Source organism: Macaca fascicularis, chromosome 3, assembly GCF_037993035.2.
Source record: "Macaca fascicularis isolate 582-1 chromosome 3, T2T-MFA8v1.1".
NCBI classification, from domain to species: domain Eukaryota; kingdom Metazoa; phylum Chordata; class Mammalia; order Primates; family Cercopithecidae; genus Macaca; species Macaca fascicularis.
Genome location: NC_088377.1, coordinates 75,534,544 through 75,595,491, shown reverse-complemented (window position 1 = coordinate 75,595,491; position 60,948 = coordinate 75,534,544). Strand labels below are relative to the sequence as shown.

General features: G+C 38.8%; 1 long non-coding RNA gene across 1 annotated transcript; it reads left to right on the top strand.

Moving 5' to 3' along the window:
• Positions 1-11,816: 11,816 nt before the first annotated feature.
• LOC135970141 (uncharacterized) lies at positions 11,817-15,236 on the top strand. Its single transcript, XR_012433192.1, has 2 exons — positions 11,817-12,191; positions 12,506-15,236. It is a non-coding gene; the product is annotated as an uncharacterized lncRNA (long non-coding RNA).
• The last annotated feature ends 45,712 nt before the right edge of the window (positions 15,237-60,948 follow it).

Genomic DNA, 60,948 nt, shown 5'->3' with positions numbered 1-60,948 from the left:
ATATAATTTAAATATTTGTCATGGTAAAATGTGGGAAATAAACATAAATATAAACGTACAACAAATAACTTGTAATACCATCACAGAGAGAGAACAATTGTTAACATTTTAGTGTTTTCACTTCAAGTCTTTGTGTTTACACATACATCATGCACGTACAAATTGAGATTATATGACATGTTATTTTACAATTTGTAAACTTAAAAATTCTCTTTACATATATGCACTTTCATTCTTTTTTCTTTTCTAGATTTGTTACAAAATTTTTTCAGTCATCATATAAAATAAATTTTTATTATTACATATATTGTATTTATTTGAATTATTTCTAGTTTAGGTTTATTATGTTCTTGTTCCTGTTCTCTTAAAAATGTCTTTGTTGACACTTGTTTCTTGGTTGGGTAGTTTATTTATTTTCCTCCTTTTATTCAGAATAATAAAGACATTTATGACGATGGCAAAGTGAAAACTAAAAAGTATGTTATTTTCTCATTCATTTTATTTTTCCTCCTTAACTCAATAGTTATTTGAGAGATTGGATTTAAAAATAGATACACAAGTTAACATTTTTAAAGTGGCATTTTTTATGACTCTAACACTTTGGAGAGAAATATGAAAGCACAATAAAAGTAAAAATTAACTGTATTCCATAATACAGCAATAACTGTTATCAATATTTAGTCACATATGCTTTTCATTGTTACCAGCATATGTGAAATACATTAAAATGAGATAATATTGTATATATTGCTTTGTGAAATGTCTTTTTCTGCTTCATAACACAGCATGAATATTTCACCACAGTATAATTTTATAATGCTCCTGTAGAATCTTACCATATTGAAAGCTTGGAGCATTTATTCCCTTTTTTCCTATAGCAGACACTCTTGTACATAAAACCATTATAGATAAGTCTGATTAGTTCCTCAGGAAATCTCCAGAAATTGACTTATTGGGTCAATTTTTAAGGGCATTTTAAGGCTTTTGATTTATAGTAGTAATTAGTTCTGCAGAAAAGTCACCCAAAACTACACTTCCATCAGTAGTAAATAAAAGGTCCTTTTCATACTATTTCTATTTCTTTTTTATGAGTAATTTCATGTTTCTATTCATTAAACAATCATTGATTCCATTTTTTCTTATTGACTTGTTATAGCTTTTACAAGTTTATTATCCCTTTGTGGACCATGTGGTTTCTTTTTTCTTCATCATTTACCTTTTAAATTTGCCTTTGCTTGTTTTTGCTATTTTAAACATTTATTTCTTTCCAGTTTTGTTGCATTTTGGTTATTTATAAATATTATACAAGTGATCATTGCTAAAGTTGTATACATGAATGTAGCTGTCTCTTGTGTTTATTCTATCTGATCTTTTCATGGTTATCTCCCTGTTGTCTTGAGAAAGAAAGTTGTCACTTAGTTCTCTGGCAGTATTCTTTCCTGTTCTTTGTTAATTCCATTAAGAGCCCTTGCATCAATTCATTTTCCAACTCTTTCCCTCTTACTTGTTCCAGCAAGTAAAATCAAATTGGTGTTTATACAATGAATAAACCAAGCGTAACTTTGAGATCAAAGTTTTCTGGAAGATGATTGATAAGGGGACTTTGTTGTAATACTTGAATTAAAAAGTAAATATATAATAGGAAAGCAATAAATTAAAAGGACACTATGTATTTTTAATTATCTTCATTCTGTTGCAATTTCATTCTATTTTCCTCTGCAATTATACTTTCTTCTGAGTCATCTACTTCTCTTTCTCTCTCTCTGCCAGATCATTTCCATATACAACCATGGGCTAGTGTCTCCAATTCTAAAATGAACAAACAAAACACAAGCTAATAAAACATAAATTAACCTCCCTTTGTCCTGCATGAGCTTGTGCCCTATTTCTATGCAGTCCTTCAATTCAAAAAAACTGGCTAGTGTTGTCAGGAGCTGCCATTTCTACTTCCTTTCATCACATTTCCTCTGCTAACATGTGTAGTCACACTGTTTCCCCATTTCTTCACTGAGGCAGCTCTTGTCGAGGTCACCAATGTGCCCTGTTTTGTTATATCCAATGGTCACTTCCATGTTCTGATTGCACTTGCTCTTTCGGCAGCAGCAGACAAGGACAGCCACCACTTCCTTCTACTCTTGATTTCAGTGGTGCCACTCCTTCCAGATTTCCTCCTATCCCTTGGGCTGTATCTCCATAGCCTCCTTTTTTGGATCATCTTTTTCTGCTTGGCCTGGAAATACTGGAAAACTCTAGAATTAATACCCGGCTCATTTTCTTCCCTGTCTACATAATCTCCCTATAAGACTTTATCCTGTCCTGCAGATTAAAATTCTATCTAAGGGCTTTTTAATGTCTGTTTTCTTTCACTCAGCAAAATGTTTTTGAAAGTCATCCTTGGAACTGCATGCCATAGTAGGTTGCTTGTTTCATGTTTATTGCTGTGTAGTATTACATTTTGTGACTATACCACAAAAGGTATAGTTATTTACCTCTTGGTGGACATTAGGGTCATGCTTGGTTTTGGCCACTATAAGTAAAGCTACAATGCACATTCAAGTTAAGTCTTTATATGGACATAGTTTTCATTTTGGGGGCGGTGAGCGAATGCTTTGGTAAGGAATTGCTGCATCCTTTGACAAGTGTATTTTTAACTTTAGGAGAAACAGTCAAAGTATATTCCAAAGCGGTTGTACCATTTCACATTCCCACCTGCTATGTATGAAGTTCCACTTGCTCTACATCCTTGCTATGATCTGTTATTGTTTGACTTTTTTTTTTAAATAGCTTTCCTAGTGGGTCAATCATGATTTTAATCTGTGTTTTCTGATGAGTAATGTTCTTAAACACCTTTTTGTGTACTTACTGGGGAAATGGCCAAATTCGTTAGGTTATTTTTCTACTATTGAGTTGTAAGAGTTATTTGTATAGTCTGTATACATATCCTTTATCAGATATGTGCTGGGAATAATTTTTCCCAGTTTATACCAGGCTCTGCCCCTCTATCTAAGGATGCAGCTTCTCTACAAATAGCCCACTGTGCAGGATTCAGCTTCTTTCCAGATTCAAGTAGCCACACTCTCATCCTCCCTTCAGGTCTACACATGATACAAACCAGGCTGCCTCTCACTCAGGAGCACTGCACCAATACATACCATTCTCCTACACATACACATTTGTAAATATTTCTTTTGAAAGTAAACACTCCTTTAGCCATATTTCTCCTTAGGGTCCTTTTTCCTCTGTTCTTTTCCCTTTTTTCTTTCTCTCTCCTTCCTTCTTCTTTCCTTCCTTCCTTCTTTTCTTCCTTCCTTCCCTTCATTCTTTCTGATTGAAAGAATCTTCCCCCACTGGAATATAAACATTATGAAAGAACTGACCCATGAGTCTTAGAAGTGACCACTGTATCTTTTTAAAAAGGCTTGCTAAATAAATATTTGTTGAACGAATAAACATACGAATAAAGAGCAAATTTTTTTCCAGGAAAAAAGCCTAGGTTGATTCCAGGTTAATAGAAAGTTTTAATAAACCTAAAGAAAAATATAAAAGGAGATTTTCTCCTTCTGCAAACCAGGCCTTTAGGACAGCTTCATCAGCAGAGGGAGTGAGCAAGAGACTGGGCAGCACCACAGAAAGCTTCTGCAAAGCTTCTCTAAATACCAGTGCCCAGGGTTCACACCAGGCACACTGAGGCAGGACCCGCACAAGTAGGTTCTGGGAATCTCTGCTTTTCAAAAACTCTCCAGTTAATTCTAGCACAGTGAGTTGCTTCTCCAGACAGCCTCCACTGCTGCTTCGTCTGGCTTCACATCACACCACCATAAGCCACATTTCTCTGCAGGTCAAAGATGAAGGTCAGTATGGCATGGTAAGGCCACACTGAATGTTTATAAAAAATATCTACTACTGTTTGTATAAGGTTTCTTTCAGTCTTGGTCCTTGAAAAACAAATATCAGTCTATCATTGTATTCAAAGGCAGAATTCAGTCTTAAATTTTGGCAAGAAGTTCAAAACTTCATAATAATTATAATCTAAACAATTAATTCACAGTGATCCTAAGCAAAATGAATTGTTTTTACCTCATCCTGGTTAAGAAACATTGTAAGGGATTCTATTATGATGAAAATTACTCCTTTAACGTCTATTTCCTTATAGAAATAAGCCTGTTTTGCCACTCCTATTCAACATAGTAGTGGAAGTCCTGACCAGAGCAATCAGGCAAGAGAACGAAACAAAAGGCATTCAAATAGGAAGCGAGGAAGTCAAATTATCTCTGTTCACAGATGGCATGATTCTATATCTAGAAAACCCGATAGTTCAGGCCCAAAAGCTTCTTAAGGCTGATAAGCAGCTTCAGCAAAGTTTCAGAATATAAAATTAATGTACAAAAATAAGTAATATTCCTGTCCAGCAACAACATCCAACATGAAAGCTAAGTTAAGAATACAAGTCCATTCACAGTTGCCACAAAAACAATAAAATACCTAAGAATACAGCTAACCAGGGAGGTGAAAGATCTCTACAATAAGAACTACAAAATACTGCTCAAAGAAATCAGAGGTGACACAAACAAATAGAAAACATTCCCTGCTCACAGACAGAAAGAGTCAATATTGTTAAAACGGCCATACTACTCAAAGTAGTTTACAGATTCAATGCTACTCCTATCAAACTCCAATGACCTTCTTCATAGAATTAGAAAAAATATTTTAAAATTCATATTAAACCAAAAAAGAACTCAAATAGCCAAGGCAATCATAAGCAAAAAGAACAAAACTGGAGGTGTCACATTACCTGACTTCCAACTATACTGCGGGGCTACAGTAACCAAAACAGCATGGTACTGGTATAAAAACAGACACATAGACCAATGGAAAAGAATAGAGAACCCAGAAATAATGCCATGAACCTACAACCATCTGATCTTCAATAAAGTTGACAAAAACAAGTAATAAAGAAAGGAGTCCCTATTCAATAAATGTTGGTGGGATAACTGGCTAGACATATGCAGAAAATTGAAACTGGACCCCTTCCTTATACCATATTCAAAAATCAACTCAAGATAGAGTAAAGACTTAAATGTAAAACCTAAAACTATAAAAACACTGGAAGATAACTTAGGAAATACCATTCTGGATAAGGAATTTTATAACAAAGATGCCAAAAGCAATTGCAACAAAAACAAAAATTGACAAATGGGACCCAGTTCAACAAAAGAGCTTTTCTGTATAGCAAGAGAAACTATCAGCAGAATGAACAGACAACCTACAGAATGGGAGAAAATATTTTCAAACTATGCATCTGACAAAAGTCTAATAACAAGAATCTATAAGGAGCTTAAACAAATCAACAAGCAAAAGACAAAACCATGAAAAACTGGGCAAAGGACATGAACAGACACTTTTCAAAAGAAGACATACAAGTCGTCAACAAACATGAAAAAAATACTCAGCATCATTAATCATTAGAGAAATGAAAGTCAAAACTACAATGAAATACCATCTCACACCAGTCAGAATGGTTATTCTTTTTTTTTTTTTTTTTTTTTTTGAGATGGAGTCGCACTCTGTCGCCCAGGCTGGAGTGCAGTGGCGCAATCTCAGCTCACTGCAAGCTCCACCTCCTGGGTTCATGCCATTCTCCTGCCTCTGCCTCCCAAGCTGGGACTACAGGCGCCCACCACTGTGCCTGGCTAATTTTTTGTATTTTTAGTAGAGACGGGGTTTCACCATTCACAGGATGGTCTCGATCTCCTGACCTTGTGATCTGCCTGCCTCAGCCTCCCAAAGTGCTGGGATTACAGGCATGAGCCACCATGCCTGGCAAGAATGGCTATTCTTCAAACATTTTAAAAAATAACAGATGCTGGTGAGCTTGTGAAGAAAAGGGAATGCTTACAATCAGCTGGTGAGAACATAAACTAGTTCAGCTATTGTGGAAAGCAGTTTGATGATTTCTCAAAGAACTCAAAGCAGAACTACAATTCAACCCAGTAATCCCATTATTGGGTATATATCCAAAAAATATAAATAATTCCATTATAAAGACAGGTGCATGCATATGTTCATCACAACACTATTCACAATAGCAAAGACATGGAATAAACCTACATGCTCATCAGTGGTAGACTAGATAAAGAAAATGTCATACATATACACCATGGAATACTATGCAGCTATAGAAAGGAATGAGATCATGTTCTTTGTTGGAACATGGATGGAGCTGGAGGCCATAATTCTAAACAAACTAAAACAGGAAGTGAAAACCAAATACCATATGTTCTCACTTGTAAGTGAGAGCTAAACACAGACACAAAAAAGAGAACAACAGACACAGGAGCCTACTTGAGAGTGGAGGGGCAGAGGAGGGTGAGGATTAAAAAACTACCTATCGGGTACTATGCTTATTACCTGGATGGTGAAATAATCTGTACACCAAACCCCCATGATACAAGTTTTCCTTTGTGACATGAACCTAAAATAAAAGTAAAATAAAACTGACTCATATAAACAAGTTTAAAAAAATGAGCCTGTTTTGAAGGAACTAGTTCCAAGCTCTTTACACACTGTTGCCGTCATAAAGCATGAGACAACATAGCTTTCTTCTTGAAGAAAAACTGAATGCTGAGTGTTGCTCCATTAATTAATAGGCCTTCCCAATTCAATTCTACATGACCACAACGTGATTCTCCAATTTGTCCTTTTTCTTCACATCTTTGTTTGCATTCTAACTACCTGGATTATTCAAGGAAACCTCCTATCCCTTTAAATGATTTCAGTCTCTATGACATTCTGAATTCTCCCTGCTGTAAATTAAAACTTACCAAAGCAGAGCTCTATGCATGCTCCTCTCAAAGTTCAACACTCTCAACCTGTTTTACCAATGTCATCGGCCTTTGCATCCTCCAAATGCATTTTACAAATTTCAACCTCAGTGCTTTTGTTTTCAAATATTCCTGGCTTGTTCATTAGTAGTTTCAAAATTTCTATAAAGGAGAGACTGTGCAACAGTTCTGTGATTGGAAAGACTGAGGGTTGCTAGCTGGAGACTTTTGTGAAGATGGCATGTTGGTTTTATTTATATTGCAGTTCAATTTTTTGGAACTTGGTGGGGCAGCGGGAAGTTGTGGGTATTATGATTATGGAGTGTAAGGATTGGGATGTTAAATTATTGGCTACCAATTTTTTAAATCTCTCAAAATGCACTTCTTCATCCCATGACCTGTCCAATGTCTACTCATTTTATAAAACAGGCCTCATGTCCTAACTCCTTAAGAATTACTCTTGACAATCTCTGGTAACTTTCTTAATGCTCTTTGTTGTAGTCCCACATTATTAATTATGCAGGAAAATATGTCTGGGCTCTCCAACTACACTCCAACTAGACTGAGTACAAGAAATACATCTGAACTGAAGTGTCTATTTAGCATTTAACATGGTTCTGGTAAAGTAGCAGGCAGCTGACTGACATTTTTTGTCCATTCACTTAGAGAACTAAAATTGTAATGGAAATAAAAAAAAAAGTATGTGAAAGAAAGTAGTGATTGTCCAAAAGTATCTTGAAGACATTTTGAGTCAGAAGACATGGGTGCAATTCTACCACTGTGACCTTTGCAGAGTGCTGTAGTTTAGATGTTTTGTCTCTCTCAATCTCATGTTGAAATGTGATCTCCAATGTTGGAGGTGAAACCTGGCGGGAGGTGTTTTGATCGTGGGGGTAAATCCCTTATGAATGGCTTGGTGCCATCTTCGAGTTTTCACACTATGCATTCACAAAAGATCTGGTTGTTCAAAAAAGCCTGGAACCACCTCCTCTCTCTTTTGTTTCTTCTCTTGCAATGCGACACACTGGTTCCCCTTTGCCTTCTGCCATGATTGGAAACATCCTGAGATCTCAGCAAAAGCAGATGCTAGTGCCATGCTTCTTGTATAGCCTGCAGAACTGTGAGCCAAATAAACCTCTTTTCTTTATAAATTACTCAGCCTCAGATATTTCTTTATAGTAACACAAAAATGGACTCATACACTTAGTTACCCACATTTATTCCCAGTTTTCCAATATTTGCGAGCCATACATGTGATGAGGAGTTAATTTCCAAAATATTTAAGAAACACGTTTGCTAAAACTCAATAGCAAAAAACAAAAACAAAAACAAAAAACCCACAACCTAATAACACAACTTTTAAATGAGCTAAAGACCTGAATAGATGTTTCTTCAAGAAAACATGCAAATGGCTGGCTGGGCGCTGTGGCTCACGCCTGTAATCCTAGCACTTTGGGAGGCCAAGGCAGGTGGATCACAAGGTCAGGAGTTCGAGACCAGCCTGACCAACATGGTGAAACCCCGTCTCTACTAAAAATACAAAAAATTAGCCAGGCATAGTGGTGCGTGCCTGTAATTCTAGCTACTCAGGAGGCTGAGGCAGGAGAATCGCTTGAACCTAAGAGGTGGAGATTGCAGTGAGCAGATATCATGCCACTGCACTCCGGCCTGGGTAACAGAGTGGGACTCCATCTCAATAAATAAATAAATGAAAAAGAAAACATACAAATGGCCAACCACTATATGAAAAGTTGCTCAATGTCACTAATCACGAAGAAATTGCAAATCAAAACCACAATGTGAGATATCACCCTACTGTTGTTAAGATGTCTATTATCAAAAAAAAGACAACACGTGTCAGTGACGATATAGAGAAATTGAATCCCTTGTTCATAGTTGGTGGGTATGCAGAATGGTGCAGCCATAATGAAAAACAGTATTGAAGTGCCTCAACAAATTAAAAATAGAACTAACATAGGATCCAACAATTCAGCTTCTGGGTATTTATTCAAAAGAATTGAAATAAGGATCTTGAAGATAAATTAATACTCCCATGTTTATTGCAGCATTATTAACAACAGCCAAGATGTAGAAACAACCTAAATATTCATTGGAAGGTAAACAAATCAAGAAAGCATGGTGTATACCTTCAGTGGAATACTATTCAGCCTTAGAAAAGGAGGACATTCTGCAGCATGTGAAAATATGGATGAACTTTGAAGACATTATACTAAGTCAGTCAGTCACAAAAAGATAAATACTGCATGATTCCACTTACATGAGGAATCTAAAACTGTCAATCTCATAGAAGCAGAGAGTAGAATGGTGTTTGCTGGGGGCTGGAGGGAGGAGAGAAGGGGGAGTTGCTGTCCAATGGACATAAAATTTCAGTTTTGCGAAATCAATAATTTCTAGAGATCTGATGTACAGTATCACGCTTACAGTTAACAATACTGTATTGTACACTTGAAATCTGTTAAGAAGGTAAATCTAATGTTAAGTGCTCTTATCACAAATGAAAAATAAAGGGGAATGAGGAAAACCCTTTCACAAGTCTGGAATGAGGATAAAATAAGACTATGAATGGGAAAATACTTTGTAAACTGTAAAACTTGACACAAACGTTAATTCATATAAAGTAGCCAGGACCATCTTTTTAAATCTAATACTCAGGTTGTCTCATTCATAAGCTTAAAACTCTTCAACCATAACATTTTACAATAATAAAAGGCTCTCTCTAGCCTCATCTTTCATCTTTCATGCACACACACACACGCATGCACACACACACGCATGCACACACACACAAGCACGCACACACACGCGCACACACACACACACATACACATACCTGCACACAGGGGTATTTCAGCAGTTTAGCCTCCCTTCCATTCTTGTAATATTTCAAGTCCCTTCTGTCCCTGAGTCTTTCTTATCCTTCAGCTCTTAGTTCAAACACAACCTCTACAGAGACCTTTCCAGACCATCCTATCTGAATAACCTTCTCCCATCCCTTGCCGACTCGTTCATCATCTTGTTTATTACTACCTAATGCCACACTTTGAGATCGTCTTGCTCAATTTTTTTGTTTGTTTTCTTATTCATTGTCTCTCCTGGTTCCATGGGTTCAGGGTGTGGCCTGTCTCTCTTCTGTCCCCAGTATCAGAACAGAATCTGGTACATGGTAGACACTCAGTACCTGCGTGTGAAAATTGAATGAGGATGTTAAGTGTTCCCACCACAAAAATGACAACTATGTGAGGTAATGCAAGCTAGATTTAGCCATTCCACAATGTATATATACAGTAGTCTCTACTTATCCATTCCAAGGGAATACGTTCCAAGACCCTCAGTAAATGCCTGAAACCATGCATAGTACCAAACCCTGTATATACTTGCGAAAGGAAAACAAAAACTTGGGAACCTACTTTCACTCTGCCAAAAGAAAATATTAAGCTGAAAGCTGAGTCATGCAAGAAGCTGCTTTTCCTTTTATTCCTAAGCAGAGTAGTACAGATAAAAGGTTAAACATCCCCACAGGTAGCTACTGTACCCTCACCTTATCTTAAGTGAAGCACCAATTTACCAAGGGCTAGAAGAACACATAACAGGCTATTCCCTTACCTGCTCCTTTTCTCTTGCCACACATGGATTCAGTCATGTAACCACAACTTCCCTCTTTCCCCTTTAAATACCAAAGCCCTCAGAATCGTCTTTGGAGCAAGGCACAGACCTCCCTTGCAGGCATGTCCTTAAAGTTGGCAAAATTAACTTCTGAATTGATGGATACCTTTCTCAGACACTTTTTGGTTTACACACTATACTTGGCAGTCAATCTGATCACCAAGACAGCTAAGTGACTAACGGGCAGGTAGTGTTTACACAGCCCAGGTACACCGGACAAAGGGATGATTCACATCCTGGGTGTGATGGACGGGACAGTATGAGATTTCATCACACTACTGAGAATGGCACACAATTTAAAACTGATTCTTTATTTCTGGAATTTTCCACCTAACACTTTTGGATCATGATTAACCACAAGTAACTGAAACCACAAAAAGGAAACTGCAGATAAGGGAAGATACTGTGCTTCAAAACATCATGTTGTTTATGATACATACAATTTTTTCCATCAATTAAAAAATAATATATAAAAATAAAATGTTTACTACCATAAAAAGAAAATGTGATGTACACATATAATGGAATATTATTCAGCCTTTACACGGAAAGAAATTCTAACACATTTCTGCAACATGGGTAAACCTTGAAGACTGAATTAAGTGCACCATTTGATTCAATACATATTCTTTAAAAAAATCTATTCCACGCCCACTAAAATATACCATACAACTTTCAAACACTGAAAAAAATATGCAAAAAATATAAAGTAGAAGAGGTGTTAGGAGTTATCTTAGTATTTTTACAAAACAGTAGTTAAAAGATTATAGCAGATGGAAATAAAGTAATTAAACAAAATAGCATTAAAGTAAAGCACTTAAATATAATTAAAAAGATTAAATCATTGTTGGTTTTAAAATACACCTATCCTCTTTCTCTTTTCATAATATGTACCTCAAAAATACAGTAAAATGCTAGTAGAAATTATCTCTAGGAGTTGATATCACAGAAATTATTTTTGCCTTGGTTTTTCGCGATGATAATGTATTACCCTTATAATCAGAGAAGCTGTAATGCCATTTCAAACAAAGAAGAAAAGCTCCCCATTCCCTGGCGCCCGCTTCCCCTTGTAGTGTGGGTTTTTCAATAGGAGCGCAGAGTGGAGGAAGGTGATCCTAAGGATTCTCCTCCTAAGAGGGCCAGGATTGCACCTCCCTGGGCCTGGGGTTCACACAAGACTGGGAAGACTCAGCGTCCTGGAGCCCCGCCTGCTCCATCTGGGCGAGGAAGCCCAGGATTGGGCTGCAAGTTTGTGAACAGGGGCACCGAGGCGTGCAGCGACGCTGAGTGACTCTTCCACAGCGCAGGGCTGAGTGGGCGGCAGGCCAGACGTGGGTCAGGACGCGCTCATCCCGGGCAGTGTCCAGTCCTGGCCTCGCGGGCCCAACTCGCCCGCCCTGTGCAGCCAGAGGACGGCGGGCGAGGCTGAGGTGCCGCTTGTTTCCGGGCCTGGGTGAGTAAGGATGCGTTTTTTTCCCCAGAAACAACGTAAATCTGGTTTGAGGCTGGCACAACACAGCAAGAGCAGTGCAGGTTGGTGGCCAGGCGCCGGGCCCTGCGGTTGCCGAACCTTCCCGAAGCCTGCGTCCCAGGCGCGCACTGGTTCCAGGCCCTGTGGCCCTGTGGCCCTGGGGCCTTGCGAGGGAAGCCGCAGCGGTGGCCGCAGCGGTGGCGGCTCCCAGAGCGGTGCGTACGGGCTTGTGCTGGCGGCAGACGGGGTGGAGGGGGGTGGGGATTAGGGAGTCGGGGGCGGTGGGGGGGGCCGGGGAGGTCGGAGGCGAGGGGTGGAGCCAGAGGCGGGGTGGAGGGGTCGGGGAGTGGGGGGGCGGGGGCGGGGGGTGAGCTCTTAATGCCTCTCAACCTCTGGTTAGAATTCTTGTCGATTTCTGGACACGCGGGCCTAGAGGAGGTGAGATCCGGCAACATTTCTCAGCCTTGGGTTCTTTTGTGTTTGTTTTTGTGTGTGTTTGTTTTGAGATGGAGTCTTGCTTTGTCCCCAGGCTGCAGTGCAGTGACGCGATCTTGGCTGCAACCTTCGCCTCCTGGGTTCAAGCGATTCTCCTGCCTCAGCCTCCTGAGTAGCTGGGATTACAGGCGCGCACCACCACGCCCAACTAATTTGTGTATTTTTAGTAGAGATGGGGTTTCGCTATGTTGACCAGGCTGGTCTTGAACTCCTGACCTCGTGATCCACCTGCGTTGGCCTCCCAAAGTGCTGGGTCTACAGGCGTGAGTGACCGCGCCTGGCAGCCATGGGTTCAAAGTAGGCGCAGGGAAGCTTCCGGAGGGTGCCTGGACGGCAGCTAAATGGTTGGGGCCTGGCTCCTGAGTGACCCTGTGTCATCCCCATGGCCAGATCCCACCCATCCACACAGGGCCGGCCTCCTGCCCTAGGATTCTGACTTGGGGGGCTTCCGAGCCCAGGATTCTAACACGCGTTGGAGGCTGAGAGCCTTGGCTGGCGCCCTCCGGTCAAGCTCACTACGTGGCCTTTGCGGCCCGCCTGCTTTTCTCTGCCTGGACCGCTCAGGTTTGACGGCCCAGGGTGGGCCCTAGACGTCTCAGGTGCCATAGAGGCGCTGCTCCCGGAACTGCTGAAAGGGGATTGACCAAATGCTGCTGCTGGGGCGAAGCGTCCTTGAGGAGGGACCCTACCAGGAAGGAGGTACCCCACCAGGAAGAACAGGGAGCCACAGCCTCCAGTCCCCTCGGCCATCATCCCGCCTTCCAATGCCTGATCCAGTGCCCCAGTGGCAGAAGCGAACTGGGACCAATCTGCAAAGGAGAAATTGAGTTGGCAGTGACGTTGCCAGAAAATCACAACTACGTGCGGAGTACGGAGGGGTGGTTTGGAGCTGAGAGACAATGGTTTAATAGCAGGCAGAGTCCTGTGCCTGATTTGCCTATCATAATGCCCTTTGGCCATTTCAAAACCAAATCTGGTTATGTGCTTCCACCCACCCTGCTCCCACCCCCAGTGTACGCATTGAATTCAGAACTCTCACCAGGCCCTACGTTTGCTGTGTTCCCTGCCTCACTTCGTGCCCTGCATGGTGACCTTCCGTCCTGTCCTCATGCTCACCGCACAGTCTTTGGCCAGAATCTTTGCATCCCCATCTCTGCAATTTCCCTCAAATCTGCTGCAGGGCAACACATCCTCCTCCTCCTTCAAATCTCGATTCAATCCTCACTGCCCTGACCTCTCTAAGTCAACTCCCTCCATCATAAAGTCCCTTGACGCCATGCATCAATTCAGCAATTCTGCATCATATTTATCATAGAAGGAAGCTTGCTTGCATTTGTGAGATCCCTTTGGCACCTCCCTCTGCTAGAGGATAAATGCCAAGGTCGTGAACTGTCTCTCTCTCTCTCTCTGTTTCTGAGAGGAAGTCTTGCTCTGTCACCTAGGCTGGAGTGCAGTGGCACGATCTCAGCTCACTGCAACCTCCGCCTCCCAGGTTCAAGCAATTCCCCTGCCTCAGCCTCTAGAGTAGCTGGGATTACAGGCGCGTGCCACCATGCCCAGCTAATTTTTGTATTTTTAGTAGAGACGGGAGGTTTTACCATGTTGATCAGGCTGGTCTTGAACTACTGACCTCAGGTGATGCACCTGCCTCGGCTTCCCAAAGCGTTGGGATTACAGGCATGAGCCACCACGCCTTGCTGAACTGCCTCTCTCTTTGCTGGCATCTTAACACCTTGCCTGGCACAAAGGAGGTCCTCAAAAATGTGTGTTGAATAAAACTTGCACAATGCACTAAGCAAGACTCTTGCACTAAAGATACATACTTTTAAACCTACAGAGTTTCTAGTTAGCTAGAACATAGTATCCAAGAGGCTGAGAATCTTTGCCTAATCACTTTAGGACCCTTTTACTCAGTGAAGCCAGTGCCCATTACAATGGCTTTCACAGAGTAAAAAGATCCTAAAGTGGTTTCCCTGGGCATGGTGGCTCATACCTGTAATTCCTGCATTTTGGGAGGCCAAAGTGGGAAGATTGCTTGAAGCCAGGAGCTCAAGACTAGCCTGGGCAACATACTGCGACCTTATCTCTACAAAAAAAGTTTAAACAATTAGCCAGGTGTGGTGATGCACACCTGTAGTCCTAGCTACTCAGGAGGCTGAGGTGGAAGGATTTTCTGGGCCCAGGAGTTCAAGGTTTCAGTGAGCTATGATGGTGCCACTGCATTCCAGCCTGAGCAACAGAGTGACATGTTGTCTCTAAGAAAAAAAAAAAAAAAAACACAAAAACAAAATGTGTGTTCACTCCTATGTCTAATAACTCCTCTTCTAAGAAAATATTACAAGAATGTAATCAGAAAGGTAGACAAAGATTAAATACAAATTTAATTATAATTTGCACAGAAACAGTTGGAAACAATCTAAATATCCTATGTTAGAGAATAATTGAATAAACTATCAAGTACTTCTTGATGAAATATTATGATGCCATGAAAATAGTACCTGATAATTTTTTTTTTTTTTACTTTGGAAACATTTTATGGGATGAGGATAAGAAGAAAATGTAATATGCTGTATGTTAAATGATTTCAACTGTGCAAAAAATATACAGAAAGCAATTGGGCAAAGTAGCCAAGTAAAGAATGACGCTAGGTAGTTGATTGTGTTTTATTTTCTTTTATGTTTACCCGTTTTGTATTATTCAAATTTTCCACAGGTATCACAATGAATAAATCAAAAGCTATGTAAAAATTAAAGAATTTGCCACAAGTCCTGGGTTCATAACTGTGACTGATAGGGAGCAAAAGGGTAAGCAACCAACATAGCCAATGAGGCTCGCATGCTAATTAGGTTCCTGGCACAATTTCGGAACATAAGAAAGGCAGAAGATTATCCTGGGGTCCTCTTGTTCAGACTAGGGTGTGAACAAGTGAGGGTGCGCATTCTTCCAGAGACCCTGCGGACAACTCAGTGGGGTCACACAGTGCAGCTATGCTTAGTGGAGGGTGGCCAGACAGGACAAAGTGAATTCTTGGGTTGTGACCCAGCACGTGATGTTAGCAATGCGATGCCTTGGTGGAGACTTAGTAGTCTCTCCCATTTCTCCTCCTTCTGAGAAATTCATGAGGCAGAGAGTGGTGGTAGAAGGACAGGAATGGCTGCCAACCCTCAGGCAGAGACGGATGTCTGGGGATCTCTGGTGGGAAACATGCCTGACCACAGATAAGACTCCTCAAGGGACAAAAACACCCTGCCCTAAGAAATGGGATAGGAATGTAGTTTGAAACCTTGCACTCGGTCACCCTGTTCCCTTTGGAAATAGATCCCTGCACTATAATAAGTGTAAAGTTTCTCTCTCTCTCTCTCTTACACACACATACAAATACACATTCTCTTTCATGTTGACCTGAGGAAAGTGACCCAGTGTCCTGACCCAAAACCTGATTCCTTTGCACGCTCCTCAGCCCAGCCCCTGAGGGGCAGAGCACCCAAACACACAACGTTTAACTGGGGCAGCTGGCTTCTTGGACCTGCCTGCGAACGCTAACTGGGCATTGGATACGGTGTGAGAGAGAGCTCAGTATGCGTTTTTGTGTCCAGCAGAGGACCATCCCAGTGTGGGACTTTACAATAGTAATGAGCAATGGAAATGTTGAAAATATTTCTCGGGATACAACCCCTGGCCAGACAGCCCTAATTTAGGAATCTTGCACAACTTTTCCCAGCACGTGATGAATTTTGAGTTTCTAGTGTCACATGTGCCAGAGTTTTCAGAGTCCTGAGGCCTGTTTTGCTTTGTTTTCTTTGCCTTTTTCGAATACTAAAGATTAAAGCCAGTCAGATATTTTGAGATATTTCAGTTAAACAGATCTCTGTGTTTCAAAGTAAAAACGATAGATAATACTGTTTTTGCTAGTGGAAAATGAGCTAATCCGTCCTTGTTGCCTGAAGACTGCTTTTCAGTAGAACGGCCAGGCCCTGCCTTCACTTAGAGGTGTTACAGGCTGTAAGTGAATGGAATAGGTGTCCAGGCCAAGTAGGACTTAAAGTTTCTAACAAATTAAACGGTTATTGTCAAGTAGAGTGAGTAGAGTTTCATGAGTTACGTGAAGGACTGTAGGTGTGGGTGCCCCTGAGCCTCCTCACACTTCAGTGTATTTGTGATGTTGCATTGATGCTGTTCCTGAGCTAGGGATTCAGAATTAAGCTGATGGAGCCCATGTCACGTGAACTCCAGTTCCCACTGCAGAGTCCTTGATCCACACTGACGTTCCAGAGCACCCCTGTTCTGCACTGCAGCAAAAGTGAAGACACCAGAAGCCTTTGTAAATGATCCCTGAACATTCAAGCGTGTTCCTCCAGTCAAAAACCAATATAATGCCAAGGATTTAGAGGAATTGTTTTGGAAAATTATGTACATTGAATTAGCCCACTGCTGTACAAAATTATTGCACATCCACTCTTGGATAGAACAGTATAATGCATGTAAAGCACTTGTCAATCCAGACAGCTATATAAATCTTAGTTATTATTATAGTATAATTGACAGAGCTCTCATCTTGAGTCATCCAGCAAATAATTTTTTAAATTATACTTTAAGTTCTAGGGTACATGTGCACAATGTGCAGGTTTGTTACATATGTATACATATGCCATGCTGGTGTGCTGCACCCATAAACTCGTCATTTACATTAGGTATATCTCCTAATGCTATCCCTCTCCCCCTCCCCCCTCCCCCCAGCAGGCCCTGGTGTGTGATGTTCCCCTTCCTGTGTCCAGTAAATAATTTATAAGTGCCTACTACATGCCAAGCAATGTTCTGGGCCTTGGGGATAAAGGAACGAACAACAGATAAAAGTTCCCCAACCCAATGGAACTTGTAGTAAGGGAGGAGAAAATAAACAAGACGAATAAGTAAAATAACTTGTGCTTTAGATAAAAAGACATGCAAGGAGAAAAGCAGAACAAAAAGGAGGGGTATACGTACTGGGGAGGGTGAGAACTTTAGGTAAAGTAGCAAGGAAGGCCTCCCCAAAGGGTGATAGCTGGGTAAAGTTGAGGCCAGTGCAGCTGCAGTGCCTTGAGGGGGTTGGGAGGTGGGCGGCAGAGGGAGTAGAAGATGGAGCCAGGGATAGCAGAGCCCAAACTATCTAAGGGAATAGCCTTAAGGGACATTTTAAGGATGTTGGCTCTTACTCCGGGTGAGATGGGAAGTCACTGTAGGACTCCAAACAGGGAAACGGCACAAATTTTAACTTCATCACTGGCTTCTTCTTTGAGCTCTTTCTTGACCTCAGTTGTGTTGTCTTTGGAAAAAAAGGCAACAAGTGTGGTTGTGTGCCAGGCCTATCCTCCCACTTAAGCCCGCTGTTAGGTTTTATGATCTCTGCTTTGTTTTAGAGGTAACGAGGGTAAGTATCTCCCCAGAGTCATGGAGCTAGTAACTGACCAAGCTAAGGTGGAATCGAATCTGTTCTTTTCTGTTCTAATAACCACACCACCTTTCACAAAATAAATGAATCCATCAGAAGAATTGGTGGACCAATCTTGGGGACATGGGGAGGCAAAGTTGAGTCACGGAGAACCCTGGTTGAAATATAGGTTCCATTTGGACAAAGTTCAGTTTACAAGGGACTTTCACATCCATGTCTCATTTGATATGTGCGACGGTACTAAAGCACCGTTGCCCAGATTGTAGAGGAGGCGCTTGGTAAGGTATAGAAAGCAGAATTTCAGATGACAGCCCAGCACTCACAACCTTCTCACTGCTGGACACCCGAGGACTCAGTGAGAGGGAACAGGAGACAGAATATCACTTCAAAACCCAGCTCAGATGTTACTTATCAAGTTAAGAATTAGAAACACAAGTCCTGCAACTGGGCTTAGGAACCCAGTTGATCCCCAGAAGGGGGAGTGATCCCCAGGAGAAAACAGGCAAATCTGACTCGGGTCCCAAATGCACCCTACAGTCGTTATTGTACTGTGCCTTATGGGCTGTGCTTTGCTTTACGGGCTTAGATCTACATCTAATTTAGTTCCCCTTCAACATTTCAATCTTCATCCAGGGCTCCACTTCCCTGGGTCCACCCACGCCCTGTGTCCCCAGCTTGACCCGGCTTCCATGAGTAATCGGGTCTCCACCCTGGGGATCCCTTCTCATCTGCAGGCTGCATCTGCACTTGGCTTGGGACAGCCTTGGCCAGGGTTGCAGGGTGTTCCCTCGCGGTCGTCTGCCTCTGCTCCCTGCCCTTTGCCTCCCTCTTGTGGGAACAGTGGCCATCCTGGCAGCAGGGCTTGAAGCGACCTGCTGTGTCAGACTCTTTGGGGCTTAATGTGGGTCAAAACTCATCTGCGGAGCTTGTTTTGAACATACATTGCCAGGCCCCAGGCCCAGAGTGTTTGATTCAGGCAGCCTGGGGTGCAGCCTGATAATGTGCATTTTTAAACAGGTTCCCAGGTGATGCTGATGCTGCAGGATGGAGTACCACACTGAGGAAGCCACTGCTGCAGTCCCACCGGTTCAGGGAAAGTGGCTGCAGTGTGTGAATATTTCAGAACTGCTGGGGCAGAGACCAAGGCCCCTGTTCCCTGAAACATTGATTAAGACGCCTAGGTCCACGTATTTAACAAACGTTTATTGCATACACAATGCGAGGTACAACACAGTAGGCACAGGAGTCATGACACACCCCAGCACCTCACAGTCAGAGAAAAAGCAAGGACAAAAGAGCCACGTTTAAGCAGCATTAGATTCCAAGCTGCAGTACAACATTTCTGAGGAACTACTCCCACTCCAGGATTAAAGTGTTTACTTGGGAAAGTCCTTCTAGCAATGGTATTCTTCCAAATTCATCAATAAAACACTTCCACAGTTAAAAAATAATTGTCACCAAGGCTAATATTTTCAGACTACTGACTTTGCTCCAGGTCCTTTCAAAGTATTGATTCATTTATTCCACACAGCAGCCTATGGAAGTAGATTCTATTATCTCCCCCCATGTTACAGACGTGAAAACTGAGATACAGAGGGTTAAGTAACTTGCCCAGCACCACACAGAGAGGAAAGGGAGAAGTTGAGATTCACACCCTACCGATCTGGACTTCATAGTCCATTCATAAAATGATTGTGATACATTTGAAAGCTAAAAATTTTTTTTTCTGTTGAAAAAGTAACAAACACATGTATAAAATCTGAAATTTAAAAGGAGTTACAATATTTTTAAAATTCCGCCACATCCCCACCACACAGAGAGCTACTGTTTACCTTCTGGTCCGCTAACTTCTTTAGGGGTGAGAGAATTACAAATATATGATACCTAATTGAGATACAGAAAATTGTTGTAATCTACATTTTATATAATGGTGCTTAGAAATACAATCTACACATAATTATACAAAATGCATGTCTATTGAAAAAATTGAATAACAATAGAAAGAACAAAATAAGAATCATTCAATACTTCAGGATTATAAATTCATACTCCAAGAACTTATGAGAATTAAATGGAAATTAAAGAATATCTGTGTAGATGCAAGATAACGAGATGAGGAACACGTCTCCACATAAATATTCACAGAATTCCTGATTTTCATTTTCACACTGACATTTTTACTTTGTGCCTTTGTGTTATCATTGAACATGCCCCTTCAGATATTTCAGATATTTTACTTTGCATCTTAATGGTTTTAGTGTAGTGAAGACACCCTGAGAAGCTACTCAATCTTTCTCATTCAGTAATTTTCTATTTTTCGTCTTAACTCAGGACAAAAGGATACAAACAGTTTATGATATCAGAGAAAAGGCTGAGAGTAAAATTGGTACACATATGGATTAATTTCTCTAGAGGATCCCAAGGGAAATAGAAATATTTGAACTGAGTATTTTTTTTTTTTTTTTTTTTTTTTTTTTTTTTTTTGAGACGGAGTCTCGCTCTGTCGCCCAGGCTGGAGTGCAGTGGCGCGATCTCGGCTCACTGCAAGCTCCGCCTCCCGGGTTCACGCCATTCTCCTGCCTCAGCCTCCCGAGTAGCTGGGACTACAGGCGCCCACAACCGCGCCCGGCTAATTTTTTGTATTTTTAGTAGAGACGGGGTTTCACCGTGGTCTCGATCTCCTGACCTTGTGATCCCCCGCCTCGGCCTCCCAAAGTGCTGGGATTACAGGCGTGAGCCACCGTGCCCGGCCTGAACTGAGTATTTTATATTGTTAACTCAATGCTTTGTCATATGTTTTGCTTTGACCAATGCACTTGAAGATTTTCTCTAACTTGCTGAAAGGGTAATATAGATAAACATCTTTGCATTGCTATTTATTTGTGTTTAAGTGCATGCATTCTGGTAAGTGTTTCCCAAAGAATAGTTTGTGGACATTAGTCTCATAATGTTCCACAGAAGAAGGGCTCTGTGGTCTAACACGTTTCGGGAAATATTAATACCACAAATCCTCCTCTGGATACGTGTAATATCTGAGAACTTCTAAAGAGGAAAAAATAAAGCCACTAGTATCATTAGTATCACAAGTTTTGATGACTCTGAATGTCAGTTTTCACACTAGGTCACTTTTGTATAACTGTCACAGAGATGCTATAAATTTTGGGGATTTTAGAGTACAACATTGCACATCAGTCATTCACACTGAAATGCATGTGTCACGCCCCCTGGAGGACACAGAGCCAAAGCCAGCAGGTCAGTGGCTTTGGTTTGCAGCAGCGTTGGCAGCAGCGCTTTATTCTCTTTGCTCTATTTCCTATGTGTACTGGGGATGCAAAGTAAACCAGGATGTCTGCCAAACTTGAAGGAAGCCAGAGAGTCCAGAAAACTGTAGGCTTTCCTGCACCCAGAGGGAGCCAATACTCTTGGAAATAAGACTTTTTCAAAGGATAACCTTCTAGGTGCAAGAAAATACTATTTGAGCTTCTCTTCTCCAAACTGTTGGTCTTTCACAATGAAAAGAGTTTGGCCTCAACAAGTGAACAAGGACCAAGGCTAACTAAACAGCTCAGGCAGACACAAAAGCCTGGTTGTTGCGACCGAGTTGACTTAGCATTTACTGCATTTTAAAACTCAAATCCATTTGGTAAGGGCGCCTAATCATCTAAGAAAAACAGTCATGTGAAGAAAGAGGATGCTGCATCTGATTGATTTATAAAAGCATCAGGTTACTGAAGTTTTAGCCAACTCATAGGAAAAATACTTTCCCATTTACTCCCCATTTCCTTCATGTCAGGAAAAAGTCATTCCCACACTACAAAATATGCCTTCAAAATCCCATACCCTGCATGAGACCAAATTCTTTGGCTTTTGGAGGGCTTTCTCCACAGCCTGAAATTGATTCCTGACAGCAGTTCCTTTGTGGCTTTGCTCAAACAAACTCGGAATCTTTTGGCTTATGGCACTAGCACTGATTGAAAGAAGATACTACCACTGTGTTGTACATTCATGGAGCTGCTCAGGAGAAATATGCTTGCCTTCCTGATCAAGGTTTTACTGCACTGCAATTGTCTTTGGTCCTTTGTAAGCATGTTTATCGTTCCTAACATCCCTTTTGTTGTTGTTGTTTAGTTGTTATACTTTTTATTTTTCAAGAATAATTTCAATAATATTGCCATGTACACAATGGCATGTTACATATAAATATATCAACATAATATCTATAACTTATTATATCTGGGTATTTATAGCAGAAATATAGACAGTCATAAATATATACTCAGGAAATTCCAGGGTATTTCTGATTTTCTTTTCTTTTCTTTTTTTTTTTGGAGACGGAGTTTCACTCTTGTTGCCCAGGCTGGAGTGCAATGGCACGATCTCGGCTCACCGCAAGCTCCGCCTCCCAGGTTCAAGCAATTCTCCTGCCTCAGCCTCCCTAGTAGCTGGGATTATAGGCACGTGCCTCCACACCCAGCTAATTTTGTATTTTTAGTAGACATGGGGTTTCTCCATGTTGGTCAGGCTGGTCTCGAACTCCCGACCTCAGGTGATCCACCCACCTCGGCCCCCCAAAGTGCTGGGATTACAGGCGTGAGCCACCGCGCCCGGCCTTATTTCTGATTTTCAAACACATATAATATGTGGTCTCATTAAGAGTTTTCTCTGTTGTTTCTGGTGAACATTATTTACACAGCCAGAAAATAAAAACTTTTTTAAAAGTACAACTAATTTTAATATTAAGAGGAATCTGCTTTTGCTTTGTAAAGATATATTTTCTCTAGAAATATTGAGCTGACAAGGATGTGAAGGAAAAGTATTTTCCAAGAAAAGGTAAATGTGGAACTAGATAGAAAGGAATGAATTAGAAAATTATGTAGCTTTTGGAAGTTTTTCCTCTATTTTTTTCTATTATCTAAGTTTCATAGATTTTTTTTTCCTATGGAAGGAATATCTGTCTTGACATTTACTGTAGTTATGACTGGAATGGTGCTATTTCTCCAATATATGAATGGAATACTCTCAGTGATAGGGAAATTTTTCAGGTATCAATAAATGAATTGTAAGTATCACAGTGTTGTTTTTCTTGCTTTACACTACATACTGCTGGGTTGCTTAGCTATAAACCATAAATCTTTTGCCTTATGACCCTAATAGTTATTGAGATTAGAAGTAATCGATCCATTACTGAACTAGTGTTATACTAGGCATCAATGAGGATGTTTTCTTTGACATTTTCAGTGTAGCCTTCTAATAGTAATAGCATTTATGGTGCAGTTACAATGTGCATTGTTTGTTTGGTACAGGTATAAGCTCACTTAACTTCAAAATCTGTAAGGCAGAGTTATTATGATGATTTCTGCGTCTCAGAAGAAGAAACCAAAACAGAGGTTAAATAATGTGCTGGAGGTAAAGAATGGTGTAAGAATTAAACCCTGGTGGGGTTTAATTCATTAACCCTGGTGGGTTTAATGGTGTAAGAATTAAACCCTAGTGGGATTTTAATTGTTTCTTTTAACGCTGTTAGTTCTCTCTTAAAATGAACATGCTCATTAAATTAATCCAAATCAATATCTGGTTGTTCTTTTAAAAAACTCAGAGCAAAGAAGAACAATTAAATTATGTATTTACTTGCCTTTGACCTTGAGCAATTGACCTTTCTCTAGACAGGGCTAACAATTTTACTTGGATTTGAGTAGCTGCAAAAATTGCTGAGAAGTCAATTTAAAGTCTTAGGAAAGTGTTTTATCAGATTGAAGTCTCCTAATTTATTTGTCAATCACTTGTTGGTAGCCATTTAGGTCGAGCTCAATCGCCCTAAGCCACATATTCATTTTAATCCATGAATAGTGTAGTGATGACTCATTGACAGCTATTAAGCGGCTCCTAGAGTTTTCACACCTGCAACTCTTAAGGGATTCTAAGCGAAGCATTCTAGAAATAAAACAATATAAATAGAAAGTAGTCATTGCACTTTCATTTTAGAGTAGATGACACGATACAAGGATGACTTTTGTAATAATCAGTTGCTCTGTGATACCTAGAGTTGTCCCTTGGTGAAACTTGGTCTCACAGCTTCTACCTCTCAAATATATCCAGTATCCAACCACTTCTCACTACTTTCCTTCTCACAACTTGTGAAATAAAACCCCTGGTCCTGAATTTAAATCCTGCTCCATGCCACCATCATATGTGCCCTGGATTTTGGCATTAACTCCCTAAACTGTCTTCTAAATTGCCACCTTTGTCCACAGTATTCTCAACAGTGAAGCCCGCTGATCCTTACAAAATATAAGTGATACCGTGTCATCCTGTGTCTACAAATCTACTCCTTTCACTCAAGGCCTTTCTTCCTATGGGTGTGAGGCAGCAGGTTCCCTTGTTCCCTGTGATTCTGACTTTGTCTCCTCCTGTTCTCCTCCTCGCTCACGCTACTCAACCTGCGGGCTCCCTGTTGTTGACCCCACCATGCCCTGCCTGCACACGTAAATAGTTCCCTTTAGCCTGCTTTGTGAATTCCTCAGAATTTATAACTTCCAGCACCCCATATGATTTGTATATTTATTATGTTTTGTATAGTATTTATTATTTATCTCACCTTATGAGAATGTAAGCTCTCTAGGCAAGTGGAACTTATTGTCTGCTCTGTTTGAACAAAACAGATCAGCATCTAGTAGATTGTAGCACTCAATATATATTTACAGAATGAGCAAATGAATGAGTGAATGATTAAATGCTGGTAGCTGGACCCATGCTTCCATGGTCAAACGTGATGCTAGGACATTCAGTTCAGTCAGTGTTTGTATAAGGCATTGGTCTAAAGGCAAATGATGACCATACATAAATTAAAATACATCTTGAATAATGAATGGCATTAAGACCATACATAAATTAAAATACATCATGAATAATGAATGGCATTAAAAGTCAGTATTACTAGCTTCAAAGACATTAAGATGAGATGGTGGAAACAGAGCCTGGTACTGAAATTGACTAAACTTTAGTTAGAAGAAATCCCTGTTCCACCATTTATCAGCCAGATGACCTTTGGTAAGTCACTTTAGCATACTAATCCTTAGCTCTCTCCCATATACGATAGGGAAATCTGTGCTGGCTACTTAATCTTGTTGTTATGAAGAGTAAATGAGTTTACATATTTAAAATGTTTAATGTAATTTTTTTAAATGTAATAACTATTGGGGGAAATAATAACGTAGTAATTAAAAAAAAGAATAGAGAGCCTCAAAACAATCTGAAAAACACATCCCTCTTAGTTATTATAAACAATTAGTTTTGAATCAATAATGCCTGATGAATAATAGTTTTTTTTAAAATGGGCAAGAATTGGCCATTGGTCTTTTAGAATCTCACAGTTGGGAGTTGCATAACTATCTGATATTTGGTTAATACTAAACCTTTTAGCCTTGGTCAGCAGTCCTCAAAAGTTTTGGTCTCAGGACTCCTTCATACTCCTAAAAATAACTGAAGACCCCAAAGAGTCTTTCCTTATGTGGGTTGTAGGTATTGATATTTTCTATATTCCAAGTTAAAACTGAGAACTTAAAACAATTATTTATTAATTCATTTAAAAATGTCAATAATACACCCATTAGATAGTAAAATAAATAACTTTTTTTAAAAAACTACTTTTTTTAAACAAAAAATTTAGTGAGAATGGTAGCATTGGTTCACTGTTTTGCAAATCTCTCTCTTTTTTTTTTTTTTTGAGATGGAGTCTTGCTCTGTCCCCAGGCTGGAGTGCAATGGCGTGATCTCGGATCACTGCAACCTTCACCTCCCAGGTTCAAGCGATTCTCCTGCCTCAGCCTCCTGAGTAGCTGGGATTACAGGCACGCTCCACAATGCCTGGCTAATTTTTGTATTTTTAGTAGAGCCGGGGTTTCACCATGTTGATCAAGCTGGTCTCGAACCCCTGATCTTGTGATCTGCCTGCCTCGGCCTCCCAAACTGCTAGGATTACAGGCGTGATCAACTGCCCCTGGCCTTTGCAAATCTCTTTTATGTCTAGCTTAATAGAAGAAAACTGGATTATTTTATCTGCTTTTGCATTCAATCTGTCGTGATGTCATACATAATGCAGGCTTTGCAAACCCCCTCAATCACTCATGAGAAAATGAGAGTGGAAAAGACAAATAACATTAGTAACACAGTCATGCGTTGCTTAACCAAGGGAATATGTTCTGAGAAATTCATTGTTTGGTGATTTTGTCATTGTGTGAACATCATAGGCTCCACTTACACAAGACGATACAGCCTTCTACACACCGCAGTGGTATAGCCTGTTGCTCCTAGACCACAAACCTATGCAGCATGTTACTGCACTAAATACTGTAGTCAATTGTAACACAATGCTAAGGATTTGTGTATCCAAACATTTAAAAAGTACAGTAAAAATAAGATATAAAGGATTAAAAAATGGTACACTTACAGGGCACTTCCCATAAACGCAGCTTGCAGCGGGGGAAGTTGCTCTGGGTGTCAGTGGGTGAGTAGTGAGTGAATGTGAAGGTCTGGGTCATGATAGACTTTATAAACAGTAAACTTAGACTACGCTACATTTATAACAAGTATTTTTCTTTCTTCAATGATAAATTAACCTTAGCTTACTGTAACTTTTTAACTTTATACATTTTTATTATTTTTAACTTACTGGCTCTTTTGTAATTACACTTAAAACATACGGTACAGCTATACAAAAATATTTTCTTTCTTTATATCCTTTATAAGCTTTTCCTATTTAGTTTTTTGGGGGGGTTTTTGTTGTTACTTTACAAAAATTTGTTATAAACTAAGACACAAACACACACATTTGCCTAGGCCTACACAGGGCCAAGGTCATCAATATCACTGTCTTTCTCCTTTATATTTTGTCCCATTGGAAGGCCTTCAGGGACAATAACAGGCATGGAACTATCCTGTGACAGCAATGCCTTCTTGTGGATACCTCCTGAGGGACCGGCCTGAGGCTTTTTGTATAAGTATTGTCTAAAATAATGATAAAAGTGTAATATAGTAAATACATAAACTCCTCCCATCCCTGATTTTCTTGAAACAAACTTTGAAAACCACTAGGCTAAGTTATGGTCTTTTTCTTCTTTTCGTTTTTGTAAATTGTAAATTGACAGTTTATAATTGCTCAGTCCACCCTCAGTATCTGTGTGTTCTCCACCCAAGATTCAACCAATCACAGGTCAAAAAATTTGGAAAAAAATTAAAAATAGCAATACAGCAATAGAATAATACAAATAAAAATGCACTATTACAACTATTTGCATAGCATTTACATTGTATTAAGTATTATAAGTAGTCTAGAGATGACTTAAAGTATACAAGAAGATGTATGCAGATTATATGCAACTACTTATGCCATTTCATATAAAGAACTTGAGCAGCCATGGAATTTGGGATCCATGGAGCGCCCTGGAAACAATCCCCTGTGGAAACCAAGGGAAGGCTATGTAAATGTAAGGGATATAGAATGTTATGATTTTGAATAAAATGTGGAATAATTAAATGAAGCTATTTAACATATCCAGCACCTCAAATACTTAACACTTTTTATGGTAAGAATTTGTTCTTTTAGCAACTTGAAATGTACAGTACTCTATTATTAACTATATTCATTACACTGTGCAATAGAACTATAAAAACCACATTCTTCCTGTCCAACAGATTTAGTACCCTTGGACCATCATCTCCCCATTCTTCCCACCCGGCAGTTTCTGTAACCACCAATATACTCTCTGCTTCTCTGAGTTGTTTTAGATTCCACGTATAGGTGAGAACATGCAGTATTTGTCCTTCTGTGCCTGGCTTATTTCACTTGGTGTAGTGTTCTCCAGTTCCATCTACGTTGTTACCATGACAGAATTTTATTCTCTTTTAAGGTTGTCTAGTATTCTGCTGTGTATACAGACCACATATTCACTTGATGATGGACTCATAGGCTGATTCCATAACTTGGCTATCGTGAATAGCACTGCAATAAACATGGCCGTGCAGATAGATATCTCTTAAACAAACTGATTTCAAACCTTTTGAGTAAACACTTAGAAGTGGAAATGTGGATCGTACACTAATTCTATTTTTAGTTTTTTGGGGAACCTTCATATAGTTTTCCATAATGGCTGAATTAATTTACATTCCCACCAATGGTAAACAAGGATTCCCTTTTCTCCACATTCTTGCTGACACTTTTTTTTTTTTTTTTTTTTTTTGTCTTTTTATAAAAGTAATTCTGACAGGTGTGAGACAGTATTTCATGGTGGTTTTAATTTGCTTTTTTTCCCCTAATGATTATGATTTTGAGCATTTTTTATGTACCTGTTGTCTGTTGCTATTCCTTCTTCTGAAATGCCTATTCAGTCTCCTTACCCGTTTTTAAAATTGGGTTTCTTGTTTTCATGCTATTGAGTTGTTTGAGCTCCTTATATATTTCGGATATTAACCCCTTATCAGATGTCTGTCTTTTCTGTCAATCCATAGGTTATCTCTGTATAATGCTAATTGTTTCCTTTGCTGTGCAGAAGTGTTTTAGTTTGATATTACCCCATTTGTCTATTTTTGCTTTTGTTGCTGGCATTTGTTGGGGTCAAATCCAAAAATCTTGTTCCCCAGCCCAATGTGGTATAGTTTTTTCCCTATGTTTTCTACCAGCAGTTTTACAGTTTCTGATCTTATATTTAATTCTTTAATCCATTTTGAATTAATTTGTATATATTGTGTGAGATATGGATCCAATTTTATTCTTCTGCATGAAAAAATCTAGTTTTCCCAACAGCATTTATTAAAAACACTATCCTTTCCCCATTGTATATCCTTGACACTTCTGTAAGAAATCAACTGATTGTACATGTGTGGGTTCTCTACTCTGCTCCATTGATCAGTGCATTTTTTTTTGTTTGTTTGTTTTGTTTTGTTTTTGCTGGTACCATGCTCTTTTAATTACCATAACTTTGTATTATAGTTTGAAATCTGGTAGTGTGACACCTCCAGCTTTTGTTCTTTTTGCTCATGATTGACTTGGTTATTTGGAGTTTTTTCTGGTTTTATATGAATTTTAGAATTTTTTAAGATATTGCCATTGGAATTTTGATAGAGATTACATTGAATATGTAGATAGATCCCTTTGGATACTATGAACATTTAAACAATATTAATCCTTCCAATTCATGAACACAGGCCATTGTCCCATTTATTTGTGTGTTTTTCAATTTCTTTTATCAACATTTTTCAGTTTTCAGCATACAGGTTTTTCACTTCTTGGTTAAGCTTATTCCTAAGTGTATTTTTTGTAGCTATTGTTAGTGGGATTGTTGTCTTAATTTTTTTTTTTTAATTGTACTTTAAGTTCTGGGATACATGTGCAGAATGTGCAGGTTTGTTACATAGGTATGCACGTGACATGGTGGTTTGCTGCACCCATCAACCCGTCATCTACATTAGGTATTTCTCCTAATGCTGTCCCTCCCCTATCTCTCCACCCCTGACAGACCCCATTGTGTGATGTTCCTCTTGCTGTGTCCACGTGTTCTCATTGTTCAACTCCCACTTATGAGTGAGAACATGCAGTGTTTGATTTTCTCTTCCTGTGTTAGTTTGCTGAGAATGATGGTTTCCAGCTTCATCCCAGCAAAGGACATGAACTTATCCTTTTTTATGACTGCATAGTATTCCACAGTGTGTACGTGCCACATTTTTTTTACCAGTCTATCATCAATGGGCATTTGGGTTAGTTCCAAGTCTTCGCTATTGTGAACAGTGTTGCAATAAACATATGTGTGCATGTGTCTTTATAGTAGAATGATTTATAATCCTTTGGGTATATACCCAGTAATGGGATTGCTGGGTCAAATGGTGTTTCTGGTTCTAGATACTTGAGGAATTGTCACACCATCTTCCACAATGGTTGAACTAATTGACACTCCCACCAACATTGTAAAAGTGTTCATATTTCTCCACATCTTCTCCAGCATCTGTTGTTTCCTAAGTTTTTAATGATCACCATTGTAACTGGTGTAAGATGATATTGTGGTTTTGATTTGCATTTCTCTAATGACCACTGATGAATGAGCTTTTTTTCAACTGTTTGTTGTCCAAATAAATGTCTTCTTTTGAGAAGTATCTGTTCATATCCTTTGCCCATTTTTTGATTGGTGTTATTTGTTTTTTTCTTGTACATGTGTTTAAGTTCCTTGTAGATTCTGGATATTAGCCCTTTGTCAGATGGATAGATTACAAAAATTTTCTCCCATTCCATAGGTTGCCTGTCCACTCTGATGATAGTTTCTTTTGCTGTGCAGAAACTCTTTAGCTTAATTAGATCCCATTTGTCAATTTTGGCTTTTGTTGCCATTGTTTTTCGTGTTTTAGTCATGAAGTCTTTGCCCATGCCTATGTCCTGAATGGTATTGCCTAGGTTTTTTTCTAGGGTTTTTATGGTTTTGGTCTTTAATCCATCTTGAGTTAATTTTGGTATAAAGTCTGAGGAAGGGGTCCAGTTTCAGCTTTCTGCATATGGCTAGCCAGTTTCCGCAACAGCATTTATTAAAAAGGGAATCCTTTCCCCATCGCTTGTTTTTTTCAGGTTTATCAAAGATCAGACAGTTGTAGATGAGTGATGTTATTCCTGTGGCCTCTGTTCTGTTCCGTTGGTCTATATACCTGTTTTGGTACCAATACCATGCTGTTTTGTTTACTGTAGCCTTGTAGTGTAGTTTGAAGTCAGATAGCATGATGCCTCCAGCTTTGTTCTTTTTACTTAGGATTGTCTTGGCTATACAGGCTTTTTTTTTTTTGCTCCATATGAAATTTAAAGTAGTTTTTCCTAATTCTGTGAAGATAGTCAATGGTAGCTTGATGGAAATAGCATTGAATTTATAAGTTACTCAGGCAGTATGGCCTTTTCCATGATAATGATTCTTCCTATCCATTAGCATGGTATATTTTCCCATTTGTTTGTTCGCTTATTTTCCTGAGCAGCGGTTTGTAGTTCTCCTTGAAGTGGTGCTTCACATCCCTTGTGAGTTGTATTCCCAGGTATTTTATTTTCTCTGTAGCAATTGTGAATGGAGTTCACTCATGATTTGGTTTCCTCTTTGTTTATTATTGTTGTATAGGAATGCTTGTGATTTTTGCACATTGATTTTGTATCCTGAGACTTTGCTAAAGTTGCTAATAAGCTTAAGGAAATTTTGGGCTGAGATGATGGGGTTTTCTAAACATACGACTATGTCATCTGCAAACAGACAAAATTTGACTTTCTCTCTTCCTATTTGAATAAACTTTATTACTTTCTCTTGCCTGATTGCCCTTGCCAGAACCTCCTTATTGAGAGTTCTTAGCATGAAGGGCTGTTGAATTTTATCAAATGCCTTTTCTGCATCTATTGAGATAATCATGTGGTTTTTGTCATTGGTTCTGTTTATGTGATAGATTATGGTTATTGATTTGCATATGTTGAACCACCCTTGTATCCCAGGGATGAAGTTCACTTGATTGTGATGGGTGAGCTTTTTGAAGTGCTGCTGGATTTGGTTTGCCAGTATTTTATTGAAGATTTCGCATTGATGTTCATCAGGGATAGTGGCCTGAAATTTTCTTTTTTTGTTGTGTCTCTGCCAGTTATTGGTATCAGAATGATGCTGTCCTCGTGAGCTAGGGAGAAGTCCCTCTTTTTCTATTGTTTGGAATATTTTCAGAAGGAATGGTACCAGTTCCTCTTTGTACCTCTGGTAGAATTCAGCTGTGAATCCATCTGCTACTGGGATTTTTTTGATTGGCAGGCTTTTAATTACTGCCTCAATTTCAGAATTTGTTCTTGGTCTATTCAGGGATGTGACTTCTTCCTGGTTTAGTCTTGGGAGGGGGTATGTGTCCAGGAATTTATCAATTTCTTCTAGATTTTCTAGTTCATTTGTGTAGAGGTGTTTATAGTATTCTCTGTCGGTAGTCTGTATTCCTGTGGGATCAGTGTTGATATCCCCTTTATCATTTTTTTATTGTGTCTATTTGATTCTTCTTTCTTTTCTTCCTTTATTAGTCTGGCTAGTGGTCTATCTATTGTGTTAATCTTTTCAAAAAACCAGCTCCTGGATTTGCTTATTTTTTGAAGGATTTTTTGTGTCTCTAGCTCCTTCAGTTCTGCTCTGATCTTGGTTATTTCTTGTTTTCTGCTAGCTTTTGAATGTGTTTGCTCTTGCTTCTCTACTTCTTTTAATTGTGATGTTAGAGTGCCAATTTTAGATCTTTTCTGCTTTCTCCTGTGGGCATTTAGTGCTATAAATTTCCCTGTAAACACTGCTTTAGCTGTGTCCTAGAGATTCTGGTACATTGTGTTTTTGTTCTAATTGGTTTCAAAGAACTTACCTATTTCTGCCTTAATTTTGTTATTTACCCAGTAATCTTTCAGGAGCAGGTTGTTCAGTTTCTATGTAGTTGTGTGGTTTTGAGTGAGTTTCTTTTTTTCTTTTTTCTTTCTTTTTTTTTTTTTGTTTTTGAAATAGAGTCTTGTTCTGTCGCTCAGGCTGGAGTGCAGTGGCATGATCTTGGCTCACTGCAATTTCTGCCTCCTGGGTTCACACCATTCTCCTGCCTCAGCCTCCCAAGTAGCTGGAACTACAGGCACCCACCACCACACCCAGCTAATTTTTTGTATTTTTAGTAGAGATGAGGTTTCACCATGTTGACCAGGATGGTCTTGATCTCCTGACCTCGTGATCCGCCTGCCTCGGCCTCCCAAAGTGCTGGGATTACAGGAGTGAGCCACCGCACCTGGCCTTGAGTGAGTTTCTTAATCCTGAGTTCTAATTTGATTGCACTGTGGTCTGAGAAACTCTTTGTTATGATGTCCGTTCTTTCGCATTTGCTGAGGAGTGCTTTACTTCCAATTAAGTGGTCAATTTTAGAATAACGGTGATGTGATGCTAAGAAGAATGTATATTCTGTTGGTTTAGGGTGGAACATTCTGTAGATGTCTACTAGGTTCCCTTGGTCTAGAGTTGAATTCAAGTCCTGAATATACTTGTTAATTTTCTGTGTCATTGATCTGTCTAATATTGACAGTGGGGTGTTAAAGTCTCCCACTATTATAGTGTGGGAGTCTCAGTCTCTTTGTAGGTCTCTAAGGACTTGCTTTATGAATCTGGGTGCTCCTGTGTTGGGCACATATATATTTAGGATAGTTAGCTCTTCTCGTTGCATTGATCTGTTTACCATTATGTAATGCCCTTCTTTGTCTTTTTTAATCTTTGTTGGTTTAAAGTCTGTTTTATCAGAGACTAGGATTGCACTCCCTGCTTTTTTTGTTTTTGTTTTTTGCTTTCTATTTGCTTGGTAAATATTCCTCTATCCCTTTATTTTGAGCCTATGTGTGCCTTTGCACGTGAGATGGGTCTCCTGATTACAGCACACTGATGGGTCTTGACTCTTTATCCAATTTGCCAGTCTGTGTCTTTTAATTGGGCCATTTAGCCGATTTACATTTAAGGTTATTATTGTTATGTGTGAATTTGATCCTGTCATTATGATGCTAGCTGGTTATTTTACCTGTTAGTTGATGCAGTTTCTTCATAGTGTCAATGGTCTTTACAATTTGGTGTATTTTTGTGGTGGCTGGTACCAATTTTTCCTTTCCATATTTAGTGCTTCCTTCAGGAGCTCTTGTAAGGCAGGCCTGATCGTGACAAAATCTCTCAGCATTTGCTTGTCTGTAAAAGATTTTATTTCTCCTTCACTTACGAAGCTTAGTTTGTCTGGATATGAAATTCTGGAATGAAAATTCTTTTATTTAAAAACGTTGAATATTGGCTCCCAGTCTCTTGTGGCTTGTACGGTTTCTGCAAAGAGATCTGCTGTTAGTCTAATGGGCTTTCCTTTCTCTCTGGTTGCCTTTAACATTTTTCCTTCATTTCAACCTTGGTGAATCTGACAATTATGTGTCTTGGGGTTTCTCTTCTCAAAGAGTATCTTTTTGGTGTTCTCTGTATTTCCTGAATTTGAATGTTGGCCTGTCTTGCTTGGTTGGGGAAGTTCTCCTGGATAATATCCTGAATAGTGTTTTCCGACTTGGTTCCATTCTCCCTGTCACTTTCAGGTACACCAGTCAAATGCAGGTTTGGTCTTTTCACATAGTCCCATATTTCTTGGAGGCTTTGTTTGTTCCTTTTCATTCTTTTTTCTCTAATCTTGTCTTCACACTTTATTTCATTAAGTTGATCTTCAATCTCTGATATCCTTTCTTCTGCTTGATCGATTCAAATATTGATACTTGCATATGCTTCACAAAGTTTCTCATGGTGTGTTTTTCAGGTCCATCAGGTCATTTATGTTCTTCTCTAAACTGGTTAGTCTAGTTAGCAATTCATCAAACCCTTTTTCAAGGTTCTTAGCTTCCTTGTATTGGGTTAGAACATGCTCCTTTAGCTTGGAGGAGTTTGTTATTACCCACCTTCTGAAGCCTACTTCTGTCAATTTGTCAAACTCATGCTCTGTCCAGTTTTATTCCCTTGCTGGCGAGGAGTTGTGATCCTTTGGAGAAGAGGCGTTCTGGTTTTTGGAATTTTCAGCCTTTTAGCACTGGTTTTTCCTCATCTTCGTGGATGTATCTGCCTTTGGTCTTTGATGTTGGTCACCTTCAGATGGGGTTTTTGTGTAGATGTTCTTTTTGTTGATATTGTTGCTATTCCTTTTTGTTTATTAGTTTTCCTTCTAACAGTCAGGCCCCTCTGCTGCAGGTCTGCTGGAGTTTGCTGGAGGTCCACTCTAGACCCTGTTTGCTGGGGTATCACCAGTGGAGGCTGCAAAATAGCAAATAATGCTGCCTGTTCCTTCCTCTGTAAGCTTCATCCCAGAGGGGCACCCACTAGATGCCAGCTGGAGCTCTCCTCTATGAGGTGTCTGTCAAACCCTGTTGGGAGGTGTCTCCCAGTCAGGAGTTACATGGGTCAGGGACCCCACTTGAGGAAGCAGTCTGTCCCTTAGCAGAGCTCGAGTGCTGTGCTGGAAGATCTACTGCTCTCTTCAGAGCCGGCAGGCAGGAAAGTTTAAGTCTGCTGAAGCTGTGCACACAGTTGCTCCTTCCCCCAGATGCTCCATCCCAGGGAGATGGGAATTTTATCTATTAGCCCCTGACTGGGGCTGCTGCCTTTCTTTCAGAGATGCCCTGCCCAGAAAGTAGGAATCTAGAGAGGCAGTGTGGCTACAGCGGTTTTGTGGCACTGCAGTGGGCTCCACTCAGTTCGAAGTTCCCTGTGGTTTTGTTTACACTGTGAGGGGAAAACAGCCTACTCACACCTCAGTAATGGTGGATGCCCCTCCCCACACCAAGCTTGAGCATCCCAGGTGACTTCAGACTGCTGTGCTGGCAGCGAGAATTTCAAGCCAGTGGATCTTAGCTTGCTGGGCTCTGTGGGGTTGGGATCCACTGAGCTAGAACCCTTGGCTCCCTGGCTTCAGCCCCCTTTCCAGGGGAGTGAATGGTTCTGTCTCACTGGTGTTCCAGGCGCCACTGGGGTATGAAAAAAACTCCTGCAACTAGCTCAGTGTCTGCCCAAATGGCTGCCCAGGTTTGTGCTTGAAATCGAGGGTCCTGGCAGTGTAGGCACCGAGGGAATCTCCTGGTCTGCGGATTGTGAAGACCATGGGAAAAGCATAGTATCTGGGCGAGAGTGCACCATCCCTCATGGCACAGTCTCTCATGGCTTCCCTTGGCTAGGGGAGGGAGTTCCCTGACCCCTTACACTTTCCAAGTGAGGCGATGCCCCGCACTGCTTCTGTTCACTCTCTGTGGGCTGTACCCACTGCCTAACCAGTCCAAATGAGATGAGCCAGGTATCTCATTTGGAAATGCAGAAATCACCCATCTTCTTCGTTGATCTCACTGGGAGCTGCAAACTGGAGCTGTTCCTATTCAGCCATCTTGCCTGTCTTAAGTTTTTTGATTGTTCATTGTTAGTGTCCTGATATTTGTGTTTTGATTATGTATCCTGTAATTTGACTGCATTCATTTATTAGTTCTAACAGTTTTTTCGGGTGAACTCTGTAGAATTTTCTATATATGAGATCATGTCATCAGCAAACAATGACAATTTCACCTCTTTCTTTACAGTTTGGATGCCTTCTATTTTTCTCTCTTGCTTAATTGCTCTGGCTAGGGCTTCCAATACTATGTTAAATAGAAGTGATGAGAGTGGGCATCTTTGCTTGTTGCACATCTCAGAAGAAAGGCTTTCAATTCTTCATCATTGAGTAGGATGTTAGCTGTGGGCTTCTCATATATGGTCTTTATTGTGTTGAGGTATCTTCTATATTTATTTTGGTGAGAATTTTTATCATGAAAGAATGTTGAATTTCATCCAATGGTTATTCTTTCTTCTTGAGGCTTAATAAAAATAAAACAGTTTATAACTTTCATGTATCTTTTCCAACTTTTTGTTGTTTTGACAGCCAGTCTGATAGAAAAACTTAGAAGATAAAATGTAAGCTCTTTATACCATTCCTTTTACTCTTTAACTCAGGAGATTAAGAACCTTTGAACAGAGATTAGAATCGGTGCTCCTAATTTAATAAGCAGAAGTCTTTCCATTACTTGTCAGTTGTCCAAGATTCAACCCTTGCCTTCAAATGGTTTTTAATGTAGTAATATAAAGCACTGAGAGTTCTGTGAAAAACAGACATTTTTTAAAAATTCAAAGCAGATTTTTTCTTTGTTTTCATTAAAATAAAATGTTTGATAAAAATATTTTCAAATTCTAGGAAATAAAAATAAAAGGTGTCATCCAGTTTTCATTAAAACGCTCATGAAATCAAATAGGGAAAAGTCTGCATCAGTATTGGAAACTAAAGATAATAGTCAACATATACCAAAAACTGGAGGATATGTCACTAAATAAATCACCAGTTGGACCAGATTTTAAAAACACCATTAATGGACAACATGTGTTTTGCTCCCTGAGCCAAAGCAGTGAAGTCAGAAAGTTGGAGGAGCCTTGACTGACCCCACAGCTCCTGACCTCAGCCCCCACTGGGGAAGCAGGCACCAGGGACTTGCAAAGGGGTTTATCCCTCAGCACTTTGAGCTGCTTTTTGGTGTCTGCAAACCAGTGTCATAAAAACTGTGCCATTAATATAAATGTAGCAAATTTTCTTAAAATTTTGGAACTCTTTAAAAGGGAAAGAACTGAAGTGATTTGAACACTAGGAAGTGGGTATAAAGAGAGACCCATGTTTTGATTATTGGACCTGAATGAACACAGGAGGTGGAAGGCAGAAATGAGAGGCAAACGGGGGAAAGAGCCCAGGGAATCCCATCAGGATCAAGCACTCCATCTTGGGAACAAGAGGTGGGGTGGGAGTGGTTGGTTGTTGGGCTTTACTGAATGAGTTCTTCGACATGGTTGGAGCCTGGATCACATGTTCTTCTGCCTTCCTGTCCTGCTGAACTGCAGTAGTGAGTTATCCCCTTCCTGGCGGAAACCTTAGCGGGCCTGTCTGCAGGGCTTGAAAGATCCTTTGACATTTGGTCACTACTTGCCAGGGCCTCAGCCACACCCGCTGGTCTGTGAGAGAGCTAAGGAGACTCAATATATGGTGACTGTTAAAAAAAAAAAAAGGTAGCCTGAAAGTGTTTCTCTTCAGGGTAGAATAAATAAGCCTAATGATCTACATGCATGTCTAGACCGGACTGGTATTCCTAATCACTTCCTTCCTGTTCATGCCAAGCCTGCCGGCCCTCTGTGAAAAGTCACTGTTGACAGACTCTTTGGCTCAGTGAAGCTCTCCAGGCCCTGCCTCCACCTCTGATGCTTTTTCATCTGGTTTCTGTCCCATGGGCTCCTAATCACACACTCCTCTCACAGGTGTCCCATTTCATTGTTTGACTTCTCACACAGGCTTATTCCACAGGAACAAAGGTTTCCCCTTCCTTTGTCTTCATGCACTGAGGCCTGTGAATAAGCGGGGGCTTCCTCCTGGGGACTCCCACAGACTCCTGTCTGCATCTCAGCCCAGGTCCAGAGCAATAGACCCCAATCACTGGTAGCGCAGGGTCAAGTTACCACAGAGCAGACCAACAGCAAAAGATCCACAACCCAAGAGAAGTGGAACGACACTTAAGGACTTAAAAGAAAAACTTTCTCTGAAATAGATTTGCTGCAGGAAACAGAAGAAAATTTTAACATCTATTTGTTTTATATGCTTACAAAAAAACAACTTTGAGCTGAGACAAGAAGAGATTCCATGAAAACCAAAATCATAAGACCCAAATTAAAGTGTTTGTTGGAAAGAGAGAATAGTTATTGACACTGCAGATTGTCATATTATTGATGTAAGGAGGAAACTGGGAAGTAATCTCAGAACATGGAGCGAATGAATGAAAATGATGATAGAGAAAGATATTAGAGGGGGAGTAAAGTTTGCACAACCTGAATGTTGACTAATTAGTCTTCCCAAAGGAGAAAGCTAAACAAAATGAATAGAATCAATAATTCAAGGGAAAAATAAGGAAAATAAATTAACATATAAAAGAAAATTCTCTTCCCAATATTAAAAACAAATCTGGGTCTGGAGATTTTAAAAATATAATGTCTATTATGTGTAAATGAGCAAAGGCTTAAGTCTGGAATGATTCCTCCTCCCATTTCTTGCTAGTTTCTCCTCCTCTTTCCAATATAGATCCTGCCAACACCAGTGTCACATCCATGTTGCAAAGCCTGACTCAAATCCACTTCTAGCATAAAGCAATTTCCTGATTTCCTTAACCAATTGTTCTAGCTCTTGCTTTTAAACCCCCAATAAAGTTTTATCATATTCTACCATTAGCAATTATAATCATGAAATCTTACATTAGGCTGGCTTAAGCAGATGCCAAGTGGAGATTAAATGTGCAAGAACTTCACTGGGAGGAAACATCAGGGAAATAAATTGGGGACAGGGGCCAGAGAGCCTGGGAGTGTGGGCAGACCATGATCCAAGACTTACCCTGGGTGAAGGAGAGATTGGGAGCCTCCTCATATGCTGTGCCATTCTTGGAAGTTTTTGTGAGGCTACTGGGGAGTCTAGAGGCAGAGTTCATCAGAGAAGAAGTCCTGTGTCTCCCAGCAATGGGCCTGCCTGAGCGTCCTTGCTGCACTGAGCCGTTGGTTGGGAGCCGTCCATGAGAGGTATGCCTTTGTGTACCGCAGCCGTGAATTTCAGAGCACAGCAGATAAAGCCCTTGGGTAAGATACACCATCTGCAGTTGGAAGTCTGTCAGACACATTCTCATGGCTGCTACAGTGTTCGATAAATATTAATACAACAATCAATTATTGAGCAACAAGGCACCAAGTGCCATGCTCTGCCCACAAAAAAGTGCACACGCTCACAACACAAAAATGATAAAGACTGCACGCTTACATTTGCAGAGCGCAAAATCAGAATGGGGAGATAAACATGAGAAATATGCAATTACCCCCAGAACATATGTTAGTGTAAAAGCACATCCCACATGATACAGGAACACAGAGGAATAAGAGTTCACTTTACCTGGCAAAGCTGGACATACAGCAGCAGAGGAAGGAAAGGTTAAAATATGCGGCCTAGGTGTTCACAGGCGGAGGTAAGCGTGGAAGAGTACTGCAGTCAGAAGGAAGTCACCTTTGTGCAACAGGCATCCGTTCATCTCCAGTATTTGCTTTCCCCTCCTGGAGTGGGGCAGGGGTGGGACTTTCTTCCTATCCCATGAATGCTAGACTGGTCGTCTGGGGTGCAAGCAGAAATGGCATGCAGCATTTCTGAAGAAAGTGCTAGTAGCCTCCTTGCAATTGCCACGCTCTCTATTTTCTCTAACTAAAAAGGGCCAGAGAGGTGGCTCCATCAGCCGTGGTTCCAGAGTGAAGGCGACGGGAATCAGAGTGGCAGCTGACCCATGAAGGACATGAGACATGAGTGGGAAAGAAACCATTTGTTTTTATAATCCTTGGAGATCTGTTGCCTCGGCAGAGCCTGGCTCCGCAGTCTACCCTGACTCATCCTCTCTGCAGACAGAGGGCCCAAAGATGTGAGTGTGGTGTTTTTGGGGAGCGCCCCTGCCCCTCCTCCCTGGGGCTGTATGGTGGGCAATGATGGAACAAAGTTTGTGAAGGGGGGTAGGATCATATCACAGAGTCTTTCTTGATATGCTGAACAGCCCACAGGCAGTGGAGCTCATTTTTAAGTGGGATGTGACAGGAGTGAATCTGGTTTCTAAAGTGGGTAGGAAGCCTGTATAGGTGCTCTGGTAGCTATCCAGAGAAGAGTCTTCGGGGAGGGCCAGAGAGCACAGAGGAAGGGGAGGTTTCAGTGACCTCCAGCAGACAGACTGCATGTGGGAAAAGAAGAGAGGAGCCTCAGTGAGTGAGGCTCACCAAAGCAGGAGGAAAAGCACTTTGGAGGGGAGCTGATGCGTTCAATTTTTGGAGCATTGAATTTGAGGTTCCTTCAGGACATCCATGTGACAGCATCCAGTAGGTTCTTGGAAACATGTGTTTGGAGTTGAGACAGCATTGAATTGAATTACTTTAACAGCTGAATTTTAGAAACCTTTAATCTTTTTCTTTTCAAGTATGGCCACTAGGAGTGATTTTGGCCCATTTAATAAAAAATGAGGACAAAGATGTGAATTGATACACACAGTTGAACCCAGTTTCCATTCTAGATTGTAAGTCCCTAGTAACTTTCAGGGGCCTTCCCTGAACTCACTGGCCTTGTTTATGAACTTTTTGTTATCTATTTTTTCTTTAACACAGATGCAAATGGCCGAGTTAATCTTAGTCCACATTTTCATTATTGATCCTTGAAGGTCCTCTTCTGTTGCGTTTTTGTAAAATGTTCTTTTACTTCCATTCCCCACTGCCAACTCCCACTTTTCTCAGGATCAGCCACTCTCGTTTGGTAAATGTGTACAATTTTATCTGTATATGTCTCGAAGAATGTGCATGGCGGGGTCATGGCTTTTCATTTAGGTAGCCAATGTTGTGTTCTGTTTCAGTGTGATTCACGCTGGTTTTCCATGGCATGTGGACAGAGGATTTCCCGTCCCCTCTTCTGTGATGTCACTCAGGTTGTGCTTCCTTCTTGCCATCACACTGATGCTGAAAGGAATATCTGCACACATTTACCTCATGTCCTTTCATGGCAATTCCTTTGGTGTGTATAAGTAAAAGTATAGTATGCATGATACACATATTCTTCATCTGACTTAGCACGGCTGGATCACCAGTCCACTTTCCTCCATTCCTGCATGAATGTTTCTACATCCCCACATCCCTGCCTACACTTGGCATTATGTGACTTTCTAGTTTTTGCTAATCTAGTAAATACTGTGATATTTCATCTAAAAATATTTCAATTTTAGTGACGACTAATGGGTTTGAGCCTTTCTTCATGTTCTGGTTTGTGTCATCATCCCTTTCTGTATTTTTTTTTTTTTTTTTTTTTTTTTGAGACGGAGTCTCGCTCTGTCGCCCGGGCTGGAGTGCAGTGGCCGGATCTCAGTTCAATGCAAGCTCCGCCTCCCAGGTTTACGCCATTCTCCTGCCTCAGCCTCCCGAGTAGCTGGGACTACAGGCGCCCGCCACCTCGCCCGGCTAGTTTTTTGTATTTTTTAGTAGAGACGGGGTTTCATGGTGTTAGCCAGGATGGTCTCGATCTCCTGACCTCGTGATCCGCCCGTCTCGGCCTCCCAAAGTGCTGGGATTACAGGCTTGAGCCACCGCGCCCGGCGATTTCCAGTTCTTATAATTTGCCAGTTTCTTAAAAATAGAGATTGATACTTTACTATTTTTATTGTTTTATTGATTTGCAAAATTTTCTTTTGTGTTCTACGTAGCAACTTAGTATCAGTTTTATACCTTTTGTTATTTTTCTACAGTTCTTGGATATTCTATGTATCTCTCTCTTTTTTCTTTTTGTTGTCTTTGCTTTTCACTTTGAGAAGTTTCTACTGACGTATCTTCAAACTTACTGATTCTTTCTGCACCTGTGTCTGGTCTACCAATGAATCTATCAAAGGCATTCTTCATTCCTGTCATTGTGTGTTTAATTTCTAGTATTTCCTTTTTATTCTTTCTTAGCATTTTCATCTCTATGCTTACCTTACCCATTTGTTCTAGCAGGTTGTCCACTTCTTTCATTTGCTCTTGGCACATTAATCATAGTTATTTTTATTCCTGGACTGACAATTCCCAAATATCTATCATGTTTGAGTCTGGCTCTGATGCTTGCTTTGTTTCTTCAGATTGAGTTTTTTGCCTTTTAGCATGCTGTGTAATTTTTGGTTGAAAGCTAGAAATGATGTATTAGGTAAAAGGAACTGAGGTACATAGGTTTTTAGTGTCTTCATGTCTAGGAGTTAGGCTGTATTTACTCTTTAATGTAGCTATAGATGTCAGAGGCCAAAATTTCCTCTAGCATCCATGTCTTTGTCTCCCCTGTTGTCTTGGGTTTCTCTAAAAACTTCTTCTTAAGTAGAGCCTAGCCTTGCAGCTTCTCCCGTTGTTATCCCTGTTGTTATGCAGGAGCACATTGCTGTGGTAGGAGAGTGTGCAGTGGAAGAGAAGAATTCCACATACCTGTCATCAGGTCTCAGTTTCTCAGTGAGCCTGTGTCCCTGGACCGTGATCTTCACAAGTTCTTCTCAGCTTTTTATCTTCCTGAAGGCAGATAGAAGGACTAGAAGGATATGGTGTTAAGGATTTTCCTCTTCTCAGTTTGAAGACCAGACAAGGCTGGAGTCGGTTGTTTTTTTTTTTTTTTTCTCACCCCACATTAGTTAGATACTGGCAAAACCCAGGTGGTTTGGGCTTTGTCAAGATGGTTTTCCTTGCAGAAGGTCTTTGTCAAGGAGTACAGAATGCTCTGGGTGGGTTTCAACTCAGTTCCTTTTCCCTGCTTTGCCAGAGCATGAGGGGACTTTTTTCTATCTTCGCCCTGATAACCTGGTGGGGCTTTTAGGGGTAAAAGCAAGCCTAGCTCCCCAGGAGATCCTGTCACTCAAGCTAGTCCACACTCAAGCTCCATATGCTAGCTGAAGGCTGCAGTGACAGCTTCTGCGCCCAGGAAGCTGTGATTCTCTGTATCTGCCTGGTTGTCTCTTCAATCTTCAATGTGGCAATTTGTCCTGTTACCTCAATTCTCTTATGAACTTAAGAAAAGTTGTTGATTTTCCATTTGTTTAGCTTTTTTTCTCATTCTGAAGACAGAAGGGATGATGTTCAACATCTTTATATGTTGGACCAGACACTGGAAGTTGCATATCACTTTTAGATATCATAGATATCTTTTTTCATCCTGTCATGTTTGTTACCCACAGTTGTGCTTTATTGAACAGAAACCTTTAACTTGGACGTCATAACATTATCAGCATTTTTGCTTTGTGTTTGTTCTTTCAAATGTTTTTCAAGAAGACTTTTCCTGTCCCTAGGTAAAAAGATACTCTCCAATTTTTTTCTATTACTTTGTAATTTTACCTTTCACAATTGGAGCTGTAATACATCTGGAATCCACCTTTTCATCTGCTGTTCCATTTTGATTTCCCCCCATAGCGAGCCAGTTTTCCCAATGGAATCTATGAAGCAGTCCATTCTTTCCCATTTGATTTATGGTATATTAAGTTCCCACTTACACCTCCTCCTCTCTTCTGGGTCTATTCAGTTCCATTGGCCTACTTGTCTGTTCTCTTGCCAATACTGCAGTGTTTTGATACTATGTCAATAGCTGGTAGGAAAAAATCCCTCCTCTTTTTTTCTTTATTTTGACTGTGTTATTCAGAAATGTACTTTTGAAGTACATTATGTCTAGGTTTATCTCTGTGCCTTGTTTCTCCTGTCTTAAATAAAAAAGGAGCACTGAGATTCCTTTAAGCAATCTTTCCAATAAGCACATGCTTTCCTTTGTGTATAAGGACCCAGCTGTTACTGCAGCATGGGTAGGACCTGCAGTTCAGTCTGTTTTCGCAGCAGCCCCATGGTGAGCCCGTCGTTCCTGAGCCAGGGCTGTGCACTTGGCACAGAGATGGCTGAGGTGACTGATAGCAAGGAGAGGGATCTTCTGCTGAGGATGACTTCTTGGATTTTTTGGCATCATTCTTTGTAAATATGCTAGGCAGCCTAAAAAGCCTGTACTTTTGGAGGCCATCTGATGTAACTAGGGTATCTTCTAGGTAAAAATACTGAGGTTCTGCAATGCATGGTTATTCCCCAAGATCTCACAGCTTCCTCATGACAGACCAAGAATCAGACCTTCTCATTGATTCTTAGTTTATTGCTTCAACCACCCACTGTACCATACGGCGTCCTTCAGTAAACAAGGAAGGTGGAAGTTCAAGTACTAAATTCTGAGAAATGTCTACAGATAAGTGTGCTGTTCATTTTGTTTCCAGTGGAAGAACGGGAATGTGATGCATGCTTCAAGTGAACCGTCAAACATGAAATCAGGACCTGACTTCCAGTCACAAGTTGGAATTTCTTTTCTTGTTTACTGACAACTTTAGGCATCTTGGGTTTCAGTATTTCAGTAAAAGAAGGTAGATTTCAAGGTCTACTGCAAATGTTTTGAGGACAGCAAAGCTGTGACAGCAGGAAAAGGACCAAATTAGAAGCTGCAGTGACCTCACTGCCCTACTATTGACAAATGACTAATTGATTCTGTACACACAGCTGCTAGAACCAAAGCATGGACACAAGGCTAGCCGCATTGTTAACATAAACCATGTATCATTAAAAGTTAATATGTGGTTTCCTTTAAACAAAGAGGCTACTCCTAATGACAGAGATATTCATCAAATGGTAGCTGTAATGGAAAAGAGAGGATATCATGTTGCTTTCTATTAAGGAAAAAAATTACCTAGAAATAACAGCATGTCAAGACAATATATATTTTATTTGCTATAAATAATATCATTAGACTATTTTTTAATGTCTTATGGTCCATCTACCCTAAGAAAATTGCCATTTATACTTTTCAGTTTCTCTTTGTTTACATGAATACATATTTTACACAGTTGTAATCTTAGTTTATATACTACTTTAAATTCTTGTTTCCAAGCTCAGACGATATTATTAGTAACTATATTGCTTGGTGTTTTTTTTTGTTTTTTTTTTTTTTGAGACAGAGTCTCGCTCTGTGGCCTAGGCTGGAGTGCAATGGTGCGATCTCGGCTCACTGCAACCTCCACCTCCTGAGTTCAAGCGATTTTCCTGCCTCAGACTCCCGACTAGCTGGGACTACAGGTGTGCACCACCTCATCTGGCTAATTTTTGTATTTTTAGTAGAGGCAGGGTTTCACCAGGTTGGCCAAGCTGGTCTCAAACTCCTGACCTCAGGTGATCCGCCCACTTTGGCCTCCCAGCATGCTGGGATTACAGGTGTGAGCCACTGCGCCCCGCTGCTTGGTGATTTAATTTTAGAATTGTTGTGTGTGTTTGAATGTTACTTGCAGTGTGGCAAGAAAATTCTTTTGTAACTTTATTAGAACTGACCAGTGCCACAGACCGGACCACACAGCTGACTTTGGCCCGGGCAAAGAAGTCTTGGTCTTAATCCAACATGGATAGACTCAGGAAGTCACTCTCCCCAGCTCTGTTCAAGTGGCACAGAGGGGCCCAGGGCTCTGCTCCACGATGTCCACAGAAAGTCTTGGTCTAGAGGAGTCTTCCCTCTAGAGGCACACAGCATTTCAAGTAATCTGTGTGAAATCAGTGCGTTTCTCTTTCTTCATTCAGATGAAGTGACACTAAGCAGGAAAGTCTTTCAGGTTTGCACAATCTGTAGAGAGCAGGCTGGTGATTCTTCCCCGGTCTCAAGCTATTCGATGAGAAGGATCTTCAAATTTGAATCCTAATATTAAGGATGTGGTAGACACTCCATATCAAAATCTTTATTACAGCATTATTTGTAATAATGAAGAATTAGAAATAAATATCCAACCATAGAGAACATATTGTTTATTAAAATGATGATATTTTAAGAAGCTATATAAAAGGTTGTTTTTAAATGCAAATAATGACATAAGGAAATATTTATGTTGAACAAGTAAAGATATTGGAATGCAAAATCCCATCTAAACAATGATCCTAGATACATTACAAATTTTTATCAGGAAATAAGTGGTTGATGTGTTTGTGCTATGTATATCTATATGTATATGCACATAAAAATAATTCCCAGGAGAAAATACCTGAATTTTCACATTATCTGGGTTGCAAATTTATGGGCTATTTAAATATATTTTTCTATATACGCTTATAAAATTCAAGATTGACTATAGTGGGTATGTATTACTTTTAGAACTAGGATTTTTTAAAAAGATATTTAAAAATACCTAAATCATTTTTTGCTTCTAAAGGTGGATAGAGCAAGTAAGTGCAAGACACTGCTAATATCAGCAGGATCCAGCTTCTCTCGATAACCCCACGGTAGAGGCAAATTCCATCAAACCAGCCACTGCACAAAGCAGTTATCCCTACTGACAAACTAAGGGACCAGCGTGTTTAACATACTTTATGCAGGAACTTACTTATGTAGGATATTAGAATCACGTCACCAGGCCTAGGCATGAGTATGAACGGAGGCTCACATAATATACATTTAAATGTTTTAAAGTTTTAAACCAAGATAACTCGTAAATAAGGTGCGTTTCATTCTCCTGTCTTGTCAAGTGTACCTCCTCAATGATCTGAAAGCTGAGTACAATTTAGAGTTTGAGAATTCCTCAGAAGCCTAAGACTGTATGGGAATTGGCAGCACAGGAAAACCAGACCCTGGGCTGTAGCCACCCTCCTCTTGTCCCAGCCCATGCCCTCATAGTCAGGCCTGGTGTGCACCTGTGGGGTCAACACAGCCTTCAGTTCCAAGATCTGTTCCCACCTCCGTAAGTGACCACCCCTTGGTGATCCCTACCCCTAAGGTGTCACACTTTTGGGGAAGGGCCTGTGATAGACCTGTCCAGGCCCCTGGAAGTGGGCTTCTGGGTACCTAGGCCCTGGATTCCCAGAGCATGGTCCAGAGAGAAGGCAGGTCCCTCTTCCCAATGTGGAGAAATGCTAGTAGGAGGCCAGAGCCAAGTGTGGCTCAGTATATCACCCAGCTTGGTAAATGTTTCATACGTGCTTAATAAGAATGTCTAATCTGTTATTGATGCAGTATTCACTTACATTGATTAGGTCAAGTTGGTTGATCATATTGTTCAGGTCTTTTCTGCCCTTATTCATTTTCTCTCTACTTGCTGTAACAATTGCTGAAAGAAGAATCACCAGTCATCATTATGGATTTTGCTATTTCTCCTTTCAGTTCTATCTGGTTTTGCTTTATATATTTTGAAGATATGTTGTTCAGAGCATACATATTTAGGATTGTTATATCTTCTTTGTAAATTAACCTTTTTGCCATCATGTAATATCCCAATTTATCCCTGATAAAGGTCCTTGCTCTGAAGTCCACTTTGTCTGGTATTATATATATAGCCTATTTAGCTTCTTTTTATTATGTGTATGGTATGTCTTTTCCATTTCTTTACTGGTTATTCTAACCTTATGTGACATTTAAACTGGCTCTTGTACTAAACATATAGTTGGGGCTCATTTTTTCAGTCAAATCTGACAACCTAATTTTAATTAGCATGTTTAGACTATTTTAATCGAATGTAATTATTGATATGTTTGGAAGTGTACCATTTATTGTCTTCTGTTTTTTATTTTTTCACTCCTTTTGCCAATTATTTAAATTTTTGTTTTGTTTTTCTTTTTAATTTACATATTGGATTTGGGGCTGTACATCGTTTTATTTTAGTTTTTCTAGGGATTGCAATATAAACATCTAACATTTCACAGTCTACTCAGTTCTGGAGATGGTGTTCTTTGAGTTTATCCTACTAGGGATTAGCTGGGCTTCTCGAGCCTACAGATTTATGTAATTCATTAACTTTCAGAAGTTTTAAACATATTTCTTTAAATAGTTTTTTGCACCAATCTCTTTCTCCTCTCATCTGGGACTGCAAAGACATAAATGTTAGTTCTTCTGATATGATACCATAGGTTTTTGGAGCACATCCCAAGACTGCTGGCTTGGATTTTTAAAAATCCTTTTTAAAAGGGATTTAAAAAATTCTTTTCTCTCTGCATTCTTCAAATTGGTAACTTCTATGATCTGCTGTCAAGCTCACCAATTATTTTCCTTTTTAAAATTCCATTCTGCTAATAAAATAGTTCTTTAATTTCAGACATTATATTTTTTAAATGTAAAATTTTTACTTTGTTCCTTTTCATAATTTTTTTTTCTGGCCAAGTAATACTACTTTGTATTCTAAACGTTTTCAAAATTATGGTGTCTAGACCGAATCCTGTTAATATCCTCTGAAGAATGTTAATTATTTGTTTTCACAGACAATTCACCTAGTTGTGTTTAGACTGAAAGTTCTTTCTCACCTTCTTTGATGTTGGTTTAGTTTTCAATGTTGCTGCTATACTCCTTGGCTCTGTCTTGCACAGGTACAGTTCAGGAATGAGTCTGGGCTCCACCCCACTTAGTACACAGAATTAGAGGACTCCCTTCTCCAGTGCTCTCTTATCTGAGATTTGCCCATAGGAACCCCTTTCCTGGTCCTCTCAACAGAAAGTTCTGGTTTCCCTCAGAACTTTAGCTGCTAAATACATTAGAGAAGTCAGTGTGAAAGCAGAATTATAAATCTCAGGTAGAAAGTCCCCAGTAGGTAGGTTGCTGTGGTTTGAATGGTTCTCCAAAAAGCATGTGTTGGAAAATTAATCCCTAATGCAACAGTGTTGGGAGGTGGGGCCTGATGAGAGGTGATTAGGCCATGAGGGTTCCACTTCATGAGTGGATTAATGCTCTCATTGCAGGAGTTGGTTCATTATAAAGGGGCAAGTTCAGCACCTTCACTGTCATGCATGCATAGGCTCTTGCCCTTCCACTGTGGAATGACACAGCAAGAAGGCCCTCACAAGATGCTAGCCCCTTGATCTTGGACTTCCTAGCTTCTAGAACCATGAGACATAAATTCATGTTTATTATTAATTGGTCACTCTCAGATATTTAGTTACAGTATCACAAAATGGACTAAGACATAGATCTTTTACTAGGTACTTTCTTCTCCAATTCATTGCACAGATCTCTTCTTTCCTGACAAGGCACACTCTCCAGGTATTAAAATTTATTTTTTTCTCCCTCTGTAACCTAAATACTATCTCCTGCTTCTCTTTTAAGACCAGTCAAGCATCACCTCTTGTACAGTAACTCTCTCAGGAAGTATTCTCCAGAGCCTCATCCCCAGTTCCCTAAGCACAATGCCTCAGTACCTTCGGCTTCTACACATATCCATTTGTTTTGTCTGAATTGCAACCTGGTGCAGTTTAGATATGCTCCATTGGATGGATTTGTGGATTTTAAAATCTGCTTTTAACTCTATTAACTGTCACAAATGGACAAGTGACTTATAGACACTCCTGAAAAGAAAATTAATATTGAAGAGAATACTAATAAAGAACACAAACAGTTACAAAATGACAAGACTGCTCTTGCCAGGACAAATTTTCATCAAGCACATTAACAATGAAATACACCCTGAATAGTTTTTCCCTAAGTGATGTCAAGGTATTATTCATCACATTTTATAAGACACTTTAAAACTAGGCATCCAGAATGAAGATAAATCTTTTCTATTTGTTTTTCAGCAAAGTTTAATTCAAAGTTAATTCAATGAGTAGTTTGAAAAATTTCACTTAGCTCTGATAATGATTTAGAAGTCTCATTTAAGGTTTTTATTTAATAGTAAAAGACAGAATGCCACATATTCAGGTGTAATGTTTATTCTTACCACTGCAGTGAAAAAGATAGTTAAAATGATAAATGACGATTATAATACAATAAGCCAAAAGCTTATCTTTGTCAGCAAATACATGTAGAAAACAGAAAATATTGCTGAAAATATGAAGTAATAAGTATTAGAACAAACAAATTCTAGGAATTTTATTGTGCAGTAGTGCTGATGTTTTGACATATATCAGGTTTATGATATTTACCGGATTCTTTTGAAAAAAAAAGTAAATTAAGAACTTCTTGGCCGGGCGCGGTGGCTCAAGCCTGTAATCCCAGCACTTTGGGAGGCCCAGACGGGCGGATCACGAGGTCAGGAGATCGAGACCATCCTGGCTAACACGGTGAAACCCCGTCTCTACTAAAAAATACAAAAAACTAGCCGGGCAAGGTGGCGGGCGCCTGTAGTCCCAGCTACTCGGGAGGCTGAGGCAGGAGAATGGTCTAAACCTGGGAGGCGGAGCTTGCAGTGAGCTGAGATCCGGCCACTGCACTCCAGCCTGGGCGACAGAGCAAGACTCTGTCTCAAAAAAAAAAAAAAAAAAAAAAAAGAACTTCTTGTGAGTCATAAAGATGACTAAAAAGAGACATATTCTCAATATTATTTTTGAAGATAAAAGCAATATTTCATTTAAAAAACTGTCAGCCAATATTAGTGGTCGATTTTACTAGGTATAAATAAGGATCATAGAATAAGGTTATAGAAATAGTATCACTCATGAATTCATTCATTTCGTGGCCTGAAAGCAAAGTGCTGCAGCGAAGAAACTGAATCCAGAAGTACACAAAGTATAATATGATGTAAACAAGGTAGTTCCTATTACAAAAATGACCTTTAAGATGTAGAAGAATCGTCACAACAATTCATAATGGCATGAAGAGAGACAATGAAAACGTTTATGCAACATACATATGAGCTGTGCCACAGATATGCCAAAGTGTTTTCAAAAACTTCTACATTTCAATACCAATTGTGCATTTGCTGATATTTTAAAATAAGTGGTTGTGAGTAGCATGTTGCCAAGCAGATAATTATTTTAAATGAATATACAAAATCAACTCATTCAAAGTGAAGTTTTTTTTTAAATTGTTATGATGCCATGATTTTAAAACATCATATTTTAATTACTTTCATTGTTATAATTTTCTGAAAGCTCATGCTATCTATTAAAACAAGTCATTTTCAAAAAGTTTTAAAACTTAAAAACGAAATTTCAACTTGTTTTTAAAGAATGAAGGCCAAGAGAAGCCTAAGAAGGTGTGACAACTAAATGTGATGTGATACCCTTTGTGTAATTCCAGAACAGAAAAAAAGACATTACATAAAAACTAAGTAAATGTGAAAGAAGTATAGATCTTATTTATCAGTATTAGTTCACTAATTGTAACACATGAAATGACTCATGTAGGATGTTAACAGGAAGAATTGCATGCAGAGTATGTGGGAAGTCTCTGTATTATCTTTACAATTTTGCTGTAAAATTGCTCTAAAAATAAAATGTATTTTAAAATAGCTTCTAAATGAAGTTTTCATCATGTAACTGCTCTCATAATCAATTTACAGAATATTTTTATCATACCTAAAAACTCCTCATGCCCTTTTTGCCATCAGTCCTCTTCTCCTATCCCAGCTCCTAGAAACCACTGACTTGATATTTGTCCCTATAATTGTGCCTTTTCCAGAATGTCATGTACATATGATAATACAGTTTGAATCATAGAATATGTAGCATTTCGTGTCTTCCATTAGCTTGATGGTTTTGAAATGTATTCTTGTTGATGCATGTATCAGTAGTTCCTTTATTTTTATTACTAAGCACACTGCTGGTTGTAACTCAAATTGTTTATACATTCACCACTTGATAATTGTTTGGGTTGTTTCCAGTTTGGGACTATTATGAATAAAGCTAAAATAAACATTCGTATACAGGGTTTTGTGTAGACATGTGTTTTCATTTCTAGAACGTGTTTTCAAATACCTGGAATAAAGATTAGTGGGTCACATATTAACTGCATGTGTAACTTTATAAGAAACTGCCAAATTGTTTTCCAAACTGTCTGTCCTAGTTTGACTACTGAAAAACAAAATATGAGTTCCTTCTCTTGGTGTGGTTTTTTGGTTGTTGTTAATTCTTAATTTTTGCATGTACATAGCAGGTCTTTATATTTAAGGGTAATGTGAGATATTTTGATACAGGCATGCAATGTATAATAATCACATCAAGGTAAATGGCATATTCATCACTTCAAGCATTTATCTTTGTGTTACAAAAATCCAGTTATGTTCTTTTAGTTATTTTTAAATGTACAATTAAATTATTTTTTAATATAGTCACCCTATTGCGCTAGTAAATACTCTGTCTTATTCTTGCCAGCAGTCAATATTGAAAATAGTTTTCATTTTAGCCAAACCAGTAGATTGTTGTGTTTTAATTTGTATTTCCCAAATGAATCTAACGTAAGAGGATATATGAATGGCAAGTAAGCTTATGGAAAGATTCTCAACATCTAATGATCCAGATCTACACAAAGTATAATATGATATCAGCAAGGCAATTTCTATTACAAAAATGACCTTTAACATATAGAAGAATCTTTACACTAATTTATAATGGCATGGAGAGAGACAATGAAAATATTTATGTAACACACACATGAGCTTTGCCACAGATATCTTATGATGAAGTATTTTCAAAAATTTCTAAAATTCAGTATTGCGAACAATCTAATGACATTGGGAATCTTTCCATGGGCTTACTTGCCATTCATATACATTCTTTTGCGACGTGTCCAAGTCTTTTGCCTATTTTTAAATTGGATTGTTTGTCTCTTATTATTAGATTTTGAATGTGCTTTATACGTTAGGAATACAATTTTTTTTAAAAAAGCATTTTCTTCCAATCTGTGGCTTGTCTCTTTATTTTATTAACAATGTCTTTTAAAAAGCATAACTTAAATTTTTGTTAATGTCTGGTCTATTAGTTTTTTCTTTTTATAGTTTGTGCTTAATGCTCTAAAATATTTGCCTAGCTTAAGGTTCCAAAGATTTTTCTCATATACTTAATTCTTTTCTTTTTAAATTTTTTTATTATACTTTAAGTTCTAGGGCACATGTGCACAACATGCAGGTTTGTTACATATGTATACATGTGCCATGTTGGTGTGCTGCACCCATTAACTCGTCATTTACATTAGGTATATCTCCTAATGCTATCCCTCCCCGCTTCCCCCACCCCACGACAGGCCCTAGTTTGTGATGTTCCCCTTCCTGTGTCCAAGTGTTCTCATTGTTCAATTCCCACCTATGAGTGAGAACATGCGGTGTTTGGTTTTTTGTCCTTGCGGTAGTTTGCTGAGAATGATGGTTTCCAGCTTCATCCATGTCCCTACAAAGGACATGAACTCATCCTTTTTTATGGCTTCATAGTATTCCATGGTGTATCATATACTTAATTCTTAAAGTTTTAAAATTTTATCTCATACATTTAGGTTTATGATCTATTTGGGGTTAATTTTTTTTGGTATGTACTACAAGATAAAAATTCAGTTCTACTTTTTTCTTTTCTTTAATTTTTCCTTTTCTTTCTTCCTTCTTTTTATGCAAAAAAATTGACGTCCAATTACTCCAGTACCATTTTTGATGCTATTTTCCCTCATTGAGTTACTCTGAAACATTTGTTGAAAGTAAAATAAGCATGGATATATGGATCTAGTGACTTGAAGCATAGGTAAGCCCATTGCAGGGTAAATACTATTTATTTTTGTTTTTTTCTCTTCTACACATGATGTTATAAAATCACTCAAGTATTATGAGACACAATAAATGCAAACAAAAACAACTCATTGTTAAGAGAAAAGGGAATTGGCAAAGTTAGAACCACAAAACTATCACATGGAACTTTCAATTTACTACGAATTATGTGCTAAAGGATCTAGCAAAAACAAACAAACAAAACAAAACAAAAATCCAAACTACACAGAGAAGGGATGGGCATTTTCAGAAGATCAATAGAAACTATAAAAGTTTTGATGCAAATAGTAGAAATAGAAATAAAAGGACGCATACAATATAAAACATAAAGAAATCCTTTAATGGATTAGCAGACTGGCCAAATTTGAGGAAAGAATCACTGAGCAAACTAGGTCAATAGAAATTATTCAAACTAAGATACAAAATGAAAAGTGAGTGAAAAACAGAACAAAGTATCTAACATTAGTGTGACAATATCAAGCTGTCTAACATACATGTATGTAATCTGCGTCCCCAAAGGAGAAGAAAACATGGCAGAATACTTTAGAACACAATGGCCAATTATTTTCCAAATGAATAAAATCCATAAATTTAATAGACTCAGAGAACACCAATTAATATTCAGATACACACAAACACATACACACAAACAAATACACACATACACATTCAAATACATCATAGTCAAATTTCTGAAAACCAAAGATAGAGTAAATACCAAAGGCACCCAGAGAAAAGGCACACTACATACAGAACAAGATAAGGATGACAAATTTCTTAAAAATATGTAATCCAGAAAACAATGGATTGACACCTTTAAAATAATGAAGTTTAAAAAAAAATACATCGGGCCAGGCCTGGTGGTTCATGCCTGTAATCCCAGCACTTTGGGAGGCCGAGCTGGGCGGATCACCTGAGGTCAGGAGTTTGAGACCAGCCTGGCCAACGTGGTGAAACCCCATCTCTACTAAAAATACAAAAGTTAGCTGGGCGTGGTGGCAGGCACCTGTAATCCCAGCTACTCAGGAGGCTGAGGCAGGAAAATTGCTTGAACCTGGGAGGTGGAGGTTGCAGTGAGTGGAGATTGTGCACTCCAGCCTGAGTGACAAGAGCGAGACTCTGTCTCAAAAAAAAAAAAAAAAAAAAGAAAGAAAAGAAAAAAGAAATCCATCATTCTAAAATTCTAAATACAGTGAAAATGTATTTCAATAAGGAAGATAAATTTAAAAAATGTTCAGGAAAACAATATGCAGCGATGAAATGTTAAAAGAAGCTCTTGGCCAGGCGCGGTGGCTCACACCTGTAATCCCAGCACTTTGGGAGGCCGAGCTGGGCGGATCACCTGAGGTCAGGAGTTTGAGACCAGCCTGGCCAACGTGGTGAAACCCCATCTCTACTAAAAATACAAAAATTAGCTGGGCGTGGTGGCAGGCACCTGTAATCCCAGCTACTCAGGAGGCTGAGGCAGGAAAATTGCTTGAATCTGGGAGGCGGAGGTTGCAGTAAGTGGAGATTGTGCACTCCAGCCTGAGTGACAAGAGTGAGACTCTGTCTCAAAGAAAAAAAAAAAAAAGAAAAGAAAAAAGAAATCCATCAATCTAAAATTCTAAATACAGTGAAAATGTATTTCAATAAGGAAGATAAATTTTAAAAATGTTCAGGAAAACAATATGCAGCGATGAAATGTTAAAAGAAGCTCTTGGCCAGGCGCGGTGGCTCACACCTGTAATCCCAACACTTTGGGAGGCCGAGGCGGGCGGATCACGAGGTCAGGAGATCGAGACAACGGTGAAACCCCATCTCCACTACAAATACAAAAAAAAAAATTAACCAGGCGCAGTGGAGGGTGCCTGTAGTCCCAACTACTCGGGAGGCTGAGGCAGGAGAATGGCGTGAACCCGGGAGGCGGAGCTTGCAGTGAGCCGAGATCGCACCACTGTACTCCAGGCTGGGCGACAGAGCAAGACTCCATCTCAAAAAAAAAAAAAAAAGAAGCTCTTAAGACCAAGTAAATATAATGCAAATCAAAACGTGAAACTAGACAAATGAATAAAAAGTGCTTTAAATGGCAAAAACAAGGGTAAATACAAACAGAATATATTTTTGTTATTTCAAGTTATTTTAAAAGATGATTGATTACTTAAAACAAAAATAATAATAAAACATGGTTTTATTACACATGTAGAATTTAAAAGTTTGACAAATATAACATAATGAATGGAAGAGAGGAAATGAAAGATTTGTAAGGTTTTTACACTATATCTGAAGTTGTTTAATGTAATTTGAAAGCAGATTATGGTAAGTTAAGAATATACATTCAAGCTCTAAAGCAACCGCTAAAAAATTTTAGAAGATGTGGAAATAATAAGCCAATAGCAGAGATGAAAATGGAATATAAAAATAGCCAATTAATCCTGGAAAAGCATAAATATCTCTTTACAAGCTTTCATAGGAATATGTGGTTTCATTTGTCTTAGGTGTATACCTAAAAGTGAAATTGCTGGGTCATATACTATATGTTTAGCCTTTTGAGAAACTGCTAGACTGTCTTCCCAAGGAGCTGCACCATTTAACACTCCCATCAGCAATCTATGAGGGTTTCTATTTCCCCACATCTTCACCAACAAATATTACCTCTTTTAAATCGTAGCCATCCCAGCGAGTGTGAAGTCGTATCTCACTGTGGTTTCTGTTTGCATTTCCCTTATGGCTAATTATATTCAGAATCTTTTCATGTGCTTAGTGGACATTTGTATGTCTTCTTTAAAGACATATTTAAACTCTGTGTCCATTTTTAATTGGATTGTCTTTTTATTGTTGAATTTAGTAGTTCTTTATATATTACAAATATAGGTCTGTTATTCAATACATGGCTTGCAAATATTGTATCTCATTCTTTGGATTATGTTTTCATTTTCTTGATAACATCTTTTGAAGCACAGAAGTTTCCAATTATATTATAGTAAAGTTCAATGTATTTTTTCTTGTTACTTGTATTTTCCTTGTCATATTTAAGAAGGCTTTGCCTAAGCCAAGATTATAAACATTTACCTCTATATATTCTTCTAAGAGTTTTATACTTTTGTTTTTTACAGTTTTGAATCCATGATCCATTTTGAGTTAATATTTTTATATGGTGTGAGGAAGAGGGAAAGCTTTATTCTTTTACATGTAGATACCTGGTTGTTACAAAAAGATTTGTGAAAAAGATTATTCTTTCCCCCATTTAATTGTCTTGGCATCCTTGTTGAAAATTAATTGACCATAAATGTAAGACCATACATGTAAGAGTTTATTTCTGAACTGTAAACTCTATTCCACTGATATTTATCCTTATGAAAAATTATGAAAAATGTGTACATATATTCATCAGAGATATAGGTCTGTAATTTTTTCCTCTTATCCTTATGATTTATCCTTATGCTAATACCATATGGTACTCATTACTATAGCTTTCTATTGAATGTTAAAATTGAGAAGTTCGAGTTCTCCAATCCCCATCTTCTTTTTTATGATAATTTTAACTATTATGAGCCCATCAAATTTCCATATGAATTTCAGGATCAGCTTGTCAATGTATACAAAAAAAATGTACCTGTGATTTTAATAGGGATTGTGGTGAATCTGTAGATCAATTTGGAGAACATTGGGGAATATTGCCATTTTAACCATATTAAGTCTTCCAATCTATAAGTATGACATGGATTACCATTTACTTAGATCGACTTTCGTTTCTTTCAGTGATGTTTTGTATTATTGAATGTAGAAGCCTTTTACTTTTTTGTTAAATTTATTCCTAAGTATTTGATTATTTGATGCTATTGTATTAATAAATGAAATTGTTGTCTCTATTTTGTTTTCAAATTGTTCTAGATTATAAATTCAATTGATTTTCACATACAGAACCTGTATTCTATAACCTGGCCATATGGTGCTAATAGTTTTTACATGGATATCTGAGGATATTTTACATGCCTATGACCTGTATAATCTCCAAATAGAGATCATTCTATTTTCTTCCTTTCCAATCTGGATGCCTAATTGTCCTGGTTACAACCTCCAGTAAAATGTTGAGAACAAGTGATGAGAGCAGACATCCAGCCTTGTCTTATTCCTGATCTTAGAAGGTAAGCATTCAGTCCTTCACAATTAAATATGGCATTGGCTGTAGGTTTTTCACAGATGCCCCTTTATCAGGTCTGGGAAGTCCATCTTCTATTTCTAACCTGTTAAGTGCTTTTTATCATGAGAGGGTATTGGATTTCCCCAAATGAATTTGCTAAACCTACTGAGATGATCATGTGATTTTTGTTCTTTATCCTATTAATATGCTACATTGCATCAATTGGTTCTTGAATGCTAAGCAAACTTTGCATTCTGGGGAGAAACACAGACATACTCTCGTGCATAATTTTGAAAATAAATCACTTAGGTTCAGGTTACTAGTATTTTCTTGAGAATTTTTGTACATATATTAATCAGAGATATAGGTCTGTAATTTTTTTCTCTTATGTCTTTGTCTATTTTAGTCTCAAAGCAATACTGACATAAATGAAGTTTGTAAATGTTCCCTTCTATTTTTCAGAAAGGTTTGTGAAGAATTTATACTGATTCTTTAAATGTTTGGTAAACTTGACCAATGAAGTAATTTGATCCTGGGCTTTTCTTTATGGAATATTTTTAAATTACTAATTTAAATTTGTTTAATCTCTTTACTTGTTGTAAGTCGATTTAGATTTACTTTCACCTTGAGACAGTTTCGATAGTTGTGTCTTTCTTTATCCAGATCATCTAAATTATCTAATTTGCTGTTCATAATATTTCTTTATAATCCTTTTTGCTTCTGTAAGATTGGTAGTGATGTCCCCGCTCTCATTTCTGATTTTAGTAACTTGAATCTTCACTCTGTTTTCCTTAGCCAATTGAACTAAAGGTTTGTCAGTATTGTTGATCTTTCCAGTGAACTTATTTCAGTTTGGTTTATTTTCTCTATTGTTTTTCTATTTTCTAAATAGTTATTTTCAACCTCAATATTTACTCTTTCCTTTTCTTGTTTGTATTGTATTTAAATTGCTCTTTCTTTTCCAGTGTCTTAATGTGGCAGATTAAGTTATTGAACTGAGATCTTTCTTTTCAATATAGGCATTTACCATCATAAATTTTGCTTTAATCAGCACTGTAGCTATATCCCATAGTTTTAGTATGGTGTGTCTTAACTTTCAATCATCTCAAAGTATGTTTGAATTACGTTTGTGACTTCTTCCTTATCTAATAGATTATTTATGACTGTGTCATTTAATGTGTACATACATGTTTTCAAATTTCTTTCTGTTCTTGATTTCTAATTTTGTTTCATTATGGTCACAAAACATACTTTAATTTACCTCATTCATTTTATTTTTATTGAAGCTTGTTTTATGACCTAGCATATAGTCTATTTTATGTGTACTCAAAAAAATGTGTATTCTGCTGTAGTTGGACAGAGCATTCTATAGATGTTTGATCTAGTTAACTAGACTTGAAGTCTTCCATTTTCTTGTCAATCTTTTGTCTACTTGTTTTATTCATTATTAAAAATGGGTTATTAAGGTCTCCAAGTATAATTATTTATTTTTTCTCCTATCAATTTTGTCATTTTTGTTTTACGTATTTTGGTGGACTCTATTTTTATGTGTATGTATGCTTATAACTGTGATATCTTCCTTATCGATTGCTTCTTTTTTCATTATAAATTGTCCCCTTTATCCCTAGTAAGATTTTTTGTTTACAGTTTTTCTTTCTCTTTCTTTCTTTCTCTTTCTTTTCTTTCTTTCTTTCTTTCTTCCTTTCTTTCTTTCTCTTTCTTTCTTTTTCTTTCTTTCTCTTCCTTTTCCTTCCTTCCTTCCTTTCTCTCTCTCTCTTTCTTTCCTTCCTTCCTTTTTTTTTTTTTTTTTTTGAGACAGTCTCGCTCTGTCATCCAGGCTGGAGTACAGTTGTGCCATCGCCGCTCTCTACAACCTCCGCTTCGTAGGTTCAAGTGATTCTCCAGCTTCAGCCTCCAGAGTAGCTGAGACTGCAGGTGCACACCACCATGACCAGCTAATTTTTTGCATTTTAAGTAGAGACAAGGTTTTACCATGTTGGCCAGGCTAGTTTCAAACTCCTGGCCTTAAGTGATCTGCCCTCCTTGGCCTCCCAAAGTGCTGGGATTACGGGCATGAGCCACCGCTGGCCTAAAGTATATTTTTCTGATATTAGTATAGCTACTCCAACTTTCTTATGGCTGCTGTTTGTATCTTATATCTTATTCCATTCTTTTACTTTTAACCTAATTGCATCTTTGAATCTGAAATGTGTTTCCTGTAGCAAACATAAAGGTGGATTTTTCTATAATCTGAATGTTTTTGTCCCCCCACGAATTCTTATGTTGAAATCCTAACCCCCAAGGCAGTAGTATTAGTAATTGGGGTCTTTGGGAGGTGATTATGTTACATGGGTAAAGCCTTCATAAATGGGATTATTACTCTTTCATAAAGAGGCTGAAGAAAGACTCCTTCTCCCTTTCATCACATGAGGTTATGATGAGAAGACAGCTGTCTATAAAGAAGCAAGCCCTCACCAGACACTATATCTCTTGGCAGCTTCATCCTGGACTATCAAGCCTCCAAAATTGTGAGAAATTTCTGTTGTTTATAAGCCACCCAGTCTATGGTATTTTGTAATAGTATCCCATATGAACTAAGAGAGATCTTTCTATATCTGGACTGTCAATCTATGACTTTTGATTAGCATAGTTAATCCTTTCACATTTATTTTTATTATTGCTAAAATTGAATTTATGCCTGACATTTTATTTTTCTTTTGTTTTCTATATTTCTCGTGTGATTTTTGTTCTATTTTTTCTCATTTATCACTTTTTTTGCATTAAGTAAATATTTTCTAGTGTGACTTTTATTTCCTTTAATGAACTTATGCAACTTTTAGTTCCTTTTTATTATATATTTAGTTATTTTATGCATGCCAGGCTTACCACATGTATCTTAACTTGTCAGAATGTCCTTTGGATTTATACTAACTTTATTCTTGTGAGATATAGAAATGATATTTTCTATTTCACAGTCATGAGACATTGTCATTATGCCCTCCTTTACTTTTTCATTTTTATTTTACCTTTTCCTTTCCCTTTACTCCTTTAGTTTTTTTACCTTATTTCTTTGAGCACTTTTTTTTTATTTTTATTTTTTTGAGATGGAGTCTTGCTCTGTCGCCCAGGCTGGAATGAAGTGTCATGATCTTGACTCACTGCAACCTCTGCTTCCTGGGTTTCAGCAATTCTCCTGCCTCAGCCTCCCAAGTAATTGGGATTACAGGCACGCACCACCACGCCTGGCTAATATTTTTGTATTTTTAGTAGAGACGGGTTTTCACCATTTTGGTCAGGCTGGTCTCAAACTCCTGA